Source organism: Microtus oregoni, unplaced genomic scaffold, assembly GCF_018167655.1.
Source record: "Microtus oregoni isolate MIOR12 unplaced genomic scaffold, Mior012 000073F_ref0000255, whole genome shotgun sequence".
NCBI lineage: Eukaryota > Metazoa > Chordata > Mammalia > Rodentia > Cricetidae > Microtus > Microtus oregoni.
Window position 1 is genome coordinate 7,537,545 of NW_024543986.1, and position 72,089 is coordinate 7,609,633.

General features: G+C 38.7%; 1 protein-coding gene across 1 annotated transcript; it reads left to right on the top strand.

Annotated features, from left to right (window-relative positions):
* Window positions 1-1,267: 1,267 nt before the first annotated feature.
* On the top strand, window positions 1,268-39,804 carry LOC121441155 (LHFPL tetraspan subfamily member 1 protein-like). The gene is made up of 3 exons (XM_041642285.1): window positions 1,268-1,649; window positions 13,874-13,972; window positions 39,623-39,804. Exons 1-3 carry the CDS (start codon window positions 1,268-1,270, stop codon window positions 39,802-39,804), a joined length of 663 nt encoding a protein of 220 aa, XP_041498219.1.
* Window positions 39,805-72,089: the final 32,285 nt, after the last annotated feature.

Sequence of the window (72,089 nt, forward strand, 5' to 3'; positions counted from 1 at the left end):
CTGCATGCCTTGTCCAAGCAGTATCTGATGATGCTTACAAATCGCATACAGCTAGATCCTGACACCCTAGATACAGGTAGGGTTTGTTCCTGTTGATCTCCCAAAGTGACATTATGGTGGCTTCATACAGCTAGTCCCTATACTCCTTGTGTTTTGCCCTCGCCTTTTCCAATATCACTACAACTTAAAATTCTAAAAAGTGGTGGTGAATCGGAGAGAAGTTTCAGAAACATTCTACCATCTGCCTGCTAGAGACATTTACAGAGCTTTCATCAAGCTACAGTGTGGTCTCTAGCTGAGTTAGTGGAGAAACTAGCCAGAAAGCAATGGCAGGTTAATGGATTGGAAAGGAAGTCGTTGATTTTTGACAGAGGAGAGTCTGGAAAGCAATTTCTGAGCTCTGCTGAGGCTACTAGCACTGGAAAGCCAGTATCCTGAAACTGAGCTTACTTGTTCCAAAGGGAATCTTGAAAGTCCCATGCAGCTGTACATATATGTTCTTTCCCTGGAGAAATCCTGATCTTGATATGTTTCTGGGAGATGAGAAGCTTTATTAACTTTATTAAAAGCATAGGATGTGGATGATTTTCTTGGTAGTCTAGGCGTAAGCGCTGCTGGCTGGCAGGTTGCTGCTCAGTTCTTTTGTGGGACGTGACCCAGTAATAGTTATACAATACAAAACAAGGCAACATTTATTTTATCTTATCAGTTTAGCTTTGATATTTGTGTGAAAAGCATACACATTGTTGGACACTCTAAGTCAAAATGGAACATCTTACAATGCCCTCTTACCTCTAAAATAGGGGCAGACGCGTGACTTTTGTTCCTCTTTATTTTCTGAAAAACCGTGACAAAAACTCATCTAACTAAAATCCCCAGGGAGTCTTGCGACAGCCTTACTTTCATATTCTCTTCTCATGATTGGTTCCATATTGTGTGACAAGAGTAATACGCTGACTAATCAGGCTCCATTCGCATTACCATAGCAGTCACTAATTCAGTTCTGTGACTCTTCCACTGCAGCCTAGCGACCATAGAACTCTGAAGTAGGCAGAAGAAAAGGATGATGGAAAGCAACATCCCACAAAGACCCAAATGACACTTGAGAGAATGATCTCCTCCAGAGGCAAGAGCCACATGGCACACCTGTGAGTCCCAGGACCTGCCAACCTGATGAAAACAGGCCAGTGGAGCCTACATCGTGACTTGTTGATTTTGCTGCTGTGAACCATCTCATCTTCCCATCCTTTCAGAGAAACCTGAGACCATGAGGAGCAGCCTCACCCTGGTAGGCACCTTCTGGGTCTTTCTATCCCTAGTTACTGCTGTGGCGAGTTCTACCAGTTACTTCCTTCCTTATTGGCTGTTTGGATCACAGCTAGGGAAGCCAGTCTCTTTCAGCACATTCAGGAGATGCAACTATCCTCTGAGGGGAGACGGGCACAATCTGATCATGGTGGAAGAATGTGGGCGCTATGCCAGCTTCACTGCCATACCAAGCCTGGCATGGCAGATGTGTACAGTGGTGACAGGTGCCGGCTGTGCGCTGCTACTCCTGGTGGCACTGGCTGCTGTCTTAGGATGCTGCATGGAGGAACTCATCTCTAGAATGATGGGGCGTTGCATGGGAGCTGCACAGTTTGTAGGAGGTAAGACTATCTCAGGGATTGAGTTGGTTATGGAGATTTGGGGTGATGGAAGTGAGGAAAATGGGAGTATGGGAAAATACACTCTCACCTCTTCTACTCTTAATCTGAAGCTATGAATGAGATTTCCTTGAAATTCATTAAGAATTCACAGAAAATTGAGGTAGTAGACAGGGTTGCTATCAATAGCTTTGTCTCCTTTTTCTCACTTACAGGGTGTCCACTTAAAAATATTGTCTAAAATAGACATCAAAGTATAACAGAAAAGAACAGTGATCAATAGAGGTAGAGCAGTTGAGATTGAATAATGGGTACCAAAATACAGTTGCATAGGAAGAATTCATTCTGTTTCTATAGGTAAGTATGGAGACAGTAGTCAACAGTTCTTTATTATATATGTTCTAAATCTATAAACTGGAATGAGAAGAGCCTTAGTGCTTCTAGCATGTGCCAATTAAAAATAAATAGTACACAGTTAAAGTCTATACCATAGAACACTTCTAAATGTAATAAAATTTTTAAGACTTTTATCCATTCTGACTTTCAATAACAGCATAATAGTCCAGTATAATATCAGTGCTCCTTAATAAAGGTGATCTCTATGAGCCTTTTTGGTAGTTACTTTAGAGGACAATGATCAGATAGACATTTACACACTTGCTAAATATCAATTATCCCCACCAAAAAAATACCTCTATTCGTAGTAAATGTTATTTATTTTCTAGACAGTCATAAATACTTTTTGGTCTATATCCAAAGTTAACACCATTTGGTAGCCATTAAATAAATTTACCCATATTTCTTGTGGCCTCGACATACCCTATTTTGTTCTTTGCCTTATTCAAGCTTCCCTTAATTTTAGTGCAGTCATCCTAGGTTGCAGGTAGCTGGATAGTGGTCTAAAAAAGAAGAAAAAATGCAAAGCTTGAAGATTGCAAGAAGATGGTGAGACTAGCTTAATTTGAACCAAGAATAAAAACTCAATTTAGACAGGCAAATGTATGTAATATTTGTACTATTTTGTATGTTTCCATGGGGCACTGGAAAAACTACTGCTGACTACACTGCTGACGTTTGTTGGTACAAGTTTTGGAGTTTTCATACACTGCATTAACACCATTTTTTCTACTAGTATCATAGCGTGGTAAGAAAAGTCAGGATGCTCGGATTCCAGTTGTGTATGACATTGACCTGTGCCTACCTATGCAAATGATATATTTTTTTTGGTATTTCACTTCCATTGAATATGTTCCCTGGAAATATGATACATATATGCATTTTATTTTTCTCTCCAATGACAGACTACATTTAGGTGGTCTTGGAGTAAGATGGTCGTGAACTTAGGCAAATATTCTCAATGGAATAGTGATGGGTGAGACTTGGTTCTGTATCTTCTTTTCCACAGAGGGTATTTAGCTTTGTCTGGAGAAATTTTGGTTATTAAAACTCAGAAAAAAAATGTGCCTCTGAGAAGCTCTTGGCTTTCTAGTTCCTTCTTTATTCAGATTCACTGTAAATCTTTCACATATGTATTATCATTCTATTTTCTCATATGCCTTAATTTTTCTACTTTTTTGCAGCTAAAAGGTTTTCTAGAAAAATCAAAAGTAGAATTCGATTCCTCCTGAATGCCATGATAGCAAACATGTTGCTAATATTGCTAGAAACCAGCTACTTGATTTCTCTTGGAGAGTTCCATGAGTATCACAAATCAGCCTTTGGCTAGCTTTTCACCTACATTTGTGGACATGTTAAAGTTAACCCAACATTTCCTTCAATATATTTCCTCAGCAAGTGAAAGTTGACTGATAAGAGAGGGCTATTGCTGTCTTCTGGGATAATGTGAACATGTGAGACTTGGGTTAGTTTCCATCTGTTCATTCTTTTATAGACATTTTGCTTGTTTGTTTTGTTTTTCAAGACAGGGTTTCTCTGTGTAACAGCCCTGGCTGTCCTGAAACTCACTCTGTAGACCAGGCTGGCCTTCAGCTCACAGAGACACACCTGCCTCTGTCTCTCGAGTGCTGAGATAACAGGCAAAAACCACCATCGCCTGGCTATTTTCTAGACTTTTATTTATGCCTTTTATGCCCAGAATAGCCATCTCTTCTTACAGGAGAGTGATAGTTTAGCTCCATTTGCATCTCTGAGAGCACCAAGCTGAAAGTTAGGAGGCTGCAAGTGGCAGAAACAAGAAGGACTGTAGCAATAGCCTCTACAAAAGGGCATTATTAGCTCCTTGTCCTCTACGCTTGCTTCCTCTTTGGAGCCCAACTGAGACTTTTACAACATTCAGGCTTCTCTATATAATGCCCATCCATTGATCTCATCTACAAGATCTAGAAACTTGAAGAAAACTTTTGCGGTGAAATATGGAATGATAATGGGGACTTTGACATTTCCCAAGATGTCTGGAATAAAACTTTGGCTTGGTGACAGTTATCATTTGGCACTCAGATGACTCTGTCACCTTATATTCCCTAGGGTCCTTGTTCATCGGAATATACTTGCAGTGTTTGTATCTAGTTGAGTATCTTTAAAATCACAAAGTGGCATCTACAACAGCCTTAGGATAGATAAGATTTTTTAAATTTTTCTGCACAGCTAAAAAATCCTGTCATTGGAGTGATTAGAAATCTTATAGAATGGGAGAAAATTCTTTGCCAGTTATTCTTCAGACAAGGAGTTAATATCTAGACTATATGAAGAATTAAAAAAGCAACACATACCTGCTCACCAATAAACTGTCAACCAATAAATAGCCTAATGAAATGACCAGGCAGTTCTCAAAAGAAGAAATACAACTGGTCAATGAATATTTTAAAGTGGTCGACATCCTTAGCCATTAGAAAATGCAAGTTAAATTGATTTGTGAGCCCATCTCACCCCAGTGATAAAGGCTATCATCAAGGAAACACATAATAATAAATGTTGATGAAGATGTGGAGAAAGATGTCTTATTCTCGGCTCATAGGAATTCAGACCACTGAGACCACTCTGGAAATAAGCTTAGAATTTTCTCAAAAATTAATAATAAAAAATACCATATGATCTAGCTATACTATTATTGAGTATACATGTACAGGACTGTATTTCTACCACAGAGACATATATACATCCTTGCTTGTTCCTGGTCTTCATGATATCAAGAAAACAAAATCAACGTAGAATCAACATATGAAGTCTTAATGAAAATATGGGTGTATAAACACAAAAATTTATTTCACTGTGAAGAAAAATGAAACAATGAAAATTCCCCAAAATAGACAGATCTTGAATTTATATTAAGCAAGAAAGCCCAAATTCAGAAAACAAATGCCGTATAAACTCTCATATGCAGATCCTAAATTTTAATGCATATCTATACACATATGTGCGTGCACACACATCAAACACACATGTATGAGTTTGAGTGTGGATGCAGACAATGAAATGTGCAAGAAGATGACAAGAAGGAAAGGAGTAGAAAAGAGGTGCAAAAGGCAACTGAATGAGTGTGACAGGTAAGTAAACAGAATATTGAAGGTGGAAGGATACAAGGCTAGGAGTCGGTGGTGAAAAATAGTCTACAAAGATCAACACCAATTGCATATGGTGACGACAGAATGAAATGGAATATGTTGTATGCTAGTTTATGGAAAAAGAAGCAAGGATGTGTTATCAGGATTATCCCCCGACAGTGGAATGATATTGCAATAGACTGCTAGATTTCTGCTGTTTCCCTGTCTGTAACCAGCCAGATAACAGACAGCCAGGCCTCCTTTGCTGACTCTTGTGACTGTTAAGTTGTATTCCATATGAAGGGCTAGGGAAGAGTGTTTTGGATCACCAGAGTTTCGAGGAGTCACTTGGCATTTGACCACTCCTATGTCTCTTCACAGGTCAGACACTAAGAGAGAGGCTTCCTCAGTGGCAGGAAGCCAACCATGAGCAGCAATTAGAACTCCATGGCTAGCAGACAGATAAAAAAATAAGTAAATAAACAAATAAATAAATAAATAAGAAAAAAGATATGTGGGCGTTTGATCTGTGCTTCTCATGCAGCTAGGAGAAATTGATTTTGTTTCCCTGAGATCGCCTTGCTTCTCGGCAGCTATTGCATTAACCGAAATCCATCAGGGGAGGAGCCAATTTGGTTCAGGTCTGGATTATCTCTGCCAGACCCCAAACCACTGAAGAGATGGAGGATCCATTAAGAAATCCCTCCTCTCCCTCCCTGACTCTTGTTCCCTGCTCTGGCAGCTGCCCACAGAGATGAGTGGTGGGAAGTGGGGGAGACAGGAAGAAATAAAGAGCTGCTGGCCTGACTCATACTCAGCAAGGTGACCTGATGGGGCCCTTGGGTCCCATTTGCTCCACCTGCAGCTGATCCAGCTGGCCAAGCTAGGGTCCAGAGAGTCTTCCACTGGGACCTCTGTGCCCTGTTCCAAACCATGAAGGAAACATGTGGTCAGGAGATTATTTCAACACTGGGGGATGCTGAGGTTTCCAACTAGCTTGCCCTCGGTCCCCAAGAAAACTATCATTATTCACATTCCCTGGTGTATACATATGTAAGATGTTTATGAATTATCCTTTCTCTTTCAGTGAGAACTAAACAAAGAAAGAATAGGTGAGAAGTAAACATAAGGAACTTCTTGGCAGGAAAAAAAGTGTAAGATGTTGGATCATGTTACTCGAAGTAAGCCAAAAATCTTTCTAGAACAGAAAATGTATTGGAATCACCTGGAATGCTTAAAAAAACATGAACTCTCCAACTCTCCAGTTTATTTTTCCATTCTGATATACACAGAAACAGGTGGAAAGCTCTGTGTTTTTTTTTAAAAAAAAAATCCTCAGCGTCTCTGATATGGAGCCTTTCCCAAACCCAAAAGCAACCCATTGCCTTGAAAATATACTTTTTGTTAAGGGGAGCCTTTTATACATCTGACAGTCACCAGTGCACTTTTGTGTGTAAACCCACAGTATTAGATGATTCCAGCTGGATAAATGTTGGCACTGAAGAGAGATAACAGAGAACTTGATTTCAGGAATGATACTGTCTTTCCGAAAACTGTTATCTTCAATATGTGTGCACATTGTGTAATAACCAAATCAGAGCAATGAGCATTTCCACCATCTCAATCCTTTTATCAGTTACTGGGGTTGAAGACATTTTTACTTATTTTGAAACATAAAGTATAGTTATTACATGTATTGTTAGCTTGTTGCAACACTACCATAAATAGTCAGAATCTAGGCTAACTGCAATGCCATGAATTAATTCCATAGAAGTGAAAAGAAAATTATTAACCTTTCTTAAAATTATGAATTTCTTCTGATGTTTACCAGACTTCATGCCATTTATTCTTCCTATGTGAGAAAGGATTTTAAAAGTTGACATGAGTTTGTAAGATAATAAAGGAGGTTTACCTACCAGCCAAGAGTCAAGTAGCAAAGGGAGTTAGATTTTTCTAACTTCCAGTTTGGGATCTTAAAGAACATTTCACACTCTATTATTGTGTTTATCTGTTTCTCTCTGCCTTTCTCTCTCTCTCTCTTTCTCTCTCTCTCTCTCTCTCTCTCTCTCTCTCTCTCTCTCTCTCTCTCTCTCTCTGTGTGTGTGTGTGTGTGTACAGCTTAAAGAATTCAGTTCCCTTGGTTCCCTCCTTCCACCACGTGAGTCCTGGGCATTGAACTGAGGTCGATAGGCCTGGCATCATATACCTTTTCCTCTTGCACCATCTCAGAATTTTGCAGATGTTTTTAATTTTTCCTTGCTTCCCTTTCAGAAATCAATGCTAGGATATTGATTTGTGAAGTGGACCATGAGCGCATACAAAGTACCTGTGGTGTTTGTTAATTCAGATTCTGGTTGTCACAGCGCTGACCAGGGCCCTGGCTATCTGGTTTTCACACAGCCTCACAGGCTGGTTTACTTTTAACATACTATAAAATGTTTTATACATATTCACATGCCAGAACCACAATAGTACAGTGTAGTTGAAGCATTTTACATACTCTAATTGCATTCCCAGGTCTCTCCTGCAAAGATTCTGAGAAAGATTTCAGAATACACTAAAAGTGTTGAAGGAAACCGTCTCACTTCTGTTCATGAAATTGCATCTTTCTGCAATTATCTCTGCCTGTAAATATTTACTCATTGCTCAAATGCCAGTTCCAATTCAATGTCTGTATGTAAAGTTTCCATTGGCATTTTACCATCACTAGGAGATATAAGCTATACTATGGCTCTGAAAGAGGATGTCAGGTCTAATGAATGGAAGTGAACTAGAAGGAAAACATATACCCAGAATGCAGACTTGTCAATTTTCCAGTTACATTTTACTTGAGATTTTTGTAAGAGAAAGAACTGAGCAAGTTAAAAATCTTTAACACCTACTATGCTTCTGTCCAGGAAAGTACATTCGAGCCTACCTTACCGATCTTGATTAGAAAGGTAGGGACTTGGTGGTAGTGGTGTGGAATTAACAAAATTGCTGCTCACTTATGGATGGAGAGGAAGGATGTTACAGGCTGTAATACCCAGTAAGAGGGCTAGTACTTCCCATAAATAAAAATCAGGCATAAACCTATTGGGGATATGTGTTGGAGGGAGAATAATACAGCTGCTGGTGGACTATGGGAAATAATTGTTCTGGGTGACTGAGGGCCTGGGGCAGCAGTAAGTTAATTAAAGGGAGGGTTTCATGTTGTTTTAGATTTTTTACCTCCCGAGAGGGTTGTTTTGATATGGAGGTTGCTGCAATGTCTGAAGCTCATCACCCCAGGCCTCTGTGAGGTCAGCACAGGGAATTCAAACTACAGTAATACATTTGCCTTTGTGTTAGCCACTACACTAGAAGGGGATGAGGTGAAGGGATACGAGATTGTGTGGTGGTGGCCCATTGGACATCTGCTTTGCCCAGAAGAAGAGAGGAAGTATAGCAATACCCTCCAGAAGGTGTTCATTGCCTTCTTACTGGCAAGTGAAACTAAGTTGGATAGACAACTTCTTCTTTCCCCTTCTTCATCTGTCTTTTTCCTTCTTCCTCCTCCTTCTTCTTCTTATCTTTCTTCTTCTTGATATGTTACCAGTGCATAGTACTTACTGTCCTGGCACTTGCTACGTAGAACAGGAAGGCCTTGAATTCATAGAGAACTTTCAGCCTCTGGTTCTGCCTCTGCCTACTGAGTGCTGGGATTAAACATGATCACCACCATACCCAGTAGGTTCAGATGTCTTGTGGTTAAAAAGCCAGTAAAAGTAGGTGTTAGCAAGAACACACCGTGGTAATACAAACCAGAGCTACAACTCATATGTGGCAGGGCTAGGATTTTAAACTAGTTTTCCCCCAATAGCAGATCACCTGCTTTTGTGAATATGATTGTGTTTTTATTTAGTGTTGCTACAAGAAGCAGATACATCTACACACAGGGAGTTTTAACAATGCATATTCCTGGTATGCATCTAAATACCTGGTGATAAAACCCAAGAATCTATGTTTTTACTGCTAGTAACTTTAAAGTTACTTTATATAAAACAGAATGGAAAATAATGGGTTTTGCTATGATTTTCACTCATTTCCCTACCTTGTTTCTCTGATATTTAGATCCTTTCATTCACTGACATAGATGCCCACCTGCATTTTGTTCTACATATACGCTTAAAAAAATAGGTACTTTATATGAAGAAAAAGAAATGTATCTGTCTTTCTGAGTCAAGTTTATTTGGTTTATCCTAATGATCTCCACTTCCATTTTCGTTCAAGTCTCATGATTTTGTTTCTCTTTATGAGTGAATAAAATTCCATTGTGTGTACATGTGTTATGTTTCTGATCCATTCATCTATTGATAAACATATATCTGCTTTCATATATTAGCTATTGTAAATAGTGCTGAAACTAACCATGGGTTTGTAGATGTCTCTGTGGTATGCTGATTTAGAGTCCTTTATGTATAGATACAAATGCACATTTTTACTTATTTTATTTTCTTTAATTTAAATTATTATTTTAAAAATTTATACACAATATATTTTGACCATATTTTCCCCTTTCCCAGTTCTTTCTAGATCTTTCCCAACTCCCTACCCACTCAACTTCAGGTTGCTAGTAACAATTCCAAATAGAGAAGGAGAACTGGTGGGGACATATCTAACTGAGGAAGAATTACCCTGTGATTTCATTTTTTCTTTTTAATGTGTCTTCCTAGGACAAAATTTTACAGCTATGATAAAATGTATTGAGACTGTTAGTCACAAGGGAAATATGTGCATGAAGTGTGTTTACACTCTAGTGTACTTACCATCTACAAGACAGTAGGGGAGACGGGCATTTGGGGAGAGTTGGAATAGAGCATGATTGTATGTGTGTTAGACAGGACCTATGCCTCAAAGGGAGCCCCTGCCTGTCACTAGGTACCCCTGAAAAATCGCAAAATAATGACTTCAATTTGGCAGCTTTTGAATGAAGTGCTGTTCAACTTTTGGCTTTTCAGCTGTTTGTTGTGAAGGCAAAGTGAGGAAACAATTAACAGAGGAATATGGTTAGAAATTGGGAGTCAAGCCATGGGGAAAAGCAGTTGTTTAATAACAACAAATCTTAGTTGAGTACTTTAAGTATCTGTCACTTGATATTTATTAATCTTGTTGGCTATTGAAATGTCTGTAGGCGGAGACTGCTCGTTTGTTTCCCGGCTGCCTAGACTCGAAATAACCACACAGAAACTGCATTAATTAAAACACTGCTCAGCCTATTAACATATGCATATTTCTAGCTACCTCTTACATCTCAAATTAACCCATTTCTATTAATCTGTGCATCACAATGAGGCTCATGGTTTATCACTTCTGGCATTCATCTCCTCTGGCAGGTACATAGTGTCTCTGACTCTGCATACTCTCTCTCTCTCTATATATATATATATATCTTCCAGACTGGCTATATTCTGTTAAGTCATAAGTCATTGGCTGAAAGTAGCTTCTTTATTAATCAGCAGTAGTTACAGAATACAGAGGGGGCTCCCACATCAAATGTCTGCATAGGATATGGTATTGTTATTATTTCCATTTTAAAATGAAGGGAATTAAGACAGAGAGAGACATCAAGTAGCTTGTCTGAGGTCAGGTGAACTTTCAACTGAGGTCTAGGAATATTCTAGAGCTTGTTCTCTTAAAGTGTCATGTTTTGTGGTTTGTCCAGATTTCATGCTTGTGAAATACCTAAGGCCTGATAGAACTTGTCTTCCCCGAAAGTAGTCACTCTTGAAAAGTGAACTCTAGAACAAAAGAGACTCTAATGGTTGATCAGTTTTAGATTACAAGTGTCCTGTCAATGACCAGCTGCACAATCTTATGAATACAGGCAAAATATCTAAAGGTCTTTTCCTATTCTTATTCTATGATAGGAACAGTTGGAGGGAGGAAATTGAGGTGGGAAATTATGTCAATATAGTACCCATTTATGAAATTGTCAAGCTAAAAATACTGAAAAAATTTAAAAATAAACATAATGTCTTAGAATAGAAAAGATGCTATTGACTATACAAGATATCCAGAATTATCTCCCAATCTAGCTGAGGAAATTCCTTCAGAAGGCTACCCTTAGAGAAAATGGGAAAACTCTGTTTTTCTTTTCTCTGTTTGCCTGTCTACCTGTTTTCCTTCCTTTCCTTTCCCCCTTTATCCATTTTTCCATCCTTCCTTCTTTCCTTTCTTGTTCTTTCTTCCTCATGTTTGTTTTCCTTGAGATAGGACCTTACACTGTAGCTATCCCTGGCCTGGAACTTCTTATGTGGCCTAAGCTATGTCATCATGATGATCTTCCTGTCTCAGCCTCCAAAGTGCTAGGGTTATGAAAAGCTACCACACCCAATGTCTCAGTTTTTAGTCACTATTTCTATCACAACAAGAAAGGGTTCAATTTTCCTTTCTACTTTTGTCTCTACCCATTGTGGGTACTCTGAACTGTCTCATATTACAGAATTTTAGTTTGGCTAGAATAAAAGTGTATTGTTCCATTGTCACTGGAGAAATTCCAAAGTCTAGAAAGGTCTCTGAGTGACAAGTTTCATTTCCTGGAAGACAACAAGACAGATAAGGATACTCTCTAATTTTTAGCTGTCTATTGAAGAAGGATTCAAGACTTAATTCGATCTCTCTTTATGTTACAAACTTCTCACTGCCAGTCAGGAACATTCTTCCTCTTTCCACATTTAAACTATTTTTTCTATATGTTAAGATCCTTCCTTTCTCCCATAGCTTCACTGGGGATGGGGAAAAGCCAATAGCCATATGCCAGACAAACTCACTTGCTCAATTTAAGACCTTCTTTATGCAAAGTGGGCTTCTTGAACGCCTTCGGGAACCTATGAGTGAAGAATGAAAAGTGAAAATCAGCCTTACTTTCCCTGTCTGACTGACACCAGGACTGTGGGACTTGCAAGCTTGCCAATTAGTCACCACAGTTCACTCATCTGCTCCTTTGTTCTACATGTCCGCTGCTTCCTTTCAGTGCATTCTTTACAGGTGTGTCCTTTCCTTGTCTCTTAGATGTGGCATACAGAGTCTTGAAATCAAGACATTTTGGTTTAAAATACACAGATTCACTTGAGTCTTCTCAGGGAAAAAGGAAAATACATCTATATTAGGAAATCAGGACCAGACACTTAACAAAAAGAAGCAGCTTCTGCTTTCTATGTTTTAAATGCCATCAGCAGAAAGGGATTTATCTCATGATGTGTCTGATTCATGTCACTATTCTACCTTGTTACTTGCTCCACCAATTGCTTTGCCTACTTTCTCAGATTTCAATTCTAAACTGTAGCTTTAGCGTTATAGAGACTTGGATCTACCTCCTCAACTTTTTTTTTCAATGCTGGTGCTCTCTGTGAATTATGCCAGCAGTTCCATGCTTTGTTTTGTTTTGTTGCCTGTTTGTCCTTTCTTTTCATGTCAGTACAGGCTCTACATAATCTTGACTAATCCTTTGCACATGCCAAGCAACCCAGCCTGTAGCATAATTCTCCTACCTTAGGTTCTGAAAGTACCTAGATTACCATTACATGCCACTATACATTATTTAAAAGTTTCATAAGTCAAAATCTAGTGCTGTTGATTTCCTGAGGTCTGGCTATGATGGCACTCATTACTAGATAGTCAATGAATTTGGTTTCGTTTAGTGTCAGGTACCAATGTTTGTTCTAAATTACTGTATCTAAAGGCCTGGTAGGGTCGCGGGTTGTAAAAATGAGTCAGGAACTCCTAGGACACTATGGTGGCAAGTAAACCCAGACAAATAGCTGTGGTTTGAAGAGTAAGGTTTTTATTAAAGTGCCACAGTGTTCCCCGATCATGACCAAGAGGCCTAAGCCAATGGAGATAAGTGAATGGGGCTTTACTAGTTCCATTTGGTGTTTCTGGGAAGAAATACCTTATGAAACTTTAAGGAAGTTCACTTGGCTTTCAATTAGACGTTGTGGCACCGAAAGGTTCCCTAGAAGTGGCGGCTAGAGCATGAGGTCACGTGGTATCTGCAGTCAGGAAGCAGAGGGAGATGAATGCTGCTGCACATACTTTCTTGTCTTTTTTTCAGACTAGAACACTAAGGCACGGAATTAATGGTATGACCTACATCCAGACTAGTTCTTTCCATCCCAGTCAAACCTCCCTAGAAAAAGGGTCACACAGACAGACATGCCCAGGGGTGTGTCTCTTAGGTTAATATCAATCCCACCATGGTGACAGTCAAAGTTAATCATGACAGGTCAAAGAAATTGTTAGAAGTCAATGAAGACTCGGAATTTGGTTGAAATAATATTTTGAAGAAGAAGGAGTATAATATCCTGTTTACCATGCAAAGTATCCTCAACATGTATGAAGTCTGTAGTTCAGTAGTTTCACAGAGAGTTTGATGTCAGAATAGGCCTCATAGTGAGACTGTCTGTGACCAAGAAAGAAAAAGTGGCTGTAAGTATGTTATTGACCTATCTTAACTTCATTCTGTCTTTATGAGTTGTCTACTTATCTATCTATCTATCTATCTATCTATCTATCTATCTATCTATCTTTCTATCTATCTATGACACTGTAATTGAATTTACAATATAATAGAAATATTGTATTTTAGAGATAAGTGTCAGGCTTGAATAGAGGAGGCAGAATTTAATGTGAAGCAGTCCAGGAAAGTTGCTAGGATGATCAAAAACTGCTCTATTTTATTACTTGTGTGTGTGCTTTTCTTTCCAGGGCTGCTGATAAGCTCAGGCTGTGCATTATATCCTTTAGGATGGAACAGTCCGGAGGTAATGCAAACATGTGGGAATGTCTCCAATCAATTTCAGTTAGGTTAGGTAGTATGGCCAGAATGGTAGTGATGGTTTATGGGAAAAGTAGCTTCAAACGTTAATGTCTTGGAGAGTCCTCTGTGACTAAATTACCCTTGCCTATATCTGTCATCTTGTAAACTTGTAGGAGGCAATAGGTTTGTCTGGGTTCCTTTATCCTTTTAAATTTATAAGCTTTGGATTTAAAATTCTGTTTCTTTAGTTCTCTCTATATGTGATTGATGCATTTCATCAGGGTCTTTTGGCCAGTGTAGAGAAACTAACTATAAAGAAATTTAAATTATTTGGCATGCAGATTAATTTTTGATATGTGTTATTTTTTTATCATTTACCTGAGGAGGAATTTAAAAGAATGAGACAGACAATGAGACAATGATTCCCAGGGTTTAAACTCTTTTCTAGTTTACCTTTGTGTGGGTAGAGGAGAATAAAAGCAATGTTGATAACGATTGAGATGCTTTTGAGAATTTATTTTATTTTGTGCATTATATTATAACCTAGGAAGACAATGGAGAGGAAATAGGTAAAAGGTGGTTTTAACTTGCCCATGGGCATATAACTTTTAGCTAACAGAATCATGATTTAATTGAAGTTCATATATGTTTGTTGCTGTACTATTCGTAAAAGAGAAAAAATAGAATCAGCCTAATTTTCTTCACCATAAGAATAAACAATGAAGATTATGTACAAAATGAATATGTAGATCAAAATGATTTTTAAAAAAAACAAGAAAATGTGGCATGGAAACACAACGGAGCTTTTCAGCCATGAAAATAGAACAAAATTTTGACATTTTCAGGAAAATGGCTGGAACTGGAAATAATTATACTAAGTGAATTAAGTCAAACTTACAAAGACACATATCATATATTTCTCCCTTATGCAGAGCTTAGATTTAAATTTAGGTGTTGCTACGTCTGTTTGAATAGAACAGAAAACAAAAAAAGAGAGGATTTTGAGAGGAGAAGAGGAGGTCTATAAGGGATGAGAAAAGTGAAAGAAAAGATAATGGACTGTAACATGAAACCAGGAACAGAATGACTGGCAGGGAGACGGAGTACTCACAGAGCCGATAGGGGTCAGAGGAAGACAGTGGATAAGAAGATTAAGTACAAAGTATATTGACATTAGAAAGGGTCACAGTGAAAACTATTAGATTAAATATTAAATAAATAATAATAAAAGGAAAGGACACTTAAACAGTTGTTTTACATATTCTGTCCTAATTATATCTCCCAATGCCTTTTCTTTTTTTTGACAGTTAACTTAATTTTTTTAAAATTTATTTATTAAAGATTTCTGCCTCCTCCCTGCCATCGCCTCCCATTTCCCTCCCCCTCCCCCGATCAAGTCCCCCTCCCTCATCAGCCCAAATATTTTAATGAAAAAAAACCACAGTTGTCCATTGCAACCTTGGGTTAGCCTTTATATTTTTTGATTCAACCAACTATGGAAAATTAAATTTGATACACATTGTACTTGTACTACAAATGCACATTTTTGGTCACTTGTCTGTAAATAATGCAGTATAGCAAACTGTTTACAAAAACTCACATTCTATTAAATAAATACCATAGAAATTACTGAAATATACAATGAATTTATAATTCTTATGCAACTACAATGCCATTTTATATCAGGGACTTGCATTTTTTTCAAATTTTGTGTGGGTTGCTAGACCCAATCTCCAGTAAATAGTGAGGGACAGATGTGTATTTTAAAATGCTCAATGGATTGTAGAAGGTATTATGTTTGATGAGGGTAAGAGAAGACAAGAAGTAGGAAGACAAGAGGAGAAACAGCTGTGCTTGAAATGGGAGGAGGAAAACAGGAAACACAGTTCAGTTGTTTGTGAGATGAGATGTCTCTGTGTAGCTTAAATGCTAATGTCAAGCATGTGGTCTGAGTCTCACTGAGGAATCCAGTCTCAAGTCTAGAAACTGGGAGTTCTTAGCATATATATGATATAGTTATTAGGATAAATGATTGTGTTAATAATGACTATCACGTTGTGAAGGTGAGATTTACAAACAGTTGAAGTTACTTTTACAAGATCTGTTTAGCTATGGAAATGAGTAAAAAGAAAGGTTAAGTTGAAGTCTTGGAAATTCTCAACACATAAAATTAGCAAATACAAACTCCTGTGTGGCATTCACTATGCACATAACCAACCTTTATATCAATCTGCTAGGAAAGGATTATCAGCCTGTGTCTTAGACTATCTTGTGTTATTATAGCAATCTCTCATTACTGGACAATGTATAAAGACAAAATATTCAACTTTGAAAAATATTAGTGTCTGAATGTGTCAAGACATTGTAGAGAAACAGAAAAATGTTGTAAAGAGCTGCAGGCTGCGTTCCTGTCTCCCGGCTCCCAGTCACGGGCTAGCTTTACCTGAAATAACAACACACAAACTGTATTCATATAAACACTGCTTGGCCCATTTCTATTAATGTGTGTAGCACCACGAGGTGGTGACTTACGTTGCCTAGCCCATATTTAGTAATCTGTATAGCACCAGTCTTACCGGGAAAGATTCAGCATGTCTGACCTGGAAGGATTTATTTATTAAAATACATATAATATATCACTACATAAAGTTATTCGGGAATGTAAAGGCAGAAGACTGACTAGAGTTTATTTGCTAATGCACTGTCCTATCCACACTATGATGGCCATTTTTCCTGTACACTGCTGAAGACATATATTGAAACACTTGAGAATTTATTGTTTTTATCAATAGTTATGTAAAATATGGAAAGTACCCAGTTCTGCCTCATGTCTCTCCAAACCTACTTTCAAACTCAGTCTCATGTCAATCTTTTAGTATAACCAAAGAAAAATAAACAACCAAAGGTTGTTGGAAGAGAGTACCAGTGGAATGGATATTTACTGGAAACTTTCAAACACCCAGTGGATGGGATTCCTGCCCAAATTATACTGATAAATTTCATAAAAAAGACACATATAAATTTTTATGTTCCACACATTTTTTTTTTTTTGGTTTTTCGATATAGGGTTTTTGTATTGCCTTGGAGCCTGTCCAGGAATTAGCTCTTGTCAACCAGGCATACCTCGAACTCGCAGAAATCCACCTGCCTCTGTCTCCCAAGTACTGGGATTAAAGGCATGCACCACCACTGCCCAACTGTTCTGCTCTATCTAATTTTATACAAACACAGTCTTTCTGGAACTTACTCTGATCTTTTGGAATATCTACTTATGCCTTCCTTGTCTCAGTCTTCTTTCCTAAAAAAAAAAGTGATAAAGTGGATGAATGTAAGGGTGGCTCTGATAAATGATTAGAGAAGTGTTGTACAAGGACAGCCCCCAAAGACGAAAGTGTGCTATTGCTAGCTAGGTATAGTGGTATGTACATACATTTCCAGTACTTAGGTAGAAGGAACAGGAAGACTGAATTTCAGGTAATCCTGAGTTACAGAGGTAGACATGTCTCAAAAATCAATCAAACTAAACAAAATACAAAAGTGTCACACAATGCAAAGGGAGTGTCAAACCTCGTCATTTACATTTGAGTTCTGCCTACTGCTTTTCCTGCTTCTAAGATTTTATCTTGGAATGTTTCCTATTCTACCAATACCCTTGATGTTCCAATAGTCTACAGTGTCTGCACTAAACCCACTCTACTGACTCTTTCTCATCAATGTCTTTGATCAAACGGTTTAGGAAACTATCTCTTTCTTCTTTTCTTCATTAAAAAGGAAAAAAATCAAATATTTAAAGCACAAAATCAACAAACAATAGCTGAATTTGCACTGAAGCACAAGGTGGAATCCACCTTCCAGATCAATTGTTGCAGCTATTGAGTCATAGTAAAAGCAGATGAGGTTTTAAGTGACTAACGACTTGAAACTAGCTCCCTGATTGTTCCCTGTCATCCTGTTCAATGGTGATCCAGTATCTGGAAGTTGAGGAAATTATTCATTCATTAATAAGAGGGAAGGCAAGTAAAAGCTCCAAACAACAACTTTGTCAAGTACAATTTCTTTCTCTATCATTATTTTATCAATTAAATGAAAACCAAGGAAAGTGGTTTGCTGCTAATTGTACTCTTACCATTAAATGGAGCTTATGGAATTGATCTCACAAAGAAGAATGTCTAAAACTCTAATGCTAAAATAATCTATTTATCTGCCCTCTCCAGTTATTCTTCATCTTGGCTTGAATTGACACCAAAAGCAGTAGGAAGCAAGGAACAGACCAGAACTATGAGGAAGATGGATGAATATTGATTGGTTAAAGTTAACAATGTTAATTTTGGAGGCTGGAAGTGGCTAGACTAATGGCCCCACGGTGAAGAGTATTGACTGCTCTTCCACAGTATAGTGAGAGCTGCGGGCTGCGTTGCCGCCCAGATCCCAGCTAGCTTACCCCCCAAATAATAACACACAAATTGTATTCTTTTAAATACTGCCTGGCCCATTATATTTACCCTCTTCTTGGGTAACTCTCACATCTTGACTAACCCATTTCTAATAATCTGTGTAGCACCACGAGATTGCGGCTTACCAGGAAAGATTCTAGCCTACGTCCATCTCTGGTAGGAGAATCATGGCGACTGATTCACTTCCCTTTTTCCCAGCATTCTGTTAGGTCTACTCTGCCTATCTAAGCTGCTCTCCTATCAAAAAGCCAAGGCAGTTTCTTTATTAACCAATGAAAGTAACACATAGACAGATGTCCTCCTCCATCACCATAGGACCCAGGTTCAATTCCTAGTACCTGCATGGTTGCTCACAACAATCCATGACTCCAGTTTCAGAGGATCCAAATGCCTTCTTTTGGCCTTCATGGGTACCAGGCACACATATGGTAAATAGGCATGCATGGAGTCAAAACAACCAAACACATAAAAAAGAAATATATTTTTTAAGTGACTGTTTTTGTTTCTGTTTTCCACAATAAAAATGGACAAATATGTGACATGGGGCAAATTTTTCAATAATCATAAGCTCATTATTATATAGGTTTTGTGAAGGTTATATAAAGTCAATTATGAAATACACTCAGTACAGTGTTTGGCATGTAGTAATCTGTCAATATTTGCTGTGTGATGTCATCATTATCATTACACTGATGCCAATTTTAAAATGAAAGTATTCTCATGTGTGGTAGTTAACACTTATTACCAACTTGACGGAATTTAGAATCACCTAGGAGACACATCTGTGCACATCTGTGGGGTGTTTCAGAGAAGTTAAACTGAGGGAGGAAAACTCACTCTGAATGTAGTAGAACAGTGCCACAGACTGGGATCCTGGCCAGAATTAGAAGAAAAAGAAGAAAAGAGTAAGCTAGCATTAGTAAATAATACCAGCATTCTTTTTTCTGTGTCCTAGCTGTGAGCAAGTTGCCTGCTGCCATGCCTTCCCTGCCCCGAGCGACTATGCTCACTAAACCATGAGCCCAAAAACTTCTTTCTTCTTCTGTAGTACTTTCTTTCAGGTATTTGTCCACAGTAATGACAAAATACCCTAATATATCATGCTTTAGTTTTCAGAAAAAACAATTATATATAGGACTTCTTAAATTTTTTACTTATGAACCATTTCACTGAAGAAACTTTCATACAACCCCAAGTATTCAGATATAAAAGTAGATATATAAGTCAAATTACTGATGATAAATAATAAATAAATTTATTTTAAAACAACCTTGATATATGATTTTTACCATTTATTACAGATGAAACAAATTTGCACACTAATGAAAGGATGTGTTTGCTTTTACATAAAAAATAAGTTTTAGTTGAATATTAAATATGAAAGGACTTATAGCATCTTCCACAGTTTTCATTTGATTGGTATTTTAGTTTCATAATTATAAATGCTTGGAGTACAACTCCACATAAATATGTAGCACAAAATAGCAAAGTGTGTTCAGGGCCATGTTAAAAGCTGTTGGGAATTCTGTTCTAACACCAAGTCAAATACACTGCCTTTTTCTGAAATTCAATTAAGCAACTCAAGTAGTAGCTTATATCTTTATTTTCTTGCTATATCAAATTTTTACTTAAAACATATTTTTCAAAATTTTTATTTAAATTTTTTTTTTCAAACAGTATATTCTGAACATGGTGTTTCCTTCCTTATCTCATCCAAGACTATTCTTGTCATCATCCCACCCTGTTCTGTTTAGGTCAGAAAACATTTATTTGAAAAAAAAAATTTTTTTTTCAAACAGTATATTCTGAACATGGTGTTTCCTTCCTTATCTCATCCAAGACTATTCTTGTCATCATCCCATCCCATTCTGTTTAGGTCAGAAAACATTAAAAGATTCTGTTTTGCTTAATTAAACCACAGTTTTTGCATCATCAGGAAACATTGCTTATATAATAAACTCCCTGCAGTTTATAACAAGCTACAGTACTAAATCCGAGCCCATGTTTCAGGCTGTGCTTAGTGCCATCACATGGTGTGAGGTGAGGTCATGGACAGGCTAAATGTACCATGTTTTAAATTCAGAACCATGACTGCAGTGAAGTTGCACAATGCAGCTTGGGCTTCGACATCTGTAGATCCCAATGTTTTCTTTCTCTCTCTCTTCAGATAGCAAACAGACAAATACAAAAGGACTAAGCAAACCATAAAGAAAACAAAGCAAACAAGCAGGGAAAAAGTTAGAGTAGCACATACACATATAGAGACACATATGCACTCACACAGATTCCTTAAGAAGGCAAAATTGCAAACTATAATAGATAAACAAAAGATGGCTATGCTTAAAAAAATGCCCAAACAAAACATTATGAGACAAAACGTCTCTAAAGATACATACCACTGAGTTTCTTTTGTGTTGGCTGGGCAGGCAACCTGGCCTTAAGTGTGGTTTGTATACCCTCTGTGATGCCATTGGAGAAAACTTTTTTTCCATTGTGAGAAACTGTCAATTAAATAGCTTCTTGATTAGGGATGGGGCCTCATTTCCAGTTCTGTTCTCAGTGCTGGGACCTCATTTGGCTTCGACATCTGTAGATCCCAAGCACAAAGCAGCAGTTTTTAAAATCAAACTTTACTAACACAATATAATCCATAGATATACTACTTTGATGGTTACATGCTAAAGAACATATTAAATAGGTCAGAAAACATTAAAAGATTCTGTTTTGCTTAATTAAACCACAGTTTTTGCATCATCAGGAAACATTGCTTATATAATAAACTCCCTGCAGTTTATAACAAGCTACAGTACTAAATCCGAGCCCATGTTTCAGGCTGTGCTTAGTGCCATCACATGGTGTGAGGTGAGGTCATGGACAGGCTAAATGTACCATGTTTTAAATTCAGAACCATGACTGCAGTGAAGTTGCACAATGCAGCTTGGGCAAAGTGATGCCAGAAACATCTTGGATTCATTGAATGTTTGATTTTGAATTAATTTGTGTGCATTGTGAATTCAAAAACAAGTTGCTGTTATTAAGTTTTCATTTCCCTCCTATAATTTGTTATATGACCCCATAGGATGATGACCAACAGTTTTAGAATCTGTGACCTATATAGCATGAAGAATAAATGCACAGGTTAAGAGTACAAGACTGGTGTTCCAATGTGAGTCCTGCAACTTACTAGATGCAGATCTGGCCACACTCCTTAATCTCTCAGTATCTCCCTTAATGGAGGTTGGTAGTAGTATATCCTCGTGAGATTATCGAGATGATAGGAGAAAGTAATAGTTACATACAAAGCACAGTGTTGCATTAGTATAACATTAGTGGACAGTTGATCCAGTTGTCACAGAGTCCCTTTGGATGGGATGGCCCAGACTTGGTTTTCGGAAAGGAGGAAAGCAAGGAAGGACCTATCCAACTTGGCAAAAGCTTGTCATAGAGGCTAACCAAAGGCCACATATGTGTTTCTTACATTCCTTGAATTTCCTTTTCTGGGATTCATTTCCTTTGCTCTCTCAAAATTTCCGTTCATTCTTGTCAGTTCAAAGCCTTTTATGGAGATTTTTTTTGTGAGTTCAGTTTCCAGGTATTTCCTGCTAACCTTTCCTTTCTGTCAGTTTCCTTTTGTGTGGACAGTTTTTGTCTTGTGCTCACCAGAGCACAATCAGGCAACTTAGCAACCATCTTCATGTCCACAGTGGGGCAGCAGAGTGTGGGAGAAATCAGCCTCACCAGCCTACCTGCTTATGCTGCTTGCAATTTTCCTAAGCTTGATAGGGTACATCCCTGTCTGAGACCTGATTTCCCTGTTTTTATACAGAGAGCCCTGAACTAGAAGGGTAGATAACTATGCTACCAGCTCCAGTAACAAAGCCTGGCTGTGGGTCTGAACGTTTCTCTGCCTTCAGAAAATCAAAGGCGTTATATGCCTATTCAGCTCCCTCTTGGGATTTGCTTTCCATTAATCACAATTAATTCCATGATTGTCTTTTTTGTTCTCCAAGAGAAAAATAGATTTTCAAGTGATTTTAGCATACATAAAACTATATATAGCGGGAGATGAATGTGTTCATTTGTTTGACAAGTAATTATTTTATTACAGAAAGATCAAAATCTCATGTCATATACATCAAACCATACAGCAAAAATATGTATTTAGGATAATCCTCTTATAAGCACGGATACTTCAAGGACACTGCCGGTAGTTGCCTGTGAGAGAGATGGATTTAGCCAAGGGCATTGCCTGGAGCCATTATCCTTTGGGGTAGCATTAGCTGGAAGTTGACAGTCCTTGAAAATATGAGGCTCAGACATTGCTGAAAATCGCATTGCTGTCTGCACTAACGACCACAGGGATGTGTCTCCATTGGGGAGAAACTGGGCTATGCTGGAGGAGGCAGGGGAAATCAATGGGTGAGGGAACAACTTCATTTAACTGCTTATCTCTGGTGCCTAACAAACTTTTACATAGTGCAATGGCTGTACCCTCATCTTATTCTCTGTGCCATGGATGACCCATTTCTTTTCTTTAAGCCTATTTTCCTATAGACAATGAGAGATATCAATTACCTTCAGAAATGGTTCTGCATCAGAAAATTGGGCAGAGAAGTTTTGAAACACTATGTTTGTGAGTGAGGGGTGAGAATTAGAAAGCTGATCTGTTAGATCTCACTGATCATCTTCTAGATTCAACATAATGAGACATTTAAAGCAACGACACCCTACGCATCCCAGGGAACATGAGGCTATTTTTGTTCTGACTAGGAAAAGTAACAAAGGTGCTTATAAGCAGTTTTCTCCTTCCTGAAATAGTCTGCCTGAGAAACGGTGTTCAGCCCTGAATTAACTGCTTGTTCCAGTTCCAGTTCTGCAACTCCAGAGGAAGAGAAGGCACTCACAAATGCCTGAAGGGCAGATCCTCTGCTTGTTCTTATTTCCTGTTGTCTTTTCTGAGGGCCTCCTAGGCACAGGTCTATGAAATGGTTGTTATACATCATACAACCACACGATGGCAGTAAAGCAAGGCAAATTCACTTTGTTTAGCACAACAGCGCTTCACTTTGCAGATTGTGACTCACAATTTCTTTGCTTCCATTTCCTGCCCTGGAGTTGCTTCTGTAAGCTTCAATGCCAATTTCCCCTTCCTCTTTCACCTTTATTGTGTCCTAGTCTTTTCCATTCTACTGTAGGATGAAACTCTATCTTCAGCCTTTGTTTAAAAGCAGAACCTCAGACTCTATTTTTAAGAGTAGATGTTAACACGGCAGCACCCAGTCATAGGACGCTGACAGGAGGATGGAGTGAGATAATGTACAAATGAAGTTCAGTGCAGAGCCCACTCCTTGCAAAGGAAAATGGGCACAGGGAGGACTAAGATTATTTTTGTTATAGGTCAGACTAACCCACAAGGTTGATTATCAAAGTGAAACGGCTTGCAAAGAAGAAAAGCAAACACTACCACACTCCTCGGAGCAATTCCCTGATGAGGTGACAGTTACAGGGGCAAAAGGATATGTTAGGGTTATGTCATGTAGTTTCCTGTGCAACTGTCATGAAACCTCATCTAAGTGAATTGTAAGAATTGGTGAGAAAGATAAAAATTTATCTCTCAAGTGAAAGCCCCTAGCACAGCACCAAAATAGGGTAAATTCTAAATAAAATGGATTCCTTTTAACGTTTTCTTTCATGGGCTAATGATACACCCTACATCAGGCCCAGTGAGCTGGACCTAAGAATCCTCGGATTCTTCCCCAATGATACAGGTTCAAGGAATCTGTAAAGGAGCCTGGACGTCTGCATCTTTGTAGTCGGCATAATAACCAGGCTAGCTTAATATGAAACAGCAAATTTTAATGAAGGAATAGCTTACAACACCAGGGAAACAGCAATGAGCAGGAGATAAAAAAAAGAGAGCAGCTGAGCTCATGCCGCCAGAATTATATGTAAACATTAGCCTGAGGCGAACACGCCCCCATTGGGCAGAGTTTCCCCTACATCTCCCCTTTTTGTCTAAATAAGACAGAACTAAACCAAATACAACTATATACAATAGTAACAAATAATAAATATAACAATCAATATTGAGCAAGAAACATATAACAAAAGTTTTGCTAAACATTCTATCTCAAGGAGTCTAAATAATGTAGAGAGTAACTACAATTATATAATCTTCAACTCCATCAAAGATCTGAAAAGGGAATTAATATTATTTAACAAACGAGAGATATCCACTCTTATGCCCTGAAATAATTACACGGAAACTGTATTCTTTTAAACACTGCCTGGCCCATTAGTTCCAGCCTCTTTTTGGCTAGCTCTTGCATATTGATCTAACCCATTTCTAATAATCTGTGTATCCCATACAGGCTTACCAGGAAAGATCTTAACCTGCGGCTGTGTCGGGTGGGAGAATCATGGTGACTCACTGACTCAGCTTCTTTCTCCCAGCATTCTGTTCTGTCTACTCCGCCTACCTAATTTTCTGTCCTATCAGAGGCCAAGCAGTTTCTTTATTACTTAACCAATGAAACAACAGATAGAAAGATGACCCTCCTCCATCACATCTTGATGTTGTCTCAAGTATTTGGAGGGACTGTGACTGAGAGAGAGGAGCTGCAAACTACTCATGCTAGGCTCTGCACTAAATGTTATTTTTGTTTTAGAGTTTTTTTTTTTAATGTGCCATCATAGTTATCCCCTCAGTTGTGCTGTAAAGCAAATAATGCCACTTCTGTTTTCCCCATGAGAAAGAGAAGCTCGGAAAGGCTAGATGACTTGCCCGTGGCCATCCAGTTTGGAAGGGGCAGGGCATGCTTTCAAATGCAGTTCCCTATAACTGCCATGCTGGTGGTTCTCCTTGAACCACACTGACTCTCCAGTTCCAAAACTGCATAATCTCAGTCGCTATACCTCCTGACTAAGTCGGGGACTTTGAGAGCCACTTCATCTCTCTGTTAATTCCTTCTTGGGGAATAATATTCCTGCCAATAGCTATGACTTAGTGAATGGATAAAACTCAGGAAACAAGATTGACTGGAATAGTGGGAGGAAAAGATACATTGTCAATTAGGAAGCACTGTACTCACATTGGATGGTATAAGTTGAGGAATGTGTTATGACTGAGGGGTTTGGGACTGATAGGCACCAGATCCTGTAGTGTCATGGTTAATGCTCTAAACTCTCAATCCAGTGTTCGTATCTCAGTGGAACCTGTTCTTTGAGGAAGATACCTGGTCAGTCATTCTCATCAACTCAGACCATGAAACCCAATATAAACAGACTGCCCATGCGTGCTTCAGCATTGCAGGGGGCATAGTTTACTTCTTCACTTCTTTGGGGGCTGATTGACACATTTCTGTTAGGTGATAAAGACTGGATAAAAACAGCCAGTGCTGTCAGGCAGTGGTGGTGCATGCCTTTAATCCCAGCACTCGGGAGGCAGATCTCTGTGAGTTCAAGGCCAGCCAGCCTGGTTGATAGAGTGAGCTCCAGGACAGGCTCCAAAGCTACACAGAGAAACGCTGTCTCCACAAACATATATGTATGTGTATATATATATATATATATATATATATATATATATATATTGCTTAAAGCTGGCTTTTCCAGGATAAGTCCCAGGAAATTGCTTGAATAAGCATTCACTCATTCCTGATTCCTGTGATAGTTCTAATTTCTGGCTCTGGCCCTTTAGCATTCTTAGTATTTAAAGATGTGTCAAAATAGAGGTAATACTTCCTTATATCTTGCATGTTCACTATATATATAAAATATTGAATAAATCACTATAAAATGCAGAGACCAAAGAGCTTGTAATTTGTTTGGGGAGACAAACCATGCAGGCATAGAACTAATAACGGATGATGATGTTAATCCAAATGTATGACATTAGCAGCAACAAATGTGGCCATGCTAAAAGCACACAAAGGGAACTCTAGAATCGTGTCTTCCTTGTCTTAATATCTACTCTCACTTGGCTTACTGGAGACCTCTCTTTCTTTCCCCCCTCCTCTTTCTTCATCTTCCTCTTTTTCTTCCATGCCTTTAGATTCCTAAATATCCTGCAAACAATTTCCTTGATTTCTCTCACTCTTTGGGTCAAGTGATATTTATGAGATGCAAATCTAATGTCACGCTTCTTCTTTACTGATTGTGTCTTCCACATTACTTTCAGGATGGAGTCTAGACTCCACAACAAGTCCTGCATGGACCACACTCAGGATTTCCACTCTTGCCTAGCTAGCCTAAAAACACCGGGTCCTTCCCACTGTTATAATTTTGCAGTTCTCACTTTGTTCCCTAAGAATGTCACTTTTCCCTTTCTGATATGACTAAATTCTTAATTCACTTGAAAGTCTTTTCCCCTTTGAACTGGATACGCTTGCCTGTCTGCATCCTTGTATGACTGCATCATAGCACTTGCCAAATTACTAGACCATTTCCTCATGCCACTTCCTGGTTTTGACCTTACCTATGAGAGAGCAACTTGTTCAAAGAACTTACTACAGTGCCTGGCATGTGGAAGTATTTGACAGATATTAACAACTTCTGTTTCAGTTACTGGCTTATGCTAAGAAAGTTCAAGAGGTTGCAAGCAGAGGGCTATTGAGCAGATATGAGAGGAGAGGGACCAATAGAAGCCAAGTGTCCTAGAGAGCTCATGCTGAATGAATGCAGTCCAATATTTGCTTAGCTAGTTTTTGACTTCTCTCCTTAGGGAGGATGTCCAAAGCTATTGTAAGAAGCTGCTCTAGGTATAATTAATGGGATGTACAAAGGGCAACATGATGATATGGGCAATTTTGAAGGGATGGGGGGGTCAGTCTGAAGAAAGACAGAGAAACACAGTGATAATTGATCTGAGGCAGGCTTCTCCCCTCTGAAGAAAAAGATAAGCAAAGACTGCTAAGAATGATAACTATATAGGAAATCAAATAAAAGGAAATGCAGGTTGGCAAGGGAGATTTCATTAGGAATCAATTTGCTGGGCTGAAATGTGTGTCTGAGAGAGAAAAATCAGACAAACAAGGACATTTCTTTCTTCATGAAGATTTGACATTTTTGCAAATGTCACAGGTCTGGTCTTTTCTCCCATTCAGAGCACTGGGTTGGATCAAGATGAGTTTGTGAGCCTAGAATGCCTTCATCTTTAGCCGATCTGATTGGGTTAAAGTTAGTACTATCAGCAATAATGTGCTCACCTAAACAACTGAAATTTTCTGCATTTTCCCCCCTCTGCCAAGAGAGCTTGGCAGAATTCTGGAATATTCACTGGGTTCTGGGCCTCCAATCTGGGCTGTTGGTGACATAAATAGCCAGCTTGGAGTGTGAGTAAAGAGATGTTTTCATAGGCTTGGCTGTCTTTTTACTGGGGGCTGTGGTGGAGAGGTAATATGTTTGGCAATTGTTCTTGAATTCATTGACTTTGCTTTCTCTTTGAAGATCTGTCTCTGCTCAAACCTAGTACAGAAAGTTCTCTGTTCATTTACCTTTTGTTCCATTGACAAATCTCCTTATGTTGCTTCCTATAGAAGCCCTGAAAGTCTAAAATCTATAGCCATCATAAGACAAATGAGACCACTGTCTTCTTCCAAAACCCCACAGCTTCTGTTGCCTTAAGAGTTAGGTGATCTTGTCTGTTTCCAATTTCTAGGTGGATTTAGATATGTTTTTGTTTGGGTTCACCTCATTACTTAGCTTCTCTAAAATCATGAACTATAGACTCAGTGTCCTTTGTTTATATCTAGTATTCACTTATGAATGAGTACATACCATATATATATATCTTTTTGGGTCTGGGTTACCTCACTCAGGATAGTGTTTTTTAATTCCATTCATTTGCATGCAAAATTCAAGATGTCATTGTTTTTTACCACTGAGTAGTACTCTAATGTGTAAATGTGCCACATTTTCTATATCTATTCTTCAGTTGAGGAGCATCTATTTTGTTCCCAGGTTCTGGCTATTACAAATAATGCTGCTAAGAACATAGTTGAACAAATGCTTTTGTAGTATGATTAAGCATCTTTTGGGTATATGCCTAAAAGTGCTATTTCTGGATTCTGAGGTAGGTTGATTCCCAATTTTCTGTGAAACCACAATACTGATTTCCAAAGTGGTTCTACAGGTTTGCATTTCCATCAGCAATGGATGAGTGTTCTCCTTACTCCCCATCCTCTCCATCATAAGCTTTAAATTGGTGATTTTAATCTAATAAATAAATTAATTAAAAAGGAGTCAGACAATTGTGGCAAAAGTATAGCAAACTAGAAAATGGTAAGTCTTTGTCTTTCTCATTCTCATGTTATGCACCAATAGCAGCTTGGAAGAGAGGTTGTGACCAAGCGTCATAAATTTAGGTGAGCCACAGTGATGGGAAGAGCAGTTAGCTTTCCTTAACTGAACTGGCTTTGGAGAAATAATGTAGTCATTAGGAAGAGGTCTGGTGTAGAGCTCAGTTCTCCCTTCTTTGTACCATGTCATGGATGGTGTTCTAACACTCTTCTGCTTGCCTCAACTGCCCTCTTTAGTCTCTTCCTAGGCTTTGATCCCTTTCAAGTTCTTCTCCTCACCTTCTACTTCATTGATTCCCATGGGATGTATAGGTATCTTTTTGTAGGGAGCATCTTCTTGGGATCAATATCAACAACCCAGTTTGACATGGGGGACACTGTAAAGCTACCTGAGTTGGCTGACAAACAAAATTCTATTTATCTGTCTCTCTTCTTTATAGTGGAAATGAGGGTAAAGCAGATATGTAATTTGTTTTTACTCTATACTTTCTTCCTCTTTCTTGTTCATCTCAAGCTAAAACACAGCCTCTTCCATTTCCAGTCTTTTGCACATACTAAATGGGAAAAAGACGTCAATTTTGTTCTCAGCATTCTACCTGAACCATTTCCTCATTCTTCTAATGTCAAGAATCCTTACAGTTTGGATTTCGTCTTTTTTGTTTTGTTTTATTTCATTTCTATTTTTGAGAGAATGTCTTACTCTGTAACATTGGCTATCCCGGAACTCTCAATGTAGACCAGGTTGGCCTCCAACTCAGAGAGATCTGTCTACTTCTGTTACCCTACTCCTAGGATTAAAGGTATGCGCCACCACACCAAGATAGATTTCCTCTGTAGAGAAACAGATTGCTCTGTACATTCCTAAATTATTCACATTCTTCCCACAGCTTTATGCCTTCTTGTCCTATTCTGGAGCTCCAATCTCCATTACAATCTTATCCTTCTGCCCACTGATACCTGGGATACCTTACCTCTAATGTTTGGGCACCATCATGGTTTTTCCTATAGTAGTCATGCTCAGAGCTTGACTCTTAGTAACACTTAAATCTAGTCAAACTTTTATCCAGCTGAAAGTTTTGTATACCTCGTAGCCCTAGTAGTTTGTACAATTTAGTTAATATGTACCTGCAACATTCCTGCTTCTGCAGCTATTCCTCCAGACTTCCAGAGACTTGAAATAGCATCAGATAATTTTCTTCAAGAGAAGACACAGAGAACTCAAAAGACAGACTTACCTTGATCAATTTGTATGTCTGTAACCATCATCATACTTCCTTTCTCCCTCTAAAGACATTTTTCTTTGAGCAAGTTCTAGAGAATTATTTTTCATACTAAATTGACATTCTGAATTTGGCCCTTTAAAGGTGTAGACTTTTTCTCAGACTCTGCCTTGTTCTTATTACAAAGTCTGATGCCCACACCACTAATCCACAATACCCACTTCTACTCCACAGTACTCACTGCTAATCTACAGTACCCACTGCTAATCCACAGCACCCACTACTAGTCCGCAGTACCCACTGGTAATCTATAGTACCTACAGTTAATCCAAAGTACCTTGCTAATCTACAGTTCCCACTGCTAATTCACAGTACCTAATGCTAATCCACAGTACCCACCACTAACCCACAATATCCACTGCTAATCCATAATACAAGCATTAGATTGGGGCTAACTTCTCTGAGGGGCTCATCACAATTCTGTGGCTACTGTCAGGCATCATTCTCCTAAAGAGCATAGGACTTGTGCTTTACAGAGGATGACCAGTTTAAGTGGCACTCACTGCCTCCCTCCCATCCATTCACAGTAGACAGAAACAACTTAATGCTGAATCAAAGGAAACAGTCACAAACTCCAATTCAAATTGATTTGCGACTTGGAATAAAAGCAACATGTCTTGATTTAAATGTCAGGCCCATTGCTGAGTGATGATTTAATAACTTTTATGAGGGATTCTGTCACAGCAAATTCAAGACTGGAATAGAATGACTCAGAAAGGGTGTTAGAACTGATGCAGGAGCACACAGAAAGGAACAGACTTAGTGCTCATCCAGAAATTTTGCATAAAGCTAATTTGCAATAAGAGTCGATTCTCTTCCCCTATCCTGTCACCCAAGCTTCCTCTTCACAGACACCCATGTACGGATGTGCGGGAAATCTCTAGGTGTGATGCCGACTCACTAGAGTTGCTTCTGAGGATAGAGGCCCTGGAACAAGTTTAGAACAGAGGTTCAGAAGCAGCACATTTGATTTAAGGACAAGGAATTTTAAATGTTCTTACTGGAACTTACAAGGAACAGTACTGCTTCTCAAGAGATTTTAAGAACAGATCTGGTTCCGGAGTTCCACCTTTGGGGAGCTTCTTAATTTCATTTCCCCGTCTTAATGGAGAGTTTACACCTGTGAATTTAAGAGGTATTTTCCTAACTCTACAGTCTCCAAGCTCCAAGGAAATTGGTATTTTTCCCTAAATACCTTTAGAAATTTCTTTACTTGAGGTTTCCCAGGCTTCCTTTTTGCGCAGTTACTTCCTAAGTCAAGAAGGAGTGACGCATAGCCATTCAGAACTGAGAACATATCTTGTTGGGCTAACTCCTGAGATATCAAGATACATTTTGAAGAAAACTTAAATAGTAAACATCTGCTATTTGCCTAGGTAAAGGTTCTTCAGACTTGATAACAATATTTTGGTTAGACCATTTTTTGTCATAGAAAATGGATTTGTGTATTGTTAGATATGTGTGTACAGCATGCTTGACTGTGTAGGTTAGTAGTTATTCTCTTCTGAAGTCACCAGACACTTAAATCCTTTCCATAGAAGTTTAAGGTTCCCAAACTATGCTTTTAACATAATGGATCTCAATGGAAAGCAACACTCTTCTCCCCTACTTATAACTGTAAATATATGTGTGTATACAAATGTATATTTACAGATATATATGTAAATATATTTCTGTACATGTATGTACAAATATATGTAAATCTATACAGATATATTTGATTTTGAAACTGGAGTAGGGTAAGTCAAAAGTTATTCTGTACAACTAATAGACAGAAGCCAGAGAGGTACAATTATTAGAATATCCACTCTCTAAACATTCCCACTCTAAACAAAAAAATTGTTCACCCTGAAATATAAATATAAAATATCATTGACAAATCTTGTTCTTTCAAATCATCCCTTGGTTGCTGTTGGAAGGCTGCTTGTTCATTTCCTGGTCACCCAGACTCCCGATATAATCACACAAAAACTATATCATTTAAATCACTGCTAGGCCTATTAGCTCTAGTGTCTTATTGGTTAAAGCATTTCTATTATTTTATATTTTACCACAAGGATGTGGCCTACCAGCAAGGCTCCAGCTGACACCTCACGTCTTTCCCTCTGGCAGCTCCATGGCATCTCCCTGACTCTGCCTTCTTTCTCCCAGCATTCAGTTTAGTTTTCAGCATTCGGTTTATTTTTCCCTGCCTATCATTATTCTGCTAAGCCGTTGGCCAAAACAGCTTCTTTATTCATTAACCAATGAAAACAATACATATACAGAAGGACTTCCCACACCACTTGGTTAAAAAAAACCCACCACCACCACCACCACTGACAACAAAATAGTCCATTGTTTCACACTATTTGTGAGAAAGGATAAGAGCTATCTTCTCTTCTAATGTAGATTTACCTTATCATACTAGTTACTTTGCCTTGATGTAACCAAGATACAAGACAGAAACAAGTTAAGGGAATAGATGTCTATTTTGGCTCACAGATTTGGTCCCTCATGTTGGGAAAGTACAGTTGCTATGCCTATGCCAACTATTAAACTGTCCAAGACTAGAAATCAGGCAGAACAAGCAGGAACTAGGTGTGAGAGCCTTCAAAATCCTGCCATTAATGGTAATTTGGCCAGGCAGACCTCTGAAAGATATCACATTCTTCAAAATAGCACCATAACATGGGGACCACAAACACCCAGTCCTGTTTAATCTATAACTGAATATTATTTGAAATTTTACCTTATGTCTGAGTGGTAAAAATACTTCTAAACACATATTGTTTTGACTCATGTAACTTTGCTTTCTGTGCCTAAAGTGCTTACTTCCCACTAGATGGAGCAGATAGAAACAGAAGGATCTCTAGATCTTTCCAAACTGATGAATTCCAGGTTCCATGGCAAATGATTGAGGAAGACATCTATGTTGACTTCTGGCATCAACTCTCACTTTTGTGTTTGCACACGCACGCACGCACGCGCGCACACACACACACACACACACACACACACAGAGAGAGAGAGAGAGAGAGAGAGAGAGAGAGAGAGAGAGAGAGAGAGAGAGAAACAGACAGACACACACCACAACACAAGGGGTGTGGTACTGGGGCCCCAAAACGTGACATGATTGATTGTTCCTTCCTAAAAATTTAGATAATAGTAATTTGTATTGCCTAACTTTTTTTCTCTTGATATAAATGGAAGGCATCTGTGGAATTTTAAATCAGCTCTGGCCTTAACACCATGCCTCTGAAGGTTTTATATTGGTCAAGTCATTTGCCTTCCTGAAACTCACTTGAACAAAGATAAATATGATAGCTGTGAGAATCAAGTGAAATTGCAGTACTCCAAATATTGGGTTCTATCTAGGGCTGATAGTGTATTCCTATGAGAATTGCAAGTTAGAGGCAAGCCTGGTCTACATAAAGGGTTTGGATCCAGTATGGGCAACGAAGAGAGATCATGTCTTTAAAAAGTTGATGCATAGTTGCTATTAGGTAAATATTTGTGAACAGACTCTGAGTACCAACAGTCATTACATCTGATGTTGAGGAGTTGATGACAGTCTGGTGGACTTCCTTAGAAGTAGTTAGAAGTGAAGAGTGGCATCACATTGCTATTGCTCCCTGTTTCTTCATCTTTCCATGTCAGACTCTTCTATCATTGTCCAAGCACTAGCTGGAGTGATTGGTAGTGATTATTAAAGTGGAATAATATTTCTATATATATATATATATATATATTGCTTGTTTTCTTTTGGTAATACCAGATTTACAGCTCCTCTGTTCCCTCAAGTAGAAACCATGCAGGGCTGTGAGTAGGGTATGGGATGAAAGCTCTACGTCTTTTGTTTCTCTTTAGCTTACATCAGAATCCTGGGACTTAGTGTCTTAAGGAGGGTGTTTGCGAGAGGAAATTCAGAATGCACTTGGGATGGCTTCAGGGGCACATTGGCTTCTCACACAGTGGTAACTGCTTCTTCCCTTTGAAAGGCTTACTTAGGTCTTTATTGACATCCCTTTACCTGGTGGAGCTGTTCACACTGGCTGTTTGCTTCCTGATTAGGGCTTCGGGGTAAGGTCATGCTATGCATATATTCTTTTCATCTAAAGCAACAAATCTTTTTCTGGTCCCAGAGTGCATTTACCTAATAAATTATTCCTGCTGCTCTAATGAGGGGATGACCTGGTAGAAGAAAGAAGAAATGGAAGTGTGATGCCCTTTCTATGCTAGATAAGGCAAAGCTGAGGGGCACGAAGTTGCTTAGCAAAGGGTATACCTCAGGATGGCTCCATCTCAGCAATGGCTCGTGCCTATTCTGCAATGTTAGCATGTTTTAATTGGTGAAGCAAGAAGAGAGGTTCACTAGGAGTATTTTGCAAGTTGATTCCAGGGTTTCCTCTTTAGAACTGATCAAGTCATAAGAGGTAACATATGAGACTGGGGGTTAGAGATTTAGTTTAAATTCCTGCCTCTGCCTTAGGAATCTAGGACAATTCCTAAGCGTTTTGTTTATTTCTAAGCCGTATATTCCAGTCTGTAAAATGGTTAGAATAATTTATGTAATATAATGATTGCTGAATAAGGTTTCCAACTCCATTTTTAATGTAATTTCTCAAGCATTTGTTTAGAATGTATAGACGAATTGGGAAAAGCTACCCTCTCATAACTATGGAAAACTAAGGTAAGAAATAATATAGAAATATTTGTGAATTACTTCAAAATAGACTGCCATATACTCTACCCACACTATACCATTTTTTTTATCATGTTGAAACCACTTTGGAATTAGATGCATTCTTTTATCTAAGGAGTCATCTCTATTAAAACTATGTCCTATCAAGACAGGGAGCATTGGGGAAGGTAATGGGGTATGTGTACAAATTGGAACAAAGCATAATGATATGTATGTATGAAAATATAATAAAAACAATTATTTTGCATGTAAATATTTGCATCCCAATCATTCCCAAACAGTTCTACCACCTATAGACAAAGCATTAAAATATATGAGCATATGGTGGCCATGACATTCAAACCACCATAATGCATTCTGAATTTCCTCTCGCAAACACCCTCCTTAAGACACTAAGTCCCAGGATTCTGATGTAAGCTAAAGAGAAACAAAAGATAATTTAAAATAGCAATTTAAAAAGTGTTTAAAAATTCTCTCTCTTCTCTCTGATAGCATTGGTAACCTAATTTTCATTATTATTTTGCCTTGGTCCACAGGAGTTTAGGAAAAGTTCCATTGCTAACAGATAATCTTTCTGTACATGGTGAATAAGTATTCCTCTCATTGATTAATAATAAAAGCTCTTTGATCAATAGCCAGACAGGATAAGGTTAGGCGAACAATCAAACTGAGAACTCAGATGAGGGGGAGCAGAGTCGAGAGAGATACTGACTAGCCAGTCACCAAACAAGCCGGGAGTGTAGAAGATGAGGTAACAAGCCACGAGACACATGGCAAAAATATAAATATTGATATAAATATTGGTTAATTTAAGTGTAGGTGGTAGCTGGTAATATGCCTGAGCTTTTGGTCAAGCATTAATAGTATTAGCCCCCAAGTGATTATTTAGAAACAGCTATAAGACTGAGTGGGACAGAGAAACTTCTGTTTACTTTCCGTTGCCTATGTCTATTGGCAAAATAGTACTCCTTGGAATGACTGACATTCGGGCACAAGTCAGGATAGGAGATAAGGAAGTGGTTATTCAAGGACAAAAGAAAGGAATGGTGGTAGTTTGACATCCTCTTGTGAGAGAATTTGACTTAGGTAGTTCAGGAAGAAAATCCTAGAAGTAATTAATGAGATCATATGAATCATAGAACACTGATATACAGGGATTGTGATGGGAAGTGTATGTATACATACAGATTCACAAGAAGGAAGCATTTTAGGCAGAGGAACCATAATATGCATATGTTTTATAGTAAAAGGGCCATGGGGACATTCAAGACACCAATAGATTATTACTTTGGGTTTTCAAACTCGGTTGAAAATTTAGATGAGAGTGTTTTGCGTTGATGTGTGAAAGTGAAAGTACACCAAGATTCAAAATACTGCCAGAGTAAATCTGACATAGTGAAATTATATCCACTATGTTCAAAAACACTGAAATCATCAACAAAAATGTATCAAAGTCCCCTTACTGTGAAGGGAGGAACTGTCAGATTACAAACTATGTGGAACGTAAAGTTTCTTCCCAATATTTTCTCCAACAGCTGTAGCCATATATGAGATGCTCAGATGGATTCCTGGATCTTTATTGGTTGGGATGACTTGTTTCCAGTAGGTACCAAGTTCTGAACAGTATTCTGTGTAAGATATGAATCAGTGAACAAGAGGATAGAAGGTACTATTTTTCTCAGGAGAGATAACGTGAGTGCTCTCTTAGTTAGGGTTTCTTTTGTGGTAATGGAACACCGTGACCAAAAAGCAATTTGGGGAAGAAAGGGTTTATTAGGCTTATATTTCTATACCTCTGTTCATCATAGAAGGAATTCAGGACAGAAACTCAAACAGGGCTGGAACATGGAGCAGGAGTTGATGCAGAAGCCATGGAGAAGTGAAGCTTACTGGATTGCTCTCCATGGCTTGCTCAGCCTGCTTTCTTATAGAACCCAGGACCAGCAGCCCAGAGGTAGCACCATACACCATAGGCTGGGTCATCTGCCATTGATCGACAATTGAGAAAAAGCATTATAACGGAATCTCATGGAGGCATTTCTTCAGTTGAGTCTTCTTCCTCTATGATGAGTCTAGTTTGTGTAAAGTTGGCACAAAACTAGCCAGTACAAGCAATGACTTAGTATTGTATAGACTACTGAGGTGGGACATTTGGTATAAACTAAAAGGCAAAAAATGGAAAAGCAAAGCATCATAACTTGAACCCATCTGAATCTTTCCATGACACATCAGCAATTTTGATGTGAAATTTAAGATTTACTGAGTACCATGTGAAAAAAACTAATTGGTATTTGTTCAAATGTAGGAGATTTGAAAATAAAAGTTTTTTATAAACATTACTACTGGTATCTTTGATGACAATTAGCCTTCTGCAAGACTGTCGTATAGAGAAAGATCACTGCCTATTTCTCTTGTCAGGACCAAATTTGTATAGTTAGGCACCTATCACCATTTCCAGAATTCTACCAGCTCAAACACTTCATTTTAGCAGTTCGTCATTCTAATAACTCATTAAATAATAGCTCTTTCTCTGGGAGTTAATATTTCCTGAAGGATTTTTACTAAAAGCATAGATCTGTCAAAAAAAGTTGACCTACTTTTATAAAATGGAAGGAGGTGTTTAAGCACATGGCACTTTTTTCTTACCTTTCAAATGGAAGCTACTCCATTTAAAACTTAACTTTGATTACAATGTATACTTTCTAATAAGTACTGAGAGGTCAGGTTAAAATAGAGACATATAGTATATTAAGAAGTAAGGGACTTGATTTCAGCAGTCTCAGCTCCTGTTGATTCAGGACAAGGATCTTTTGGAGAAGCAGATGTACAGTAATATATCTCTTTGGTTAAAAATGAAGTGCTTGTGAAACATCTTTAAGCATGGTCTGTAGTCCAACTCTACCGCTTTCTAGCTGTATAAGTGTTCATAGCATGTACCATGTCTGTCACATCATTTATAAGATAACAAGAGTATCTGGGTCAGGAGGTTGCTGTGATGATCAATGAGGTCTATGTGTAAAGAACTTAGTATACTGTTGGATATTTTACTAGCTTTCTCCTGTCATCATTGCAATTATTATTGCTGCAGTGTCACCACCTGCACCATTCCCCGGTTCCTACTCTAATAGAAAATATGGTTTTATAAGGTCTTGCTAAAACATGGACCAGCAAACAAAAAGGAGGGAAGGAGGAAAGAGAAAACTTAGCTTTCATATCTTTTTTCTTTCCTTACTTTAACCATCACATCTCAAAGAAGATGTGTCAAGAATATACTTTTATAAGGAGAAAAACTCATGGGGCCCCACTCGTAGATAAAGACCTACAGAGAACTAAGGGGTGTTGAGGGTAGAGGAGAAATAGTCTTCTCCCATGGAGGAATCCCCTAGTTTGTTATTCAATTTCAAGTGGTCAGCCCTGAAATCATGTACACAGACACACATACATGCACGTGCATGTGCACGCACGTACATGTGCACGTACACACACACACACACACACATGTACACACACATGGGTAGAAGCTAGGGAAGACAGAAGTAGAGCTTGGGAGATAGGAAAGGTAATAGGTAATGGAGGAAAATTATATAATTATGTTGTAGGAGGCCACTTGCTTTATTCCCAGCTGCTTGGCAGCTCATACCTAAAATAACCACATAGAAAACTATATTACTTAAATCACTGCTCGGTCTATTAGCTCTAGCTTCTTACTGGATAACTCTTACATATTAATTTAACCCATTTCTATAAATCTGTGTATCGCCACGTGGCTGTGCTCCAGCAGGGCTACATGGCTTCTGTCAGACTCTGCCCTTCTTTCTCCCAACATTCAGTTTAGTTTTCCCTGTCTAGCTAAGTTCTGCCCTGCTATAGGTCCAAAGCAGTTTATTTATTCATTAATGGTAATCACAGCATACAGGGGGAAATCCCACAGCACCTCTTTTTTCTGTTTAAAAAGAAAAGGAAAGTTGTAACTTTAACATAGTAAAATTACATAAAACAGTTATCAAACAAGAATTACAGTTATATATAGTTTATCTTTTATTATAACTAAAGAAAACTATAACTATAAATTCTTCAACTCCATCAAAGACTCCAGAAGGATATAATATTACTTAAGTAAATAGAAAGTGCATTGTAAGCAACTTCCAAATCTCTTAAATTGACAGAGACATCTTATTGCCTGGACAGCGACCCTAAGTTCTTCTCTAACATTGGGGGCATCTATCTTCAGCCTACAGGGCCATAGTATCCAGCAGACTTTTCCATGAAGCAGGAAATTATAAAGACAGTTCCACCTATATTGGCAGTTTTTAATAATTTTTTTCTGTGTCCTGCAGAATGTCTAGCAGACTCTTTCATGAAGCAGGAATCCCAAAGGACCATATCATTTTTAGGCAAGTTAAGCAGTCATTTTTCTGTGGGTCCTGCATATCCTGTCATCAAGCAGTCCAGGCATGCACAGTTTCATGCCCAAATGACTAACGATCCCCATAAGGAGCCGTTTCGATGCCCATCTTCCTCTTGAAGTAGATTGGTGCAGCCAGGAACAGATGTGTCTCATTGTCATTAAAAGTCATAAATTCTTAAACATTTTAAATGCTGTATTCTGTAGTCTTTGAAAAGTCTGAAGAATGCCTATCCATCTGAAATATATCTCTGTACATGTAGAAAATCTAACTAACATGACTACAAGCCTGACTATTATAGACGATTATCTACTAACCTATAGTTTCTAATTATATATTACATTTATAAATGAGCTGGACAAATACAATACCTTAATCAAGATCAGAAATACATAGCATAACAAAATTGACCTTAAATTTGTATCAATAAACCAAAATCCGTACCAATGCAAATCTCTTTAGCATAATTATATTTTAATTTAAATATACTTTTAAAGGTTATGTTTACAGTTTATTGCAAAAAGGATATAGAAAAAGACAAATCAACATTTATACCTCTATCCCTCTTTCCACAGGAACCTGTAGACTTGGCTGGGCCTATTACTGTGCTGGGGGTGGAGCTGCTGCAGCCATGTTGATCTGTACCTGGCTCTCTTGTTTTGCTGGAAGAAATCCCAAGCCAGTCATGTTGGTGGAGAGTATCATGAGGAATACCAATTCTTACACCATGGAGCTTGATCACTGCCTCAAACCTTAAGCCTTGACGAAGATCATCTGAAGAGGGTGGGAATGGGAGGGAAACAAGCCTTGAAAAGAGGTACTATGCTAAGGCAGCCACCTACTGGTAGTGTAGCCTAGTGCTTGCATGCTTTGTAACCACTTCTCATTCATTTTCACATCCCCATAAAGCTCTAAGTCCTTACCTATTTATACATTTCATCAGGCACAATGATGCTCTCAAATACTCACTGAACAGAGTTTCCACTGACCACCCAAGTCCCATTGAGACCTTTATACAAAATACGATTCTCACTTGGAGGTTAACTATATAAGTGAGAAACCCCTCAGAGTTCTGTAACACTTCCCATTAACTTTAAACCTCAGAGAGATTTCAGGAGCAGTTTTACTCAGAGATACTAGAAGATGGACTAAGCTGATTTCCATACATTCATTTCCATGGCTTTCCCTCTAATATTTATTATTGCCACAAACATATTTTGAGTATCAATAGGTAAATAATTTGTGACTTTCTTAGGGCTATGCTTGGTCCCATTTTTCTCTCTCAAGCATGGGGAAATTTGGTGAAACGGTAACTTCCAGTGGGGGAAAACATTAATCATGTTTGTTTGCATATAATCTGGGGCACTTTCCACATTATGCTTTAGAATATTCATAAGACTTAATTTTCTACTCTTTCTGGGCATTTGGTATCAAAATATTGTAATTGCTCCCCAACCCCTTCTAGATAAAGAAATATTGCCCATTGAATATTTTGAGTAAAGTCTAACATTTGTGAGGTGTTCAATAAATATATAATCACAGTGATGAAGGCAAGGATGTTCTTTGTTCTATTCTCCTTGAAAATTTTATCTGAGTTTATTATGTGACTAGGAAGTCTGCAATAACATTTGTCTTAGTAATCATCTGTAGTGTGATATAAGTTTCCTTGTCTGCTATAAAGACTGCTCTTCAAATCTTCTCACTTCCATCTGGGGTGAGTTAGATCTGAAAGCATACAGCCATGATGTCACCTAGGGCTGAAGTATTTTTAGGCCTGACTTCTATCCCATCTGTGATCAAGGAGGATGGATGGTGTAGAATTTGGTTTCTCCCTAGGGGAAATTAGCCTCACCCCTTCCCTCAGCTAATTAAGTCCAGTGCTATTATTCCATAACTCTAGTTTTAGGGACTAGAGAAGGACTGTGATGCAGCAAGCCAGCTCATCTGTTTCTATTCCTAAACCTTCTATCATGGATTTTGTCCATCTAGAAGGGGAAAACCTAACAAAGCTGGCTTGATTAATTGTAGACCACCCCATAGTCAGAGTTCTTATACTTGCCTCATGTATGCAACTGAATTCATATATTCCATTCATAATCACTCATAATTAACTTGTTTAGTCCTTCATTTAGGAAACATTTCTAAAACATTCATCATTCTGTTCCCAGCACTAGCCTTAAATGATGAAAACAGTTTCTCAGCCTAAAATGAATAGTGAGGAGTTATCAACAGGCATGCCAATAAATAATTGCCAATGTGCTAAGTGCTAGGAAATTGAAGGTGGGTGAAGAGGGCCTAAAGGATCACAGAACACTCACAAAACTCAATTGGTGACTTAAGGAATCGCAGGAAAGTTTGTTTTTTTTTTTAAAAAAAGCGATGACTAAGATGGGTTTGAGATATGAAGAGCTGGAGCTAATCATCAAAGGTAAGAAGTGCACAGGAACAAAAGTACGGGGACAGAGTGAGGATGGAAGCCAAGCTTGAAAACAAATGGACGAAGACAACACTGTTAGAAAACAGTAGTCAGATTCTCTGCAGCCCAAAGTAATGAGTTTGAATTTTAAGCTAAAGGATGGATGGCCAATGAAGAGTACATGACATGAGTGCATTTGTGTTCTTCAAAGTCTACAGCAAAGAGTTAAAGAGGATGGGGAGAGGATAGAAAAGGTTACATAATCTAGGTACAAAGTGAATACACTGGGAATAAGAATGGAAAGGGGGGTGAATACTAGAAAGATATAGATTGATACTTTCTACTTCAAAATGCTTCCAAATCTAAAGTAATTTAAAATTGTTGTCCTCAAAAAGATGTTCCAGAGCATTTCCATTTAATTTTTTTTTATTTTGGCTTAATAACAAGCAACTTATATAATCTATGCCAACATTACAAACCCAAACAACTTTGACAAATCAAAGCCAGACCCAGTTGTGTAGTGAGTTCAAGACCAGCGTGAGATACATGAGCATTTGCCTCATAAAAGCAAAATAACAAACATTACTCTACCAAACAAAATAGGATACCTTAAACAGGTATGTTTATTTTATTGTTTATTATTGTGGGCATAGGCAATTTGGCTCTCACTGAAGTATACTAGTAACATCTTAAAACATAGGTACAGTAATTTGATTTCATATTTCAACATTTTATATGGTTGTGTGGTTTTTTTATGATTTACCATGTCACTAAAACATGTGACTAAGTTTTTGTTCCCAAAGTCAAAATTTCCAAAGGGATCTTAATAGTGCTAGTCTTTTAAATACACTTTTAGTTGGATTTAAGTTGTTTAATATATAACTTTTTCAATTGAAAGGAGGAACACTTACAATGCCAAGCATTTTGAATAAGAGATGCTCAATTCTGTGCCTAGAAAGTCAGTTCTTTGTCAACATATGTAGGTAAGTCCAGGTAACAGTTTAGAATAATCACTGTAGTACATGGGTAATATCAAAATGGGTATTATGGACCATAAACAACTCATGTTCAAATTCATGTTAAATATGGATTATTCCTAGGACACAGATTGATTAAATGTATAAGGTAAAGTATCTTGACAGAACTTTCTGGAAAGCAGTGTATCTTGAGTTCATAGTATCCACTTAGCCAAGTAAGTTGACTCAGTATAGCTAAAACAAATCTGTAACCAACTCATTCCTCATGTTTATTTTATAAACATTGCAATGCACTCTCAATTTAAGAGAAGGTAGTCCATGGAGAACATGTTAAATGGTCAGGAAAAGGCAGATCACTCTCTTAGGAAAGGTAACTCAACTAGGTAATCTCATATTTCAAGCTATGGAACTTTCTGGAGTTGTATAGGACAGAATTTGTGCAGGTGAATGTGTACACTAGTATCCTGGGGGCAAACACCAGCAATACACAAGGAGTTTAAGTGGGACAAGTGCAATGAAAGAATCATTTATGATGGTATGTGTAGGGTAAAGGGCACCTACCAGCAATAAAGTTGACAGGCATAAAACCTCTAGGGTTTTATAGAAGGGTAGCCACACCCATTTTTAAGATGGAAGGGGCAAAGGGAAGAAATGTCATTATTGGAATCCAGCAGTAACTGTATTGGAAGAAAAGGAAGGTGCCATCTGATAGGAGTTGTGGCTTGAGATAGCACCATGCAGTTGCCGCCTAAATGAAGGACAAAGGGAAGGAGATAGGGTATGAATACATGTCTCACTCTCTTCCTGCTCTCTGATATTCATCCAGTGCTCACCATTAGCCTGATTCAACCAGATGCTAGCTGGTAAGGAAATCTTTGCTCTTGTCTACTGAAGTTAACTTCCTTTGGTACAGATCGTGGCAGGTAAGGTCAAAGTATGGTGCTTGGTGATATGTGGGTAAAAGGAAAATAACAGCTCTATGAGTGGTTTCTACTTCCCCAACTGACATTTCCTATTGCACTGCTTCCAGAGATGGTCTGTTTTGCTGCCCTTTCAGCCCAGATAGCCAAACACAGTAAAATAGTTGCACTGACTAAGGTAATGATTAGGGGAGGGGCTAAGAAGGAGGATATTAATTTGAAAGAACATCAAGGAGGGGGGACTATAAGGAGTGGAAGAACAGGAAACTGCAGTTGAGTTGTATTGAAGACAAAATAAAAAAAAGAGACATTTTAAAAATGATTTGTAGGTAGAAGACTACCTTTGTTTTCAGGAAAATGAGACCATGTGAGAAGAGAATTTTCCTCTTCTGAAGCTGTCAATCCTGAACAACCACATTTTCAGTATGAATTTAAAATTTCCCTCCATATTTCTGGCTCCATCCCACCAAGCCTTGTTTTGTCATAAGTGTTGGACTAGCCTAGATTCTCCCTACCTCTTACCCCTGCCCTATGGTCAGATTACACTCTTGGATACTAAATTTGTGTCTTCTGGCTACAATGGTGTAGAAAGGAAAAAAAATACATAGGTTTTGTGAGATTCTAAATGAGCAAAAAGGGGATCTCAGAGACCCCATAGTTTGAGCAAGGCTTCTGCCAATCAGTCATTTCACAAAGGAGGCCAACGGAGCCTCACTATAGAGGACACTTGTTCCAGGGATAGAGTAGTAGCCAACATTTTGTCTCTATGGTAAGATGTCTAAGCCTGACTTTTAGTTAAGGAAAGATATTTAGCTCACAGTTGCCAAAGTTCAAGGTCATGATGCTTGCATTGGCTCAGCTCTAGCCAAGGCTCTATGGGCGGTATCATATGAAGATGGATGGCAACAATTAAACTTGGTGTATACATTGTTACAGGATCTAGAGACTCAAAGTTTGAACTCAGGTTTTTATAATACTTTACTCTCATGAGACCTGCAAGGAAACTATTTTAATTCTTTCCAAGATTATATATATATCACAACACCCAAGAATATCCTGATAGGTCCAACCCATTAAAAGACCCCTCCTCCCTAAACTAAGTTCATGGGCCTTTAGTTGAGAGAAAAACCACATCTTAACCATGGCAAATGTTTTCTTTAGAGTCTAGGATTCACTCTTCATAGAAATACAAATGTATATCAGTTTCCAGATTGATTTTATGCCACGACAGCTTAGTGGTGAGGAAAAAAAAAGAAGTTTCAAAAACAATAATCCTGGGTGCATTTTACAAGTGGTGAAAGATATACTACTTGGTGGCCTGGGGTGGGGGGGAAAGATATGCTATTTCTAGAACTCACAATCAATCTCCAACCAGGCCAAGTAAGCAGGATCCTTCCAAAGAGTCATCTCCACTCTATTTTTCAGAACTGGAGGGGGTAGAGCTAAAGGATAATTTATCCCTGGCCTGTCCCTCAGATATAGGGAGAAGCATTTTCCGCTTCAATTTTCTTTTTGTCTACTTATGAGATTAGACTCTCCCAGGGTTGATCTCTTTTCTAAACGCATCAAACCCCCACTGAGTCCTCAAAGCTAACAGCAAATAAACAGTTGCTATGTGTGCACACAAATGATTTAGACTTTCATTATACAGAGCTGCTGATATGTAAGGAGGCAGAAGTAGGAGGAGACAAAATGTTTCTCTGGTTTTGACTGCAGCAGTATATGCTTTGCCTTCTCCTTCTCCAAAAGGAAGCCCTAGAGGACAGTACTTGGAATGGGAAACGTTGATACCTGGCTGCATGCATATGGGAAGCACCCTGGTCCTGGCCCGCTTTTATATAGAGTCCCTCTACTCTTAAGAGGTGCTGAACAGTTGTAGATAGGAAGCAGAAAAAGCTCAGGAAGAATAAAATAGGGTAAATGAAGAACTAAACATCTTCCTTTCATAAAAATGCAGTGCTGCCTCCAACTCTTTTCTCCTAGAATGACATTTGGGCAGTTTTCTTAATAAGGTATCTCTTGGTACTGTGTGCATTAAAGGACTGTCCTCTATCCCACAGAGACAGCTGACCAGAGCTTGTGGTAGCTCATGAACTCTAGACAGACATCTGGGGAGACTGCCTGGAACCAAACTAGGCCTTCTGCATGTGGGTGACAGTAGTGTGGCTTGGTCTGTTTGTGAGAGCCCTGACAGTGGGACCAGGATCTGTCCCTGGTACATGAGCTGACTATTTGGAGCATATTCCCAATGAAGGATATCTTACTCAGCCTTGATGCAGAGGCCGAGGGGCTTGGACTTGCCTCAACATGATATGACAGACTTTTTTGACTCCCCATGGGGAGGCATTATCCTTTCTGGGTAGTGGATAGAGGTAGGAAGGGGTGAGGAGAGTAGGAGGAGGGGAGGGAGGGGGAACTGTGGCTGGTATGTCAAATGAATAAAAAATTTAAAATTAAAAAATACTTTCTTCTTAGGCAACAGGGCAAAGTGAACATAGCTCAGGTTTTAGTCAGACAGAAATAGTTTTAATCTGAAATATTTCTTAGTTCTGTGTGTATTTAGCTTAAATATTCTGATTACAGTCCATCACTGAGGCAAGCCTATGCAAAAACTCAAGTAGGGCAATAACCTAGAGGCACAAACTGCAGTACAGACCATAAAGTAATGCTGCTTATTGGTTTGTTCTCCTTAACTTGCTTAGCTTGCTTTATTATATAGTCCAGGAACACATGCCCAGGAGAGGCATTGCTCACAGTGTGCTGGGCCCTTCTTCATCAGTCATTAATCAAGAAAATATGCCTATAGATTTCCTTATAGACAAATCTGATAGAGGTGTAGTCTCAGTTGAAGTTCTCTCTTTATAGATGACTCTAGGTTGCATGAAGTGGACAAAAACTTAACCAACAAAGGTCCCATAGCAAACCACTCCAATATTACAGGATACTGCCATTGTTCTTGGTTGTCCTCAGAGACATGATAGAAAGAGTCTGCTGCTGAAGATAGCAAACACTTGAGTAACAGAACATGGAGAAATTAAGCTTGTACCTACCAGGAAGCTTCATCACTACTGGATAGATTTGAGAGTTCTGGAAAATGCTGTGTGCACTACTGGGGAGAAATGTCATAAGTCATATCCAGCTATAAGCTACAATAATGACTAAGTTGGCAAGATATCTTCATCGGCTCCATAGTGGCATGAGTGTTGTAGGTGTAACCAACCACTTTCTGATTCTGTACCACAGGACAGAACTCATGTCTGATAGTATTAACTGGGTACAAAAGCTATGACTGAATAGATAGGTTGTAGGCCTTAAGAGAAAACCTCATACCATTGTTCTATTAAATGGACCCATCATTTAAGTATCCCCAAAGCCATTATCAACATACACTTCGATTAGGGCATTTCTCCTGCCTTATCAAACATTTTACAGTAGCTGGAGACTAATACAGAGATCCATGACTGGTCAGTGTGCAAAGAGGAGGAGACCTTGGAGTGTAAAGCTCTAAATTGGATAACTAAATTAACACCCACCCCTACGAAACCTGAGGATCAGTCATGATCAAAGAACAGGGCACAGAGGGAGTGGACAACTGTAGGAAAACATTATTTGCTGGGCAAGACAGGGCCTTTGTATACATAAAGTCACAGAAATGAGACAAAAAGCACAAGATCAAAACACACAAAATCCCAGCATGAATAAAGGGAAGGTTTTAGGAGTCCCATCCCTTTTCAAGAAGCTTTTAGCAATTAATGGCTGTGGTGGGAGAGAAGGTATGACTGGCCTGACCATGGAAAGAGTTTGGAACTTTGGAGCTAGAAAAGCCATTGAGTGTTGAGAGCTCAGTGGAATGTTCTGAGGGATCCTGGAAGATAAGAATGTTGAGAGCAGTGTAGAGGATGGGAGACTGGCTTGAGAAGATTCAGAGGAAACTTTAAAGACTCTATCATAGCCATTTGCAATTTTGCTTTAAGATTCTGTCAAGTATATCAAGATACCAGAACTACGAAAGTGAATCATTTGCTTTGCTGAGCTACTCCATGCTGTACAGCTGGAGCTGAGAATTTAGCTGTGATTAAGAAGAGACCAGCGTTGTGAAGATGAAATTTCCTGAGCAGTGTTTCCTGAGAGTCAGCACACAGATACTGTGCTCCAGAGGCAGCTTTACTTGTTAGTATAAATGCCAGCCCAGTGGTACTGGTTTTGAAGACATGAAAGGGGTCATGGAGAGCATGTGAGACTTGGCATTGTGAAAGGCCAGGGGAAGACATTGGGGAAGGTAAAGCCAAAGTAGCAGTGAGAGCCTCAGGATTGAAGGGGTCATGGATAAAAGTTGAGGCTTTGTACCATGAAGATTGTCAAGGAGAGGCGATTGGTAAAAGTACAGTCTACTTCCAATAGAAGACACTAACATTTTGGAGATGCCAGTACTGTGGGGTGACCACCATAGACAGCAACAGCAATGGAGTGAAGCCAGCCAGAGCCTAAAAGACAGGTTGTGTGTGTTACAGAGCGTGGAGCCACACTCTTTGGAGGAGCCTAGAAAGATCATGAGGGAATGCCCAACATTGGATGTTGAGTTCTTTATACTGCTGGGGTTTTGTTTTACTTTGTTGAGATTGTAATTGTGCCTGATTTTCCGTCTTGAAATAAGAAGCAATTTAATTTAATTTTAATTTTTCACAGGAGTCTACAGCTGAAAGACAAGAGATTTTAGATTTGGAGAGATAGGACATTTTAAAGAGACTGAAATTTTAATGTACTTGAATCTGTAAAACCTATGAGACATTTTATTAAACTTATTTATGTTTTTGATGTGAGAACATTGTGATGAATAAGAAAGGAAAGGTAGTAGCTTAATAGTGGTATGTTTGTGTGTCAAGTTGACAAGGGGTCAGTTGTGCTGGCTAGTTTTATGTTAACTTGATACAGAAACTAGAGTGGTCTGAAAGGGGAGAACCTCAATTGAGAAAATGCCTCCATAAGATCCAGCTGTATGGCATTTTCTTAATTAGTGATTGATGGGGGAAAGAATAAACCCACTGTGGATGGTGCCACTCCTGGACTGTTGGTCCTGGGTTCTATAAGACAGACTGTGCAAGCCATGAAGAGCAAGCCAGTAAATGGCTCTCCTTCATGACCTCTGCATCAGCTCCTTCCTCCAGGTTTCTGCCCTGTTTGGGTTCCTGTCCTGACTTCCTTCAGTGATATATACAGAAATATAAGCCTTATAAACCCTTTCTTCTCCACCTTGCCTTCAGTCCAAGTGTTCATTGCAGGAGTAGAAATTTTAAGACAGGAGGTAAGTATTCAATGATTGTGATCTTCATGCTCTGGCAGATTGCCCTACATCCATGTACATACAAGAGTCCCTAAATTGATTCAGTTGGTTGTTTTTTAAAGAAAGAAATCAAATGAAGCAAGGAGGGGAAAGTAGTGAGACAGAAGAATTATAGTGGAGGCAATGGGGTGAATTTCATTAAAACACATTATATGTATCTATAAAATTCTCAATTTAAAAATGCTGGGAGGAATTTATGATCCTCCATTTCCTAGGCTCCTACCTCCTATCCACAAGAAAGCCTATCAATTTTTCTTTCAAGATATATTTCTTATCTGCCTATTTCTCTAATCTGTACTACTACCAGTCTAAGACATGAGTGATAAAAAGAGGTCTTAGCAGAGCTCAGACTCAAATGGAGTATTCTATCCTGATAAAACATATCTTTCGAGCTTCAGGAAATATCAGACTAAAAAATACAATTTTAGAAATATTTTAATTTGAATAAGAGACAAGGCAAGAAAAAAAATTCCATTTACAATAGCTACCAGAATCCTAAGACCCTGAAGGGTAAATTTTACACAAAAATGCAGCAAAACTTAGAAAATATTAAAGATAAAGAGGAGGCTTTAAAATGGAAAGGTTTGACAGCATATTAGTTATTTTCAAAGGAATTTGTTACTTAAATTTTGTTTCAATAAACTCCCATTTTTTGTTCTGTGTATTTACATTATAATCTCTGTATTTGTCTTCAGATATCAAGACTACATAAAGGGTTAATGATTCGCAAGTGTAATATTGACCCAGGGATGAACAAATAGATGAAGAGATTAGGGGATCAGGAAACAGACTCACAATTAAAGAAAAAATAGATCTATAAGAAAAATAGTTTAAGTTAGTGAAAGAAGGGTAGACAAATCAACAAATTATACTGGAATGTTATTCATTTGGAAAATAAAATAATATATATAAATAAATTATATATAATTTATATATATAATAAATATATATGAGAGAACATATTAGAAATGTGTCGTTTTGAGTCTGTTTTATTTTGTTTGACATGATGGTCACCAGTTCTAACGATTTAACAACTCAAATGAAAATAATCCTCAATTTACAGAGAAAATATATGCAAATGGGTTTATAAGGTTCTGGGAAGACAGTTCAGCAGACAGTTTCCCAACTGGACTGTTTTCCCAGACCCTCAGCACTGGATGGCAGATGCCCACCACCATGCCCAAATTTTACAGGCATGATGAGGGTCTGAATTTGGGCACAGGGGTGTGCACCTGCAACCCCAGTCCTGGGCAGTTGGAAAGAGGAGGGCAGCTGATCAGCCAGTTTAACTGAATGACTAAATTACAAGTTCAGTAGGAAATCAATCTCAAAACTAAGATGAAGAACAATTAAAGGAGACACTCCATGTCCAGAATTCTGACCTATATACACAAGTGCACAGGAAAACACACAAAGACAAGTACATACACAAACAGATCACTAAATAGAAAAGAAAATATTTTTATAATGGTTAGTAGAAAATAATTTCCGAAAAAGACACAAAAGGCAAAAGCTGTGTATCTAAGGACCAATATACCTATTCTTTTAAATAAATAATAAAAGTCTCTTCAGTGAAAACATCTGATTGATTTTTTTCCTGGTCTCTGTTGTGAGGCAGAAAACGTGATTAGTTCTGGCCAGTGTGCTGTGAGGAATTGTGACATATGCCACTTCCAAAGTTAAGTGTTTGCATTTTTTTGCCAGTATGAGTCCTTGCAAAGCTTTCTTCCCATTCTCCCACGTTGCTAAGCAGCATTCTGCTTAAGGCAGCCTGAGGCAATGAGGATGAGATAGAGGAGTGCTTCTGGCCGACCAGTACTGCATATTCATAAACAAAAAGAAAGGGCCAACCCAAGACTGGAAAGAAGATATTTGTAAAGATCTTTACCACAAAGGTTTACCAACCTACAGTATTTAAAGAATTCCATACCGACAAGGAAAGATGAACAATTCAATTAAAAGTGCAAGCGAAAGATATGATCAAGTTCTTTAGCGTTGAGAAAACCTCATAAGTTGCTTAACTGGCTAAAACTCAGGAAATCCAAATCAATGTAAAAGTAATTCAGTGAGCAGTGTAAATGATTTAAATGCAAGGAAACATTATTTTATAATCATTCATTTGTTATATTGGTGAAAATATAGTGATATTAGTAATAATATAGTGATATTATTACTTTAAGAATTATCCAAGTTAGTTGGAATATAAATTGGTTTTCTCTTTTCTCTTCTCTTCTGTGGTAAAATACTGCAACCAGAAGCAAGTTAGGGAAGAGAGGTTTTATTCGCCTTATTTGTTCAGGTAAAGTCATTCAGTGAGGGAAGTCAAAGCAGAAACTTGGAGTAGTACTGTTTCCTGACTTACAGACTCATGCTTAGTTATCCTTATGCAGCCTAAGACCTACAATGCGCTGGGCACGTCCACATTAGTGGACAATCAAACTCCCTCATGAATATGTTTCAGGCCAGACTGATTTGCGAAAGCAGGTGACTCTAGACTGTGTCAAGTTAATTGCAAAAACTAACAATTGCCATGGACCTTCCACAGGAAAAAGGTCAGTACTGTAAGTTGAAAATGTAGGTATAAATATACCTAAATCTGGAAGTTTTATGTTCATAAACATGCTGTAGAATAATTAGTAGCAGAGGTCAAAACCATATGAAATAGTTATTGGCAATGTTATTAATTTTTAAGATGGAGCTATCAAATATATAGTTAAAGAAATGAGAAAGTAAATTGGATATAATATTTGAGGAAAGTTAGAAACAAATTACTTGAAGTCACATGTTGGGGTAGCAATAAACATTTTCGCCAAGGTAACTTGCAGAATGGCTTCTGTGTAAGTTTTACACGAAGTTTGGAAATATATAAAAATATTTTTTTGTTAGTCATATATTTTATTTTTTCAGAATAGTTGTGTATCATCTCACCACTTTTATTGGAATAATAAAATATAATTTTATTATATTATATAATTTTATTATGTTATAACAAAATAATATTATAAAACTTAAGAGACAAGATTATTTGGTGATGTTATTGATACTGGTTCAATAGAGAAAGCTAACATTAAAAAGAAAAGAAGCCACAGACGTGTACGTAAGAGGAAACACACCAACAAACATATACATGAAAATAAAAAAAGAATATTTGAAGATCGTTTTAGTAAGGGAAGCTCTAGTCATGCTTTCTGTAGTAATTGGGGTCTTCAGTGTTCCAAGTTCTGAGGGCTATGTTTAACTCTTCTAGACACAATCATCTCATCCAATCTTGTTAGACCTGTCATTAGATATCAAACTCAAAGACTATACAGGTATTATTAGCATCATGTGTTCTTAGGCTAGGGAATGCTATAATATATTTCTCATGATTATAAGGCTGCATATTTTCCTGAGAATAATTCTGACTGATTCGTAAACATCACAGAAGTACATAAGAATGCTCATGCATGATTGACTAAAAAAAAAAACTAAAACCACATATGAACTTACAAAGATTGTGCCAGCAATAACAAGACTGCACAGGTTCAAATCAGACAAAATCCCAGCACCGAGAGGAGGAAGTGAACATAACGTCCTACCCCTAACCCAGAATCGATTTGTAATTGATATTTGTTGGAAAAAGGAAAGCCATTTTCTACAATGAAGTGTCACTGGATATATCAACCACATTCCAAGGCAGGTTCCATGCCTAAGAATAGTTAGCCAACTGCAAAAGGACCCCAATTATTTTTTTTTGTGTGTGGGGGGGTTGTTTTTGTATTTTTTTAATTTTTATTTTCATTTTTGTGGTATTTTTTAAGAGAGAGAATATAGAGTATCAAGTAAAAGTTTCGAGAAGGAAAAGAATATGATCAAAATATATTGCATGATAAATTTTAAATTTAAATAAAAGAAAAAATATGTACTTTAATTCTGATTTTTAAACTTTTTTGAGGTTGTAATCTAATTACAATATTTCTCCCCTCCCTTACCTCCCTCCAAAATCACCCATATGTCCTTCTCCACTCTCCTTCAAATTCTTTGCCTTTTTTCATTGCTATTGCATACCTATATATATATGCATATATTCCTATATAGCATGTTTATTTAATATACTGTTAGTTGGGTGTACGTTTCCAGGGTTGATTGATTGACACTGGACAAGCAGTTGGTGTGCTCTTGTCTCGTGAAGAACATATCTCCCTTCTCTGCTCTCCTAAGTTGCCTATAACAGCTTGTGTTGAGTTGAGGCTTCGTGGGCTTTTCCCCATCCGGAGAGATTTTTATAGGTGTGGCTTCCTTTGTTAGTAGACTCTCACAGCAAACTCCTCCATCCTCTGTCTCTTTAGAGCCTTTCTGACCCCTCTTTTCTTTTTTTTTTTTTGGTTTTCGACCCCTCTTTTGCTGTCTTCCTGGAGCCTTAGGTGCAGAAGTGTTTTAGGTACATGCATCTATTGGAACTGTCCTCCACAACTCTGCCTTCTGATTGGTTGTGGTTTTCTGTAACTCTGAAATTCCCTTGTTTTAGCTGATGTTTTCAAGCAGGCAACCTCTGCAGTGACATTTAAGTTCAGACTTTCTCCCTTCAAACAAATTTCTGTTTTATCAAGGCTTTAATTTATATCCTCTACTCTTCAAGGTATCATTTCCACTGTCCCAATGAAAAGGGTGAATTTTCTTTTGAACAATTTCCATAAAATGACTCTTTATAATAGAATGCTTTACCTACAGAGTGGTGTCTGGCTCAGCCACCACCAGAGGAGCTTCTTCTGACATTAGACGAGAATTCAAAAAGAGTCCCACACAACTGAACACCACATAGAGAGTAAGACACAGTGGAGTGCTCAGATACTTTTCTTCCGCACTCTTCTTGTCCCAGATTTAAAAGTTTCTCACATAACTTTCCTCATTAGGCATCACATTTTCATTTTATTTTTTCTTTCGTACCAGAGATATGATTCTGAGCTGTTGCTCTGTCACAGCCTAAATGCTCAAGAAAATAGTCCATTAATGTTTCATTTACCCTCACATGACTTCTAAGGATGCTAGCAGATTGCAACAGGGATCTTTGATGGAGTGTAGCAAGAATGGCCTTGACCTCAGTCACCAGTAGAGTCTCCATTGCCTTCTTTTTTTTAAAATTTTTTATTGAGAAAAAAAAAGTTTCTGCCTCCTCCCAGCCTCCCATTTCCCTCCCCCTCCCCCCACTCCTCTCATCCTCCCTCTCCACTCCAAAGAGCAGTCAGGGTTCCCTGCCCTGTGGAAAGTCCAAGGTCCTCCCCCCTCCATTCAGGTCTAGGAAGGTGAACATCCAAACTGGCTAGGCTCCCACAAAGCCAGAACATGCAGTAGGATCAAAACCCAGTGCCATTGTCCTTGGCTTCTCATCAGCCCTCATTGTTCGCCATGTTCAGAGAGTCTGGTTTTATCCCATGGATTTTTAGTCACAGTCCAGCTGGCCTTGGTGAGCTCCCAATAGATCAGCCCCACAGTCTCAGGGGATGGGTGCACCCCTCGTGGTCCTGACTTCCTTGCTCATGTTCTCCCTCCTTCTGCTCCTCATTTGAACCTTGGGAGATAAGTCTGCTGCTCCAATGTGGGTCTCTGTCTCTATCTCCATCCATCGCCAGATGAAGGTTCTATGGTGATATGAAAGATATTCATCAGTATTGCTATAGGATAGGGACATTTCAGGTTCCCTATCCTCAGCTGCTCAAGGAACTAACTGGGGACATCGCCTTGGGCACCCGGGAGACACTCTAGGTTCAAGTCTCTTACCAACCCTGAGGTAGCTCCCTTAACTAAGATATGTGCTTCCTTGCTCCCCTATCCAACCTCCCTATATCCCAATCATCCTGTTTCCCCAAGTTCCCCCCATCCTCCCCTTTTCACATGTCTCTCACCATCTCCCCTTACCCCCATCCCAACCCACCCCCAAGATCCCAATTTTTTGCCCCGCAATTTTGTCTACTTCCCATAGGCAAGAGGATAACTATATGTTTTTCTTTGGGTTCACCTTCTTTTTTAGCTTCTTTAGGATCACAAATTATAGACTCAGTGACCTTTATTTATGGCTAGAAATCAATTATGAGTGAGTACATCCCATGTTCATCTTTTTGGGTCTGGGTTACCTCACTCAGGATAGTGTTTTCTATTTCCATCCATTTGCATGCAAAACCAAGAAAGAGAATTACAGGCCAATCTCACTCATGAACATCGACGCAAAAATCCTCAACAAAATACTGGCAAACCGAATCCAAGAAGACATTAGAAAAATTATCCATTATGATCAAGTAGGCTTCATCCCAGAGATGCAGGGCTGGTTCAACATATGAAAATCTATCTATGTAATCCATCATATAAACAAACTGAAAGAAAAAAAAAACATATGATCGTTTCATTAGATGCTGAAAAAGCTTTTGACAAAATTCAACATCCCTTTATGATAAAAGTATTGGAGCGATTAGGGATACAAGGGCCATACCTAAATATAATAAAAGCTATATACAGCAAGCCGACAGCTAACATCAAATGAAATGGAGAGAAACTCAAAGCCATCCCACTAAAATCAGGAACACGACAAGGCTGTCCACTCTCTCCATACCTCTTCCATATAGTGCTTGAAGTTCTAGCAATAGCAATAAGACAACATAAGGGGATCAAGGGGATTGGAATTGGAAAGGAAGAAGTTAAACTTTCCTAATTTGCAGATGATATGATAGTGTACATAAGCGACCGCCAAAACTCCACCAAAGAACTCCTAAAGCTGATAAACAGCTTTAGTAATGAGGCAGGATACAAAATCAACTACAAAAAAATCAGTCGCCCTCTTACACACAAAGGATATGGAAGCAGAGAGGGAAATCAGAGAAGCATCACCTTTCACGATAGCCACAAACAGCATAAAATATCTTGGGGTAACTCTAACCAAGGAAGTGAAAGATCTATTTGACAAGAACTTTAAGGCATTGAAGAAAGAAATTGAAGAGGATTCCATTACCTTCTATAACTTCATGAGGCAGGCCTTTATTGTTTCAGCATTCGGACCTTCCAATCTTCTACCAGAATGGCCTATTAAGGTTTGCTGCCATATTCAAGAGCATTTTAGCTTGATGGTTCAAACTTTTACACATTCCTCCCATAAACAAGGTCCAAAAGCCTAAGAATCACATGTCTATGTTTATCACAATAGAGGCACCACTTTCTGTACCCATTTTCTGTATTAGATACTTCATATACTGAGGAGACAAAATGCCTGGCAAAAGTAACTTAAGGGAATGGTGCACTTCCCTCTCATAATTCAGACTTAATCCTTCCCAGGAAGAAAGACAAGGGGTGAAAGCTTGGGGCAGGTGGCCACCTTGCATCCACAGTCAAAAAACAGAGTGAGGGATGCTGGTGCTCAGTTAGTCTTCTCAGTTTTATTCCAGTCCTAGAATCCAGCCAGAGGATTGCTGCCACCCTCATTTATGGTAGGTATAATTTCTACCTTAATTAACTCAGTGTAGACAATACTCATATATGACCAGAGTTTTGTTTCCATGATGAATCTAGAGCAAATTAACAATCAATATTAACCATCCATCAAAACTACCAAACTCAATAAATCCAATGACTTGGATCACTAATTTATCCACTACATGTAGTATGTCTGACAAACTTAATGGAGGAGTCTCTTTCCTTCTCCTTTAATGTTCTTATCAATGTTTTACAATAAGGTATACTCAAAATACATTGCTTTAGGGAAGTTCCATGTATCTTGAGTATATTTTATTGTAAAGTATTGATGAAAAGTGGATGGGGGTGGAGTGGGGTAGGTGAAAGGAATGGGAGGAAGGGAGAGAGTTCGAACTGGAATTGGTATGTAAAATGATAAAAGATTGTTCTCTTTTTAAAAAATTGAAGAAATGAAATTATAAAAACAAAACAAATATATACCCAAGATAGTGGGTCTACAAATGTAAATGCCTTTCCAGAATGGCAGTGAACTACTCTGGTTCTCATTGATTAGATATGGCTTTGGTTATACTTCTCAATCAATCTGTGTCTTTGCTTTATTTCTTTTTTTTTTTTTCTGAACTCCTATTTTATGTTTCTACATTTCCCTTTGGGATGTGACATTTTATTAATTCTTTGAGGATTTCAGATATGCATACAATAAATTTTTATCATTCCAGAATATTTTTCTAGTTTTTTTTTTTAATTTATTTATTTATTAAGGATTTCTGCCTCGTCCCCACAACCGCTTCCCATTTCCCTCCCCCTCCCCCGCTCAATTCCCCCTCCCCCGCTCAATTCCCCCTCCCTCATCTGCTCGAAGAGCAATCAGGGTTCCCTGACCTGTGGGAAGCCCAAGGACTGCCCACCTCTATCCAGGTCTCGTAAGGTGAGCATCCAAACTGCCTAGGCTCCCACAAAGCCAGTACGTGCAGTAGGATCAAAAACCCACTGCAATTGTTCTTGAATTCTCAGTATTCCTCATTGTCCGCTATGTTCAGCTAGTCCGGATTTATCCCATGCTTTTTCAGACCTAGGCCAGCTGGCCTTGGTGAGATCCCAATAGAACATCCCCATTGTCTTAGTGTGTGGGTGCACCCCTCGTGGTCCTGAGTTCCTTGCTCGTGCTCCGTCTCCTTCTGCTCCTGATTTGGACCTTGAGATTTCTGTCCGGTGCTCCCGTGTGGGTCTCTGTCTCTGTCTCCTTTCATCGCCTGATGAAGGTTAATATTCCTGAGGATGCCTATGTGTTTGTCTTTGGATTCACCTTCTTATTTAGCTTCTCTAGGAACATGAATTATAAGCTCAATGTCCTTTATTTATGGCTAGAAACCAAATATGCGTGAGTACATCCCATGTTCCTCTTTTTGGGTCTGGCTTACCTCACTCAGGATAGTGTTTTCTATTTCCATCCATTTGTATGCAAAATTCAAGAAGTCCTTGTTTTTTACTGCTGAGTAATACTCTAATATGTATATATTCCATACTTTCTTCATCCATTCTTCCGTTGAAGGGCATCTAGGTTGTTTCCAGGTTCTGGCTATTACAAACAATGCTGCCATGAACATAGTTGAGCATATACTTTTGTTGTATGATAGGGCCTCTCTTGGGTATATTCCCAAGAGTGGTATTGCTGGATCCAGGGGTAGGTTGATCCCGAATTTCCTGAGAAACCGAAACACTGCTTTCCAGAGTGGTTGCACAAGTTTGCATTCCCACCAGCAATGGGTGAGTGTACCCCTTTCTCCACAACCTCTCCAGCAAAGGCTATCATTGGTGTTTTTTATTTTCGCCATTCTGACAGGTGTAAGGTGGTATCTTAAAGTTGTCTTGATTTGCATTTCCCTGATCGCTAAGGAAGTTGAGCATGACCTTAAGTGTCTTTTGGCCATTTGAAGTTCTTCTGTTGAGAATTCTCTGTTCAGATCAGTGCCCCACTTTATAATTGGGTTGATTAGCCTTTTACGGTCTAGTTTCTTGAGTTCTTTATATATTTTGGAGATCAAACCTTTGTCAGTAGCAGGGTTGGTGAAGATCTTCTCCCAGTCAGTGGGTTGTCTTTTTGTCTTAGTGACAGTGTCCTTTGCTTTACAGAAGCTTCTCAGCCTCAGGGAGTCCCATTTATTCAATGATGCCCTTAGTGTCTGTGCTGCTGGGGTTATACATAGGAAGTGGTCTCCTGTGCCCATGTGCTGTAGAGTACTTCCCACTTTCTCTTCTATCAGGTTCAGTGTGTTCGGACTGATATTGAGGTCTTTAATCCATTTGGATTTGAGTTTTGTGCATGGTGATAGATATGGATCTATTTTCATTCTTCTACAGATTGACATCCAGTTTTGCCAGCACCATTTGTTGAAGATGCTCTCTTTTTTCCATTGTATACTTTTAGCTCCTTTATCGAAGATCAGGTGTTCATAGGTTTGTGGGTTAATGTCAGGGTCTTCTATTCGATTCCATTGGTCGACTTCTCTGTTTTTATGCCAATACCAAGCTGTTTTCAATACTGTAGCTCTGTAATAGAGTTTGAAGTCAGGGATGGTAATGCCTCCAGACAATCCTTTATTGTATAAGAATGTTTTGGCTATCCTGGGTTTTTTGTTTTTCCATATAAAGTTGATTATTGTCTTCTCCAGATCTGTGAAGAATTTTGATGGGATTTTGATGGGGATTGCATTGAATCTATAGATTGCTTTTGGTAGAATTGCCCTTTTTACTATGTTGATCCTCCCAATCCAAGAGCAAGGGAGGTCTTTCCATTTTCTGGTGTCTTCTTCAATTTCTTTCTTCAAAGACTTATAGTTCTTGTCAAGTAGATCTTTCACTTCCTTGGTCAGGGTTACCCCAAGGTATTTTATGTTATTTGTGGCTATCGTGAAAGGTGATGCTTCACTGATTTCCCTCTCTGCTTCCTTATCCTTAGTGTATAGGAAAGCAACTGATTTTTTGGAGTTGATCTTGTATCCTGCCACATTACTAAAGCTGTTTATCAGCTGTAGGGGTTCTTTGGTAGAATTTTTGGGGTCGCTTATGTACACTATCATATCATCTGCAAATAACGAAAGCTTAACTTCTTCCTTTCCAATACGAATCCCCTTGATCTCCTTATGTTGTCTTATTGCTATTGCTAGAATTTCAAGCACTATATTGAAGAGGTATGGAGAGAGTGGACATCCTTGTCGTGTTCCTGATTTAAGTGGGATGGCTTTGAGTTTTTCTCCGTTTAATTTAATGTTAGCTGTTGGCTTGCTGTAAATAGCTTTTATTATATTTAGGTAGGACCCTTGTATCCCTATTCTCTCCAAGACCTTTATCATAAAGGGGTGTTGAATTTTGTCGAATGCTTTTTCAGCATCTAGTGAAATGATCATATGGTTTTTTTCTTTCAGTTTATTTATATGGTAGATTACATTGATAGATTTGCGTATGTTGAACCAGCCCTGCATCTCTGGGATGAAGCCTACTTGATCATAATGGATAATTTTTCTTATGTGTTCTTGGATTCGGTTTGCCAGTATTTTATTGAAAATTTTTGCGTCGATGTTCATGAGTGAAATCGGTCTGTAATTTTCTTTCTTGGTTGGGTCTTTTTGTGGTTTTGGTATCAGGGTAACTGTAGCTTCATAAAAGGAATTTGGCAATGACTCTTCTGATTCTATATTGTGAAATACATTAAGGAGTATAGGTATTAGTTCTTCTTGGAAGTTCTGGTAGAATTCTGCATTGAAACCATCTGGTCCTGGGCTTTTTTTCGAAGGGAGATTTTTGATAACCATTTCTAATTCTTCGCGAGAAACCGGTCTATTTAGATCATTCACCTGGTCTTGGTTTAGCTTTGGTATGTGGTACTTATTTAAAAAATTGTCCATTTCTTTTGTATTTTCCAGTTTTGTGGCATACAGGCTTTTGTAGTAAGATCTAATGATTCTCTGAATTTCCTCTGTGTCTGTGGTTATGTCCCCCTTTTCATTTCTGATCTTATTTATTTGCGTGTTCTCTCTCTGTCGTTTAATTAGTTTGGATAGGGGTTTGTCGATCTTGTTGATTTTCTCCAAGAACCAGCTTTTTGTTTCACTGATTCTTTGGACTGTTTTCTGTGTTTCTATTTTGTTGATTTCAGCCCTCAGTTTTATTATTTCCAGTCTTCTACTTCTCCTGGGCGCGTCTGCTTCTTTTTTTTCTAGAGCTTTCAGGTGTGTTGTTAAGTCCCCAATGTATGCATTCTCCGTTTTCTTTAAGTGGGCACTTAGTGCGATGAACTTTCCTCTTAGCACTGCTTTCATTGTGTCCCATAGGTTTGAGTATGTTGTCCCTTTATTTTCATTAAATTCAAGGAAGACTTTAATTTCTTTCTTGATTTCTTCCTTGACCCAGGTGTGGTTCAGTAGTTGACTGTTCAGTTTCCATGAGTTTGTCGGTTTTTTGGGGGCAGCGTGGTTGTTGCCTTCTAATTTTAATCCGTGATGATCTGATAAGACACAGGTGGACACTGATATTTTTTTGTATCTGTGGAGGTTTCCTTTGTTTCCGAGTATGTGGTCAATTTTTGAGAAGGTTCCATGAGCTGCAGAGAAGAAGGTATATTCTTTCCTATTTGGGTGGAATGTTCTATAGATGTCTGTTAAGTCCATTTGCTTCATTACCTCCAATAATTCTCTTAATTCTCTATTAGGTTTCTGTCTGATTGACCTGTCCCTTGGAGAGAGAGGTGTGTTGAAGTCTCCTACTACTAGTGTGTGTGGTTTGATGTCTGCCTTGAGTTCTAGTAATATTTCTTTTACATAAGTAGGTGCTTTTATATTGGGGGCATATATATTCAGGATTGAGACCTCCTCCTGATGAATTGTTCCTGTTATGAGTATAAAGTGACCGTCTCGGTCTCTTCTGATTGATTTTAGTTTGAAGTCAGTTTTGTTAGAAATTAGTATGGCCACACCTGCTTTTTTCTTAGGACCATTTGCTTGAAACACCTTTTCCCAACCCTTTACTCTGAGTAGGTGCCTGTCTTTGTGGTTGAGATGTGTTTCTTGCAAACAGCAGAATGTTGGATCCTGTTTTCGTATCCAATCTTTTAGCCTGTGCCTTTTTATAGGTGAATTGAGCCCATTAATATTAAGTGATATTAATGACCAGTGGTTGTTTACTCCGGTTATTCTTATTGCTTTTGGTAGTAGAGATTGTCTCCCTTCTTTGAGATGTGCTCGTGAAGGGTCATTAGATGCCTGGGTTATTGTAGGCAGTGTTGGCAGTGTTGGATTCCTTGGGTTGCGATTTTCCTTCTATTACTTTCTGTAGGGCTGGATTTGTGGCTACGTATTGTTTAAATTTGTTCTTATCCTGGAATGTTTTGTTTTCTCCATTGATAATGAATTATAGCTTGGCTGGGTATAGTAGTTTGGGTTTGCATCCATGGTCTCTTAGCTTCTGCAGAACCTCTATCCAGGACCTTCTGGCTTTCATAGTTTCCATCGAGAAGTCAGTTGTAAGTCTGATCGGTTTACCTTTATAAGTTACTTGCCCTTTTTCTTTTGCAGCTCTTAATATTTTTTCTTTAACCTGTATATTTTGTGTTTTGATTATTATATGGCGAGGAGATGTTTTTCTTTGATCCAGTCTGTTTGGTGTTCTGTATGCTTCTTGAATATTTAAGTGAATATCTTTCTTTAAGTTGGGAAAGTTTTCTTCCATAATTTTGTTGAAAATATTTTCTGGGCCTTTGAGCTGTGACTCTTCTCCTTCTTCTATTCCTATTATTCTTAGGTTTGGTTTTTTTATTGTGTCCCATAGTTCCTGAATGTTTTGTGTTGAGAATTTGTTGGCTTTGCTGTTTTCTTTGATCTGTTCGTTTATTTTCTCTATGGTGTCCTCAGCATCTGAGAGTCTTTCTTCTAGCTCTTGTATTCTATTGATTATGCTTGTTTCTGTAGACTCTGCTCGTTGGCCTAGATTTTCCATATCCAGCTGGTCCTCAGTTTGTATTTTCTTCTTTGCCTTCATTTCAGTTTTCAATTCTTGAACTGTTTCCATTACCTGTTTGATGGTTTTTTCTTGGTTTCCCAGGGTATCATGTACGTATTTACTCATTTCTTCAAACTTTTTGTTATACTTCTCATCCATTTCTATAAGGGCATTTTTTACATGTTGTTTAAGGGACTCTATTATCTTCATAAAGTCGATTTTTTCCATTTCTTCTGTGTTAGGTTGTTCAAATACTTCTGTTGTAAGATCATTGGGTTCTGATGTTTTCATGTTGTTTTTCGGATTATTGGGAGAATTCTTGCCTTGGCGCCTGCCCATCTCCTCCTATTGATCCTATCCAATGGGTCCTTTAAAAACCGGATCAGGTTTCCCTGCTGGCCAAGGGCTCCGCTTACAAAATGCCCTCACTCTCTTTCGTGGTTCCTGCTGCAGGCCAAGAACCCTCTCACCCCTCTGAAGGATCTTCAGGACAGGACCAGGCTCCCCTTGTGCCAGTGACCTGGCCAACCAAAGGCCTACCTCTTTGATTCGATTGTAGTAGGGCGATCTGCTCTCCTTATTGCACGCCTGTTCCCGCTGCTTGGGTCTGCCTCTGCGCCAGGTCCCGGAAAGCCTCTTCCTGTATGCGGTGTTGCTCCGCCGCATCTGGCCGCCGCCGCTCCGCCGCGTCTGGCCGCCGCCGCTCCGCCGCGTCTGGTCGCCGCCGCTCCGCCGCGTCTGGCCGCCGCCGCTCCGCCGCGTCTGGCCGCTGCCGCTCCGCCTCTGTGCGTCTGGCCGCCTCTGCTCAGCCTCTGTCTGCTTTATTTCTTGAAAAGAAAACCAACGCTATCTGCCTTTGAAAATGAGTGACTAGCCGGCCTCCCCTGAACTGCTTCAAAGCCTCTCTTCTAAAGTAGTGCTTATTTTCTATGTTCCTGAATTTTCTGCCTCTTGGAAAACCATGCTCCTGAGGGGCTCAGCTCTTCTTTCAGTTTCAATGGTGCTTCTGTTAAAGAATGTTTGTGGGAGTTCCAACTCATAGGTCTATAGCACCTCCTAGAAATCAGTATTTTAGTAATCTTCCCAAAGGATTTTGGGCTATGGGAGATATATATATATATATATATATATATATATATATATATATATATATACAACTGGCAGATTATTACAGCGCACACCTATTTCACTTCCTTTTTCTCTCCCTCTTCTCCCTTCCTCCCTCCCTCAATCCCTCTCTTCTTCTCTTGCTACCTTCTTTCCTTCTCTCTCTTTCTCCCTTCCTTCATTTCCTTCTTTTTCTTTTTCTTTGAGGCAGTCTAAACTAGAACTAGTAATTCTCCTATTTCAGTCCTCCAAATTCTGGGATTAAAGAAGTGTGTCACCATTCAAGATTCAAATTGTACTTCTTTTCTCAATAAGAATGTCCAAGGTAAATGTCATTAATTAAATTAAAGGTACTTGATTAGTAGTTTACCTTCAGCCTACTGTAGTTTGAGATATGCTAATGTCCTAACAGTTTTCCTTTCTTCTTGAAGTTTCCTTGTGTGCCCTCCCCACGTGTTACAACTCTTGTCTCATTGACACTGTTCCCGTGAAGGCAAAGTCCTTTTTGTCTGAACTTTGTGTAATTCACTTTTCATTTCTAGGTCAGACATGCTCTCATTATTTGTACAGAATTCTGACTCAGTAGCATTCCAGGATCCTGAAGCAAGCTCTGAGCCTTTGGCACACAACCTTGGCAAAGGGCCCTTTCTCATGGTTATGGAAGCTTTCCTCTTCTCTGACACTCGGCTTCCCTTCAGGTCTCTGAGCTCTTTCGTACTTCTGTATCCCAAGCCAGAGCTAGCACATGGTCCTCTAGTGCTATCTTTTTACGTCTGAGTCAGCGGCTGTGTAGATCATTAACTCATTAACAGTGCAATTATCTTTCTTTACTTTAAACTCTTGCCAAACTAGGTTGTTTTCAATTAGCAAATTTGGAAAGAGATTGTTTTAAATTTGCATTATCGTTCTTTTTATAAGCTAGAGGAGAAGCTCCAAGGAGTCCATAAAATGTACACATCCTCCATTACCGTTTGTTCCACTTCTTCTTCCTCACCTTTCATCTTCTTCCTCCCCTTCCTTATTTTCCTCTTCCTCATCAGCCCACTCCCCATCTTTTTTTGAGGAAGACTGGACTAAACTCACAATCTTCCTCTCTAACATTGTGCTATGTGTATAATGCACAATGCAAATAGAGGGTGGACGTCTAGCAGAGGTCAGATTCTATGATTCATTCCTTTCCTTTTGGAAAGGAAATGGCAAGGATTCTCATTAATCCAATTTTCATATGACTGCACAAGCATCGTCATATTTATTTTGCATCTTAGGTTTGGAAGAATAAGCCATACCTTTTATTCTCCTGTAACTCGTCATCAGAGTGCATAAATTTTAGTCCCTACAGACTTTCATTTTCAGTCATGTCACTACCTCTACCCTATCTTAATTGGTATCTTCAGCCATGAATACTGTCATCATCTCCTTACATTGATATTTTAGACTATCAAGTGAGACCATACTCAGGATTTAATTTATTCCTAAATTACTGGAAAATAATGACCATGTTGATAAATTGAAATGTGGGCAACTGAAAAAGATTTGGGATTACAGACAGTTTACCATGCATAAATGAATAACATACTAGCAGTATGTATGGTTGAACAATTTCACAAAAACCAAACAAAAATGTTTTTTAAAATTATTTGAACAACTAAGGGGGATGTGTTCTTAAAATAGTGTTCTGCCTCAGTTGTAATGCAGTTATTCTTGTGTTTTAAATTAAGGGCAAACCTGGTTTCTGAAATGATGGGAACAGTAAGACTTATGGCTTACTGTTATTATGATTTCCAGAATCATTACCAAAAAATGAGATATTGGGGATAATTCTCACTTGGAAAGGCTAAAGACTGTGCAAGCTTACATACATGCATTTATGCAAGTTTATTTTATTACTTGTGGTAGAAATATAAAAATGCACCTTCATACTCCTGGACAAATGGTGCCCCATAATATTCTAAACTATTACTTCAATAGTTATAGAGCACCGTTGATTTTGAACTAGGAATACTATTCCAGGTGGTCTAATCTAATCACACAAACCCTGAAAACACTTTCTGGTGGCAGAAAAGGGAAGCAGATGCAGTAAATCAACTTTACAAAATGGGAAGGACATAAAGTGCTGTTACCAGTTTGAATATGGAGGAGTTTATATGAGAAAAAATGTTGCTGGCCTCTGAAATCTGAGAGTGGCCGATTGGCCGACAGCCAGCAAAGAAATGCTGCACGTGGAAGAAACTGAATTCCCTCACGCCTAATCTTCGGAGCCGTAAAGAACGCCAGGCCTTCCAATGAAAACGCAGCTCTGCTGATAATTCGATTCTGCCCTTCCAGTATACTCAGCAGAGCTGCACATTTTACTGTGATAATTTTTATGTACTTCATTTTTAAAATATATTTATTTATTTATTTATTTATTTATTTTGTATCCCAGCCCTGGTTTCTCCTCCCTCCTCTTCTACCAGTCCTCCCTCATCTCTCTGTTCCCACATCCAATCCACTTCTTCTCCATTTCTGTTCAGAAAATGGCAGGTCTCCCATGAATATCAACACAAAAAAACCATGGCATATCAAGTTGCAGTAAGGCTAGGCACATCCCCTTGTATTAAGGCTGGGCAAAGGGACCCAGTATGATGGGTTGGTTCCCAAAAGCCTGTAAAAGCATCAGAGGCAGTTCCTGTTCCTGCTGTTAGAAGTCCCACAAGAAGGCCAAGCTAAGCAACTGTAATATATATGTAGAGTGCCGAGGTCAATCCTATGGAAGTTCTCTGGTTGTTGGTTCAGCTTCTGTGAGCCCTTATGAGTCCAGGTTTTTTCCATCTTTTTTCTCTGAAAATTTCTGCTTTCCTTACCTTCATTTCTACTGTTGTTTTTCAATTTTTATCCTGTACTTTTGGACTGAGAACTATGAGCTAATACATGGGTACCATTTTGAGCTACATTTGTTGTGATTGGTTAAAAAGCAATAAAATATATTCTTGATTCGCCTTGTCCTAAGATCATGGAGATTTTGGAATGATAGCTTAGTTCTCTATGGCGTAGGTCTACAGCACCCCCATGCAAAGTCTTGGTGTCTGGCTAGTATTCCACAACTGCTAAATGATGAATGAGAAGCAATTGCTCAATGTGGAAGAAGGCCATGGAGATGCCGTATTCAGCTTTGCTTCTCTCTCTCCCTACAATGGGTAGAAAAGGTCCCTCAGACACACACGAGTTTAACAGCCACATCTAGTGGTCTTAAATAAGCCATGCTGGGCTCCCTCTGGGATCAGGAAGATGATATCAGAAATAAAAATAAACCACTAGGCACTTGCTGACCTCATTCTTGGGCTGATTGGGAGCCAGATGATGAAATTATACTTTTAATACAACTGTGAGAGTAGAAAAGATGAGCATCTTCTTTCAGTTTCCATTAGGGTCTTTGTCCAGAGAAAAGCTATCTTTATGTATGCTCTACAAAATACAGCCAGATTCTTTCCCATTCTCAGAAAAGAGGCCACCAGTAGCCACTGTAATCTTTGGCCATGCTTACCTTCCACCTCCATTCTTCCTCCTTCTGCTCTTCTGCTCTTTATCCCTAATTTCATGGCTTCCTTTATATACCTTTTCAGAGCTGTTTAGTTTGGAGAGTGAGAGTTCCAAAGCAGCACTGAAAATAAAAGACCAGCCTCTCAAAGTGAGATAAATGCCCTTTATTCTTATTTGAGTTTCTCACTGCTTAGAGTGTAAGGGTAGAAAATAGAACAGTCTAACAGAAACAGAGAGCAAGACCTTTTCCATGGTGTTTGAAAAAGACTGTGAATGGGGGACAGAGAGGAGAATGAAGTGACCCTGTTTCTGTCCCTTGACAGTGCTCAGTCAACAGTTCTGGGCTACCATGACATTTACTGTCATTTCATGCCATTAAACAGCATAAAGGTACTTCAATATAGGGGGTCATTGTATCTAAATCTATTTTGCCTGTTTGGGGGGAAGATTTTGTCTTTGAATGAGTAAAGAGGTTGTTGGAGAACATTAGATTCACATATGAAAAAGGCATGAAGACGACAGGAGTAACCACAGGATTATTGGAAAAACCTACAGAGATTCGGTGTAATAGGGTTGGAGGAAAATAGAGAAGACAAATGACTTAGTGGGAGTTCATCAGAGATATGGAAGGAAATTATTTATGCCTTGATTTTGGGAAGGAAGAATGAAATGTTTTATGGATGCAGACTGTGTTGTGTGTTCATTATTGATGTTTATAATAATTTTCATTTTGATATGCACTAAACTGCAGCCTTTACCCAAATTCATATGTTGAAATCCTGACTCCTGGAACCTCAAGGTGTGAGTTCGTTTTGGATACAGGGCTTTTACCAAGGTCAGTAACCTCAGTGATGGGGGTGTAGGTCAGTCAAGGAACCCTTGCTTGGATGCTATTTTCAAACCACACAAAAATTACCTAATGTTAAAAATGGCATAAATGTGAGGATCTAATTAAGTATGATTGATATTCTTAAAAGAAGTTAAAGAGATAGAGACAGCTCCACAGGAGAAAGGCCAAATGAGGACGCAGTTAGAAGGGAGCACTCTAAAGGCCAAGAAGAAAAGCCACAGGAGAAATACAATGTGTCAACTGCTTGTTCTTGGACTTCCAGCTGCCAAGGCTGTGACACATAGATGCTGTTAATCCCCTAGACTGCAGTACTGTGCTGCAGCAGCCTGATCAGACCAACACACACAGAGAAGCCTCTGCCTTATGCTGGATTGCTTTAAATCACTGTCGCTCTTGCTCAAACCTTTAAGTAGGCTAAGTAATGGGTGTGTCAGCGCTTGAAGAGCCTGGCAGATTCTGGCATGACTCTCAGCTGGGTGACCTTTAGTAGGTCATGTTACTTATCTGGGCCATTGTTGCCTCTTCAGTGAATTAGGAAATTAATAAGAATGACTTGCTAATTTAAGAATATCAGGTTCAAGGTGGGGATAATTATAACTTTGGTAATTTTTCTATACTCTTCTGCTTTGCTCCATGCTGCTGTTGAGAATCTTTGGTATTTTTACTTTGTGGTTTTATTATGGTAGGGGAAAAGAGGATGAGATTCAAACAAATTTTAATCTCAGTAAAATATAACTGACTCAGGGATTTTATTTATGTGGGGTAGCAAAAATAATCAAACTCACATAATAAACTAGAGGGATTATAATCAGGAGTGAGAGGGAAATGGAAAGCTATTTATCAAGAGCTGAAAATGTCAGTTGTTAAGAATAACAAGCTCTAGAAAATCTGGCTTTTCTCCTGCAGGCCATTTAAAATCTATTATTCTGAAAGTCTGCTAATCTTATATACCTATGTATCCTATGTCCTGTTATCAGTAATTCTTCAAGTAATGAGAGAAAAACAGTACCCCATATCTTTCCCATAAGTAGACACAATTTAATTCATCTTGTGTTTCTAGAATCAGTTGCTAAGTAAGAGGTAAATTCTTCTTCTGAGATGAAAGTTGAGAAGAACCTAGGTAGTTCTCAGTGGGGACCTTCAGTTCTATTTGAGATTGTTTATCAGAAAAGAGTTGATTAGTGAGCGCCAATGTTTTCACCTGCTTCTCTGTAGTCACTTAAAGGCCTGTCCCTATCTCTGAAGGAGGTAGAATAGAGTTGTACTTTTTATGATCAGAGACAAACCTGATCCTCCGTGCTTTTTGTTTCCCCTTAGGCTTGCATGTCTTGGCTATTGTACATTCAGAGAGTTTAAATGTTTAGGAATGTATAAGGACCAGGGACCTATATCAAAACAAAGTTCCCAGTTTGTGAGCACAATTCTCCTTGCCATGCCCCTGTTACTAAATCCAGCTATCTTTTCTGGCATTTCCCCATTGCTATTATTCAAACGAATGTGTTATCCCCCCGATGCTTGGCTGGTAATACCAGAGCATTGAAGTACAACTAAGTAACAGAGTGAAAAGCATCTAATTCTTCTGCTTTGATGAACCCTAACCCATCAAAGAGATTTATTTCTATTGTCAATGTTATTTCAGGGCTCAGAGACCAGTTGTGTACCTGCCTCTTCAACCAATTATAGACAGAGGTAAATAGGGAGTTGACAGGCAGTAAGGTCCACTAGGGATATTTTGAGCTTATGTTATTCTTAGCCAGTATCCTAGGGTATGGTATCTGCACAGAATTCAGTATTCCCCAGTAGCCATCAACTGCCCATAAACTCCTCAGGTAGGGGTAGGGCGTAGTGAGTTTCTCTACCATGCTGGATTTTTTGTTTACCACGTAGGTCTTGTTTACGTAGTCAAAGCTGCTGTGAGTTCATACATGCAATGGCCATGACTTCCCAGAAGACATTAAGCAACACTTGTTCTCACCCTCTGGCTCCTACATTCTGTGTGATCTTTCGTGGTATCCCCTGTACCATGGAAAAGTGTGTGATTTTGATGCAAAGTTTAGGACTGAGTAATCAACAGTCACTTATTCTCAGTACTTTGGCCAGTTATGAGCTTCTGCATTAATTGTTGCCAACTTCAGCAGATGCTCCTCTGTGCAAGGTTCAGATTTGCACAGATTCAGACAACACTTTGACAATGTGTGGTGTGAGAGAATTGTCTGTATTCTATCAATTATGTTTTAAATTAACACTGATTTGCCAGGTAGGAAGTATAGATGGGTCAACCAGACAGGAAGTAGAGGCAGGGAGATGAGAACAGGAGAATGCTGGAAAGGAGGAAGCCCATTCCTCCCATTCCAGCCCAGGCCACCAAAGAGGCAACATGTGACCTGCCTGGCTGTGAAAGGTACTGAGCCACATGGCTAACATAGATCAGAATAATGGGTTAATATAAGCTACAAGAGCTAATAAGTAGCCTGACCTAATGGGCCAATTAGCTTTATAACCTATCGAGATCTCTGTGTGATTTTCTTTGGGGCTTGCTGGGTGTGGGGTACTGGATGGGACCCAACAACCAGGTCTTCATGTTACAAATGTGATGTCTTTTAGCAAAGCAATAGTGGATTTATCCCTAGGGCCTATGACACCCACCCCTCCTCCTAGTAATGGACTTTCAATCAAGTTTATAGCACCAGGTATGAATTTCATCCTGTAAATCAGGCCTTAAATTTCATCAGAAAATGATTGGTTATGCCCATTATAGTTATGCCAATATTGCATCAGTGGTCACAATTTGTGTGGTAGTTTGTTATTTCAGGGAGTATTAATCACAATAAAAAGTATATCAAAGCGGACAATGAGGAATACTGAGAATTCAAGAACAATTGCAGTGGATTTTTGATCCTACTGCACGTACTGGCTTTGTGGGAGCCTAGGCAGTTTGAATGCTCACCTTACGAGACCTGGATATTGGTGGGCAGTCCTTGGGCTTCCCACAGGTCAGGGAACCCTGATTGCTCTTCGAGCAGATGAGGGGGGGGACTTGATCGGGGGAGGGGGAGGGAAATGGGAAGCAGTTGTGGGGACGAGGCAGAAATCCTTAATAAATAAATAAATGAAAAAAAAGTATATCAAATAGCCATTTAGAAACTTACTTTCTCGAAATACAATTGAAAACTATAACTTTTTTCTGGAGCTAAGAGATGGCCCAATGGTTAAGAGAACATGCTGAAAAGTGCTATTTGTATTGCATGACTGTATGGCAGACTGTCCTGTGTAAATTCAACCAAATGTTAAAGAAAGCAGTTGCCTTTCTCTACAAGAACTCCAGCCATGTGACGAGTCCAGGGTGATAAGTATATTTCTGGTATAGAGAAAGTTCAATAAATGTATCTTCTCACCAGGTTGTGACTCAATTTTGCCTTAAGTCAACACAGGTTCAATTTAAGACATCAACTTAGTGTGGCCTTCATGCTGGGGGCTCCAGAACTGTGTATACATTGAGTACTTGTTCTAAATTATGTGAACATAATTATACATTACAATTGGGCTGGAAGGTTTGTGAGTCTATTTCTCAGAATTCAAAGCCCTTGAAAATGGCTTTAAATGTCATAGTTTGTACATAAGCAATGAGTTACATTTACTTCAAGGAATGTGATCAAATTTGCTATCCCTGTATACCTTATAATTTGTCTTTTTGTTGCTATATGTTACCTTTGGAAGTTTTCAGCCTGGCCATGGTTCAGATATCCCCATGTAGAGTTTTTGCTGTCATGTCTACTTTACAGTATTAGGACAAGGAGTAAAGTTGGTTCCAAGCAGAAGGTTTAAAAGGCATAGCCTTCCCCTCCCAAATGTAAAAGTACAGAGAAGGTGTGTATTCGGTGAATCAGATGTGACTGGCTAAGAAGATTCATGGGCTCCTGAAACTATGAAAGAATTATTTTGAATGACTATGCCTCTTTTTCAGATCAATAAGAAAGTGTAAAGGGTATAGGGCTAAGTGCCTAAACAATATAGCATAAAAACTCTTTGCATAGCCTATGTTTTGTTTTGTATGAGCAATCTAGAGATGATTTGAAGTATAGAGGAGAATGTGCACAGTTTGTATATAAATAATCCACTATTTTATATAAGGGTTTGAGTATCTGTAGACTTTGATATGGGGGATTCTCCCAACAATAGTAAGAGACATATGTGTTAATGAGAAATTTACAAGATCCTACTGTACATGTTAAATGAAGAGACACCAGAGAATTGATGGTTAACACAACATCTTGTAATAATGAAACATTCATTCTAGGCATGAGCCAACAGAGAGGCTTGGAACAAGAAATATAGGGGCTGGAGAAATGTCTAAGCAGTTAAGACTATCTACTGCTTTTGCAGAAGATTAGAGGTTGGTTACCTGAACTTGTGTCAGGTGGCTTACAATTGCTTACAACTTCAGTTTGAACAGACAACTTTCTTCTCATCTCCAAGGCCAA

Excerpts from the sequence above, each read along its gene's own strand:
- LOC121441155 (XM_041642285.1), top strand. The coding sequence starts at position 1,268 with ATGAGGAGCAGCCTCACCCTGGTAGGCACCTTCTGGGTCTTTCTATCC. Across the intron at positions 1,650-13,873 it reads AGCTGCACAGTTTGTAGGAG|GGCTGCTGATAAGCTCAGGC; the intron begins GTAAGACTATCT and ends TTTTCTTTCCAG. Across the intron at positions 13,973-39,622 it reads CTCCAATCAATTTCAGTTAG|GAACCTGTAGACTTGGCTGG; the intron begins GTTAGGTAGTAT and ends CTCTTTCCACAG.